This window comes from Elgaria multicarinata, chromosome 1, assembly GCF_023053635.1.
Source record: "Elgaria multicarinata webbii isolate HBS135686 ecotype San Diego chromosome 1, rElgMul1.1.pri, whole genome shotgun sequence".
In the NCBI taxonomy this organism is placed as follows: Eukaryota; Metazoa; Chordata; class Lepidosauria; order Squamata; family Anguidae; genus Elgaria; species Elgaria multicarinata.
In genome coordinates this window covers 10,802,397-10,874,485 of record NC_086171.1, presented here as the reverse complement: position 1 = coordinate 10,874,485, position 72,089 = coordinate 10,802,397, and the positions used below count along the sequence as shown (strand labels likewise).

The following is a 72,089-nucleotide window of genomic DNA, read 5'->3' as shown; positions in this document are numbered from 1 at the left end:
GACGTGGTACATTTTCTAACAGAAGTCCCCTGTATGCTGAGTTGAGGAAGCAATATCTTGAACCCTTAATAATTGGGCTCCATGACATTTCCTCCCTAAGTATAACTCTGTTATTACTGGCTGGTACAGACTATAGGACTGCCAAGTTTGTTAAACGGGCTTTGCAGAAACAGAACCTATCTATTGCTCTAGAAGATTAAGCTTGCTACTATAAAATATAAAATGTTCATATATATTTCTTAGATTTTATGAAATCATCTTCCAATTCTAACTAGTGTTTGCTTAAACACACACACACACACACACACACAAAAAGAGAGAGAGAGAGAGAGAGAGAGAGAGAGAGAGAGAGAGAGAGAGAGAGAGAGAGAGAGAGAGAGAGAGCTCTCAATATTTCAGTGTCACTTTTCTTGATTTCTAAATCTGGCCCACCTGGGGTCCAAAATCAAGACCTCTGGGGTTCTCCAGAAGGCCCCACCTTTTTTCTGTCCCTGCCCTCTTTCCTCCAACCACCAATCATTAGGTGGTTTTCCAGGTTTTCCAGGTTTTTGCCCATTCTAAAAGGTTGGAATGTCTCTCCTAAGGTTTAATTACTGGCAGTAAAAGATTTAAGCTAAAATATGCTGGAATGTTTAGTATTTCTGGTATTTTTCGTCCTGCCAGTTTTTCATTCAGCCAAATGCACTGCTGAAATAAGGCCCCTAAGAGCTTCTCTGAAATTGCATTTCACCCTCAGGCTGAAAGAGCAGCTAAAAGGCATTCAGGTGAGTAGGCGCAGGCAGCTAGTTTGCTGGCTCATGGGTTGCACAGGAGGCTGTGCCACTGGCAGCATCAGGCGCAGAGTGCACGTGCAGACGACTGTCCTCGGATCACAATACATCTGTCATCACCCCCAAAAGGAAATGAGAGCATCCCTGCCTTGTCAATGTTGCCATTCAACAATGCCACTCTTTCCCATCCTCCTCCCACTGCTGACCACGCCCCCTGTGGGTCATCCCCCAATCCCAACTGGCTCCCCTGTGCCCAGCCTGAGGGGGGGGGATGCAACAAAAGCAGCAGCGGCACTTCAGCCGCCGCCACCCGCCACCAATCACTGTGGATTGCGCTCTTTTGCACTTGCGCAAATCATGCTGCAGCCGGGGGGGGGGGGAAATCCAGAAATCAGGCCGGTGTGGCTGTGCCTGCCGTGCTCGACCCGACAGCACCACAACCAGAGCAAAATCCCGCAACCCCCACCCCACTCCAACACTGGGATAATCCACACAACGTGTGGACCATGAGGCGTCACTCCTATACAGGCAAACCCGCTTTCACCCCTTCTCAACCATGGAACACCCGGTAGGTTTAGCAAGGCCCATAGTGTGGTCTGTTGTTTAAAGCCATTGTATTCTCTCTTGATCTGGTGAATCTCAGATACACCCGTTCAAGTTTGGGAAACAAATAGTCAGATGGAATGAGAAGCAGTTACTCATCTTAGTTCCAGACAGATCAATAAACAAAAAGACAAGGAAATGGCGGCAGACAAGGAAGAGATACCCATTTGCATGTGGAGAGTTGAGAAAGTAATTAGTTTACATAATTTTGTTACAATATTCCCATTGTGAATAATCTCTGGCCCAAGAGAAGATGGCTCACAATGTTTTGATAAAAGCACTGGTCAAAGTACAGATGCTGCCTTGTTTGGCGGAAGGAGGAGTGCGATAAAGGCTAAATTAAAAGTAGGCATTTGTAATTATTGGTTTCCTGGAAACCAAAATAATAATAATAATGACCATAATAATGCTTCCCTAAAATGGTGTAATTTTTAGACTACAATCAAAACAAAGGCTTGTTGCCTCAATTATAGTTAATGGGCCAAAGTCTAGCTAGCAGTCCAGTCATCTAAATGATATTTGAAAAAGTGCTTCTTGAATCTAAATCTGTGATTTGGGTCTTAAAAAAAACGACTTAGATGTAATGACCTGTCCATACATTAGGTAATCCCTGCACATGTGATTCATCACTAGACACTAAGGCCAAGGTTGGACAGGTACCTTGGAGCTAGGCAGCCAGGTGGGCTGATCAGATGGAGTTAGGCTATAGAGCAGGGAGCCAGACGTGTGGAAAACCAATGGCCTCCCCCACTAAATGACACCCAGGAACCATCTCTTTCTCCCCTCCCTAGGAAAGGACTGGGAGTACACAGGACCATCTAAGCAGAAATCTGGAGTGGCCACTTAGGCTTGCCCCCCCCCCTCAAAGAGGAAATGCACCACCCAAAAGGAAAACAAAAGAGGATACTGACCTGAATAGATGTAAATTTGGAAATATTAGAAATACAGCACATCTCACCATGAGGGTGAAGGCTGTGACCAGGTGACTGTGTCCTTGCTCAATCCAGGTGCAAATTGTTGATGGGCAACTTCACAGGCCCTGCTGCTCTCCTTTCTTACAGTTCTTTCTCTTTAAAGCAGTTTTGGACTGGGTAGCCCTTCAAATGAAGGATGCCTTCAAATCAAGGACTGTCCTTTGGAAGGTAAGCCACATGGCCACCCAAGAAAATTCACTTGCACGGGGTTGTTTTCTCACTGAAGATGCTGGGATGTGTAGTCCCAGCCCTGGGAGAAAAGTTGCTGTGTCAGGGATTTGAAGGGCCCAAAGCCACCTCAAAGTATGATTCTAGGGAGCCTTGGAGCTGGGAAAGGGGGCAGCAGAGGAATCAGTTTGCAGGATGGAGATGAGCACACCCAGCTTACCCTGCTCACATCAGGCTGCAAACTGGGCTGCGTTTGAATCTCATTGAATGTTGGGAGGACTGGCCCTTCCATGAGACAGAGTGATGCAGCCACCTCAGAGAGCAGATTTTTGATGTCGTGAAAGGGCAGCAAATCATTAGGTATTCAATTTGTTCTTATTGTATTTTTACTACCAAGGATGGGAAGAGGTGCTTGTGGGAGTTTCTGTCTCATGTTCCAAAATAACCTGGCTGGCTTTGGGCAGGATGCACCTTGACTTAGGTGGGTTGGGAGGGGCAAAATATCTTGGGCCAGCCATGAATGTTTGCAACATTCCTAGGGGCCAAGTGTGAGCTTGACCTCTATCCTTTTCCCTACAGACATTGTTGTGAAGTGGGATCATCTTGTACAAAAGGCTCTATAATGTCATCTTTATAAAGCAACAACCATAGGGAAGAAGAACTCTTAAACTGATAGTTGATAAATTGATCTATTGCTTTAATAATGGTCTATACATTTCTTTTAATTCTAATAGTTAATGATTTGGATCCATATTTAATCATACTTCCATTGAAATCAATTGCACTTAAAGTAGTCATGACTTACTTAACTCTGATCTATTCCAATGGATCTACTCTAACAAAATCTGGATCCAATCTAATATTATTTGATCTGATTTCCTTTTGTTTCAGTTCTCTTTTTAACACCCAATATATCTTTTGAGTACATGAAGATTTTTACTGCAGAAATCCTTCCATTCCAAATATATTCTGAGCTGGACTAATCTTGTCCTGGGGAAATGATTAATCAAAATAGTTATAGAACAATAATGTTTTACTCAATTTCATCTTCACCTTCTTGCTTTTTCTCAGATAACCTTGGCTAGCATTGGGAATTTCAGAATTGTTTCGACAAACTATTATGCACCCACACGAGTTTTAGATGCTTTAGTTCTATTATTCTTTGGCTGGCTCACTTTTTAAATACAACAATTCTTCAGTGTATAGAAAAAAATGCTTAAGACTGGGAAAGCTTCTTGAAATATTGATGCTACGGATCCTTGTGAAAAGAAAAGGGGAAAACAGTAAATAAAACATGAGACATTTAAAAAGAACTCAATAATAGAAGAGAAAAAACTCCAATGACTGAAACTTAAGGAGCAGAGAAAAAATAGTGTTCAAAAGAGAAACTAATTTTGTGGAAGGAAATTAATTTTCCCAACACTCAGTTTATAGGCTTGGAGCCAGATGTAGGTGTGTACAGCTGGGCCAACAGAAGTCCATTACCTTGCTCCCTCCTCCCTACTGCAGACCCTTGAAAATGCTACATGGTGGGACAGGGGTCAGCTTGAATGGGGTAAGCAATGGTCTGGGGGGGAAGGGGGTGGTCCCTCCAAATTGGGCAGAGACACCTTCTGTGAGCAGAGCCTCTGCACAGTTTTGGGAGATCCCTCTTCCTCAGCCCCACAGCCAAACCTCCTTGTCCCTGTGAACTGCATTTTCAGGCGGCAGGAGGGGCTCCTGTAGTGAGAAGGAAGTAGGGAAGTCTGCTTTTCCAAGCCCTAAATCTGGACTGAACCCATAGATCAGGCATGGGCAGATGAGAAACCACCAAACAATTGGTGATGGGAGGAAAGGGGGTGGGGCCAGTAAAAGGAGGCATGGCCTTCTAGGGAACTCCAGAGGGCTGGATTTAGACTCCAGGTAAGCCAGATTTGGTCCTCAGCCTCTGGTTCTGGACCCCTGTTAGATATGCTACCACCCAGTTGGAACAGTGGAGAAACTTGCACTGGGCTGTACTTTTGAGATCCTGAAAGTTCTGTCTGAATTTCAGGGGGTGGGGGCAAAGGGGAAAGGAATGGAGAGTACAGGCACTGGGGAAATTGGCAGGGGGGTTCGTGGAAGGGTGGGGTCAGGACACTTTTGTATGTGTGTGTGCGTGGGCGCACATTTCTTGGTGTAGAATGAAACTTACAAAAATTCCTCTGAACTCCGATCGGGTGATGATGGCAAAACTCAGAATTAGGTGGCTTGTCATTCAAATCTGATATGTTTGTAATGCTTCTACAGGTGCTGAGCTTGGATGGCTATCCAACAAAGTTTGCTATTTAGATCAAGGTTATAAGTGTTTACATGGTCTGCATGTCTTCTATTTCTCTGTTTTTCAGCCAGAAAGGAAATATTCTAAAGTTTTTACTATTTTAGAAAATATCCTTTCATGTTTGTAGCAGCACAGCTGTCATCAAAGATTGTGTTTCAGGCAAATTCTACAATGGTCATGTGACCATGCCAGGGCATTTCACATGGGGCGGTCTCATGGGCATTCCAGGAAGTCCTGCCAGGCTGAAATGTTATCTCTAAAGACAGCTATGCTTCCTACAAGTGTGTGCACACATTTCCAGGAAGAAGAGGTCGGGAAGGGAGCGATGTGAACTTGCTGGCCTGCTTGTGGGCAAGGAGAAATCTGTGCTTGTGTAGCCATTCATATATACAAACACGAATTCAGAATAATGGAAAACTTTCATCTGAAATTGGACAGGGGAATTTGGAATCTAGAAAGTAAATTACAGCTTCTGTTGGGGTAAGTTCACCCACTTCTATTTGGATCAGCTGGTAGCTCTTATCACACACACACACACACACACACACACACACAGAGAGAGAGAGAGAGAGAGAGAGAGAGAGAGAGAGAGAGAGAGAGAATAATCCTTGGAACAAACACAAATTGGCAGCACTAGTTAATCTGAATGGACCTGGACTCCAAACTCTTGTCCTCAAAGAAGGAGCTTCAGAGTTAATAGGAGAGGACTCAGTAATGGAAAGGCACCATGAGGCTTCCATCTCCCCAGGAACCAGTTCTCCAGAAATATATAAGAACCTAAGACCATAAGAAGAGCCATGCTGGATCAGACCAGGGATCTAGTCCAGCACTCTGTTCACACAGTGGCCAACATAGTCCTATTGGACTAAGCCCTGGCATAGTCACATGCTGCCTATTCAAGATAATGGGTAGTTTGGGTCACGGGCTCACCAAGAGGAAAATAGGAAGTTGCCTTATACTAAGTCAAACCATTGGTCCATCTAGCCCAATATTGTCAGACATTGACTGGCAGTAGCTCCCTAGGGTTTCAGCCAGGAGATGCCCAGCCTTAACTGGAGATGTCAGGGATTGAACCTGGGGCTTTCTGCATGCAAAGTTTGTGCTCTACCACTGAGCTACAGCTATCAGGTTATCAGGGAAGCTGAGGACAATTTTAAAAAGGAGTACAAATCAGTTCTGGATCAAAAATAATAATAATAAAAAATAAAACCACGCAGCAAAGTTACAGTCATCATGACCAAAACCTTACCAACCCACAGCTGTTTTTCATTTTCAGCACAGTGAGTGGGCGGGTTAATTTTGCCTAATCTGTCAATCTTAAAAAATGTTCAATGACAACCTTGATGCCGAAGGTTTCACTCTTGGTAAGAATCATGAAAACAATAGGAGTGGTATGTTTCCCCCTTTAAAATCCATTCCTTGCAGTAAGCAAAAAGGTTGTTGAAGTTGTTGTTGTTTTCAAGCAAAGAACACAACTGCAAAGAAAGGTTTGAAGAATGGTTAACCTATCAATATCCTACATATTAATACCAGCAAGTAAAAATCTGTAGTCTTGATCTAGTATAGGGATTTGCCTATACTAGATCAAAGGACACCTACAGAACTCATTGCTTTTCTTCTTACCTGTAAGAGTAGAAGACATTGGGCCAACACTACCTGGGGAAGCATCGTGTTATCCAGAGTACAAAATATTATTCTCTGAATACTGGGAAGATGCAATACCCCCACAATGGTAGAGTGAACTTGAAAGGAGATTCAGACTGCCTGAAACAAATGAATATACAAATACTAATATTGTGAAAATGCCATGAGAAGCAATGCCTACTGTGGTTCCGTGGAAAGAGCACCTGCTTTGCATGCAGAAGGTCGCAGGTTCAATCCTCGGCTTCTCCAGGTAGGGTGAGGAAACAATCCTGCCTGAAATCCTGAAGAGCCGCTGCCAGTCAGTGTCAACAATACTGGGCTAGGTGGACCAATGGTTTGCCTCAATATAAGACAACCCACAATGTTCAGTGTTGTTCACCAGTCATGTGCATTTCCAGCCTAAAAGCCATTGGACCCAAACTAAATCTACTGTATCAAACCGTTTGCTGTTACCTGTCTTTTAGCTAAGACAATATCCCTGTTCAGGCACTAGATACTGATTGGGACCGGACACATGAAGGGGCTATTGAGAATGAGCAGGTTAGCCCCATCTCATAGAAACCAATGCATGTGGCAGTCACAGGATTGGGACCATTTGGAAGGTGCATAGTAGGGCTGTGCGCTGCCTCTGCCCCCTACTACCCAGCTTCAGCGTGCTCGAGTGGAAGCCGCCGGATGCAAGCCAGCGGCGGCGAACCCAGGTAAGCCCCCCTCCCCCCTTCTCCACTTACCTGGGTCTGCCACCACTGGCTTGCGTCCAGCGGCCTCCACTCGAGCACACTGAAGCTGGGTAGTAGGGGCACATGCATCAGCAACTGGAGGCTTATTCATTTTTAATAGCCGCTTCATGCAATGGATACCCACAGGTATGCATCATTTGAATGGCATTCCTGTTCTTCCTATATTCTGAATTTAGAAGATTGAGCTGTGTTACAAATTTAGGAAGCAGAAAGTCTAGCAATCTGAAAACGTTTAGTAAGAAACGTTGTTTGCCATCATCCAGAAATGGCATCAACACCATGCAATGGTGTGTGAAAGTAATTAGTACAAAACTCCTGAGATTAATCAAGTATAGAGGTAATGAGTTTTGTAATTAGGGATGAGACAAAATTAATACCAATGTTGGATTCCATGACATGAAACTTCAGTATAATTGCTACGATCCAAAGGTTTGCTATGCTAAAATCTTAGTTGCTCAAGAAGGTACTAATTAAACATGTTCTAGAAAAAGACATGTTCTAGAAAAAGAACAAGCAAATGTGCTTGCTCATAGGGGTGCCCAGCGATGAAATAGATGGAGTAGAACTTGGCACAGATTTGGGTCCTTAAATCCATTTGATTTTTACTGATCTGAAGGATGGATTGACAGGAAAACGTTACTTCACTAGGAGTGTAAAAAGAGAGCCCTCACTTGAAGTTAAGTATCAAACTAAAATAGCTGAAGCATGTATTGTAGTATGCAAGGGTTCATTTGTAGGTTTGGGTGAGAATTTAATTTCAGTTTGTTTTTGATAAGTATGTATTCAAGACAAAAAGAAATGGAGAGTTTTTTAAAAGATGAATGTGAGAGAAACTGAAACTGACAAAGTTGTCCATCCAGATCCAGAGCTTTGAGTGCTTCATTCTTCACAGTTTGGGTTTGAATCCTTGTTTATTCAGCCACGGTAGTGCTGAATCAGGGTTGCCACCTTTTGTTCAGACAGGAATAAGTGCATTGAAACAACAGCCCCTCCCCTCCCCCCTTACCTCCATTGGAAATGCCTACTGTGTTCAACTAAGAAGTGAGCGACAAGATTCATGGCACAACCAGCCTCCTACTTCATAACACGTTCCGGTTGCTCAGCAACCAGCTGGAGAAACGCAAAGAGTTCAAAATGAACACCCGCCTGTGGAACGCTGTAGAAAGACTTCCTGCCAAAGGTCTCACTCTTTCCTTTAGAGGAGGCGGTGCTACACTCTCACCTGATATATGCTCAGATTTCCTTTACTTGTCAGAAATACCTGCCAGGCCCTTAGGCTTGCTTGCTGCTTCACTTCAAATGTGGACATTCGGTAGGCCTACCATTTCCCAACCATTCCCCCGCCTTTCTCTATTTTGAGAAGTCCTTTTGCTCTTTCACACTCATGCTAAATTTAGTGTTGGGTTAATATCAGCCCTCTGTTCAATTATTAGGGGCTTTCTTTGAACAGATTAAGAACAGATTCAGTCACCACACTGGACCTTTTAGCCCACCATAGTGATACAGTCAGACTTTATAACTGAGGCATTCAGAGTATGAGTCTCCCCCAGCTTCAGAGAGCCAGCAAGCAAGAAGGCAATGGCGTTTACTGCTCCTCCTTCTATCACTTTTGTCTGGGCCAGAATGAGAGGCAGGTAAACAAGCAGATTGCAAGAAGGAGGAGGAAGTCCAGGAAGCTCTTGTCAGTGGGACCCTGCTGGGGTGTGGGCCCTGAAAGGAGTCCAGCCAGGCCTACCCTTGACACTGGCTCTGCTTTTAACATGCCATCACCATGCCTTATTCATGGAATTTTACAGATGATCCAGTCAATGCCTTCCACTTGTAACCCTCCCAAGATTTCCCATTGCTTCTGAAGACAGAGTGAGGCTTTTGTTTTGTCTTGGATTGGGATGCTTCCACAATGATGGAGTTTGGTGTGAGGTGCTTGAAGATGAAGGAACTCTATATTGATTTTCTATCTTCCTAGATATGGTGGGGAGAGTAGGTTTCACCCAAGATTGCTTGATTTTCTTGCAACTGAACATCAGGTGGTCTAGTTACCATGTGAGAAGGTGTTGGATGATTAGAAGTTGCCTTAGATCATTCTAGAAAGTCAGAATGAGAACATTGGCGATGGGAATGTTGATGCAGTTTCTTTCCCTGTACTCATAGTAGTGCCTGAATAGAAATCAGTGACATTGTGGCAACGAGTGGTCCTCATAATAAAAGGAAGGAGATCTATAGAAGTGGGGGTGTCTACTGCTCTCCCATGGCATATTGTAGTGATGAAGAGGGGAAAACTCCCAAAGAAGCTGAGGAAGCTGGTGTGGTCTGTCAGTAGCTAGCGGATCTATTCTTCCGTGGAGAATACTCTCAAGTTTTACAATTTTTATTGTTTTCTACAAAAGAAGAAAAGGAAAAGAAAAAACATAACAGAACATCACACACTTAACAATACAGTACAGTACAACTAGTAAAAACACATATACAGAACATATAGGGCCATATTCCATTTAATGCATTCTTCATGGCAGACATATGGGCTACTTGTTACTTCACTTTAGCCAGCACAGTATTATGTATTAAGACCACAGGTTATATGTAAAAACCACAAACATATAACTCATTCTTTTGAACTCTTGCATATATTCTATCAGAGGTTTCCAGTCTGATACAAACGAGGTTATTGATTTTTCTCTTACTAACGCCGTAAGTTTGGCCATCTCCGCCAACTCCAAAACCTTAAGCAGCCATTCCTCCATTGATGGTACTTGTGTATATTTCCAGTATTGTGCACAGAGTAGTCTGGCGGCTGTTGTCACATACAAAAACAGTGTTCCTCCTTTTTCTTTAAGTTGATCGTCCATAAGTCCCAGCAAGGTTTCTGGTTTCATTTGTAGAATTGTCTTTAATATTTTTTGCATTAACAAATGGATCTGGGTCTAAAAAGATTTTGCTTTCTTACAGGACCACCATATATGGTAGAACTCTCAAGGGAAGTGATAGCCAGGTTGTGGTGAGAAACGTTCCCTGGATTCACCTTCCAATATGAGCTCAGACACTAGATATCATCTGAGTAGTTATGGTCGCATGGGAGCTGTAGTTTATCTAGGATCAGTGTCAGTGATCACATAAGAGTTTGAGTAGCCCTTGGTACAGAGGGTGGCTGTTCTGTAAACAGTGTAGGTTCAGATTCATTGTCCAACTGTACCCTATTGAACCAACTTCTTTTTGTTCTTCAATCCCAGAGTTCAGGGGTTAGCAGGGCAATTATTTTGGGACTGTTTGGTCTTGACTGTCGATACCGAAGGATCGGTTTCAAGTTGCTGATCCATGATGACAGCTGAAACTGTCGGTACAGCAAGGGCTAGTACGAACAATACTGGGACAGTTGCCCTGCAGCACTTTTCCAAGTAGCATGCACTGGAAGAAGATGAGAGAAAGCCAAGACTGGTTTCTTGCAAATGGATAATCTAGTGGAAACTCAGAAGACACAGCTGTTCTCTTCTATACCCCAAATGCACATGAGAGCCTAGCTGGTGTGCTTGGATTTCTCATCCAAGCCTGGTAGGCTTTTTGCAGGATGCCTCATCAATTGTATGCTATTAGCACAGCTTCTGGCTTCAGCGGTCTGCCTGAGAAACAGTTGAAGTGTTAGCTTTAACATAAGAAATGCAAGGTTGACAGTAGCTTGCTACCACCACCTTCTTGGCTGCCCACCAATGACGACGGCTAATTTGTTTCTCCTACTGGAAGGGGGGAAGAAAGAGAACCCCTTCTACTAGTAGGGTGACCATATGAAAAGGAGGACAAGGCTCCTATATCTTTAACAGTTGTATTGAAAAGGAAATTTCAGCAGGTGTCATTTGTATATATGGAGAACCTGGTGAAATTTCCTCTTCATCACAACAGTTAAAGCTGCAGGTGCCCTGCCCTCTTTTTGTATCTGGTCAAGTGGACAGGGCTCCTGCAACTTTAACTGCTGTGATGAAGAGGGAATTTCACCAGGTTCTCCATATATACAAATGACACCTGCTGAAATTCCCTTTTCTATGCAACTGTTAAAGATACAGGAGCCCTGTCCTCCTTTTCATATGGTCACCCTACCTACTAGGAGCCCACTAAGTATATAGAAATCTCTGAGGGAAGCTGGAGACTCAGAACTGCTCTGTGGGCCGAGTTGACAGGTACCATGGGCCAGATCTTTGGAGCCGTTCATCACTGCTCTTATCGGATTTGCTGATCTTAAGAGTACAAGGTTTCCAGTGACTGAAGAAATGTATGCTTTATGCTATGGATGTATTGTCTTGCTCTTTCTGGATTAGGCTATTTTAGCTGAATAAACTTCTTTCCTTCAACCACTGGTGTGTTCATTGCCCTTGAATATCCCAAAACAACCATTTCCTATTAACAAAACAATTGGCAAACGCAGATGCTGAGACAGTATGCAGAAGCTGGTTCAACACAGCTGAATATGCTGCCTTGAGGGCTTCTTCCTACAGCAGAGCACAAAGGCGTGCCATTCCAATTGTTGTCCTGCTTCATAAAGGCCTGGCATTGGGAACAGGAGTCCACCCTGTGCCTCTCTAAGGCAGAGAAGGCAATTGGAGTGTGTGTCGGTTAATGGTATCTTCCAGCCATAGTGGGTACAATTTTTGAATAAGGCCTTGGAGGCCATGCATCACAAAAGGAGCAATAAAGGAAAGTGAGGAGAAATCTCAAGGAATATAGGAAAGGAAGGAAAAGAGAGAGAGAGAGAGAGAGAGAGAGAGAGAGAGAGAGAGAGAGAGAGAGAGAGAGAGAGAGAGAGAGAGAGAGAAGGAGAACTCTGTTCAGTGTCCAAGAAGGGGACAATATAATTTATTTTGAGATTTTCGTCGTGAGGCAGGAGAGCATTCCAAATGCTGCTAGTTGTTGTGGTGGATGAAAAGGGACTGAGAGGCAGGCAGGAGCCACGCCTGGAATGTGTGCAGAGATGGTTGAGGCTCCCACTTAGAACTGTGTTTAGTTCTAGAACGTTCCGAAAGATTTTTCTGCGCAGGCTCATAACCCATATGTGTAAGTTATGATTCTATGACTCACAGAGACCACGAAGAAGGACATGCAGTGCAGACTTAAGGGAGACTTTATCCCAGTAATCTGCATTTCAAGGGCACCGGGAATGAACCTTTCTCATACTGGATAAGTAAGTTGCGTAAAAGATGTTTGGGTCCTATCCACCCACTTGGTAAAGACACTGAAATTCTGCCACAAATAACAATCTGAAAATCCTTTACCTAGGAAAGACTATGATTAAGTTAACATACAAAGTTAAAATTAAATTCAACGGAACAAATTACCTTGACTAATTTTCAGAAACCTTGCACTTTTTGACATCTTAATGGAAATTAATTTTATACCCAACAACTTTAGTCAGTGTCACTTATATATTAGTGTCTTAATGAAGTTATTTCCATACCAAACTACAGTTTTTAACTATGACTTCAGTGTGGAAATATATCTTTTGAACAAGGTCAGGATAATATATTATGGGCAGGGTGAGAAGAAAGAGACAAAAATACTTCAAGGATGACTGGTTTCATTAAAAGTTCTGGTATCTTAGGTGGAAAATATGCATCTTTCATATACAAATGTTGAAAAGATTCAAACAGAATTGGATGGCACATGGGTGCAATGTAAACAGGGCATATGGTCTGTATCATTTCTCCTGAGAATATGCAGCAGATGAACTGAATATCAAGATAGATTCCAAGGCAACAAGCACCAGAGGAAAGGTATTGTCTCCACATGACATTCTTTCTCCCATCAATAGAAACCAACGATTTCCTGGAATGACCCTGAGCAGAGTTCAGGCTTGTATGAGTGAAGGTAGATGCAAAATGGCAGCGCATAGGGCAGAGATAATTGCCTGCCACACCTCATGAGCCATATATTGGGATGAGCTGCATATACAAGTACAAATCCACACCTGAAGGCCAAACTACACATTACATTTATTGCATAGCATTATAGCTATATTCTTTTTAAAATAACTTTATTACAGGCATGCAGTTGGGACATGGGGAAGCTCATCTCACTCCCCACTGTCACATCCCAACCAAAAATAGTTCCTATGGCAGGGGAAGGGTACCATTTTTCAACCTGAAGGTTGGACTCCATTTCAGAGAAGCAACTGAGGGCCATATGCCAGTGATTGGTGGGGCCAAAAACACACACACAATTACAACGAATACTAGCATATTTGAGCTAAAAGCTCTTAGTGCCGGTAACTAAGGCCCTTTCTACACCTAAGGATTATCCCAGGAAAATGGAGGGATCATCCCTGCCTGCTCCTCTGTGTGTCATTTGAATGCACAGGGATGATCCCAGGACGATCCCTGGAAAAAAGGCAGGTGTAGAAATGGCCTAAGACTTAGGAGAATCCTACCTCAGCAACCTTGTAAAATTATTTGAGGATGTCAACAAACATGTACAGAGGGGGCATCTAATAGACACCAGCTGCATTCAGACATAATAATTGGATGCAATCCTATAACCACATATATAGGATGCAATCCTATAACCACAATCCTATAACCACATAACTGGATGCAATCCTATAACCACATAACCACATAACAATCCTATAACCACATAACCCACTGAACCCAATGGGACTTCTAAGTAGACGCGTGTAAGATTACACTGTAATATAGTTTAGCACTATGGGAATTAACTTGGCTGAGGCTCAGCCTCACACACTCATCCAGTGCTGGATGGGGCTACACTCCCCCTGAAAGACTGTGTTCGCAGCTTGGTGGTGCTTCTGGATCTCAATTGACAGCCCAGATAGATGCAACAGCCTGGAGTGCCTACTATCAGCTTCAGCTGATATGCCAGCTGCACCCCTTCCTAGAGTTGGAAGACCTAAAGATTGTAGTGCACATGCTGGTAACTTTGAGGCTTGACTTCTGCAATGCGCTCTACATAGGGCTACCTTTGGGCCTAGTCTGGAAACTTCAACTAGTTCAAAATATGGCAGCCAGGTTAATCACCAGCACAGCTAGGAGTGACCGCATTACACCAACTTTAAAATCACTCCACTAGCTGCTAATTAGTTTCCAGGCAAAGTATAAAGTGTTGGTTATTACCTTTAAAGCCCTACATAGTTTGGGTCCAGGTTACCTGTGGCATCACCTTCCCCCGTACAATCTGCCCCACACAGTCAGGTCCTCTGGGAAGAATTTACTCCAGTCAGCCAAAACTAGGCTGACAACTGTTAGCCAGAGGACCTTTTCTTGTGCCGCCCCCCAGACTGTAGAATGGCCTGCCAGGAGAGATTCATCAACTTAATAGTCTTGCTGATTTTAAGAAAGCCATAAAGACTTATCTCTTCCAGCAGGCCTACCCAGATGTTTTTCAACATGACCAATTGTTATTTTAATATTGTAGCAGTTTTATATGGTTTTTAATCAGTTTTGTGCATTTTATGGTGATTTTGTATTTGGTGTTGTTCCCCACCTCGATCCAGAGGAAGAGGCAGGTAAGAAATAAATACTCTATTCTATTCTGCTCTGCCTTCTCTCCCTCTGGTGCAGTGGTGAGGAGATTCAAAGCTTTTGCTTCTATTTTCAAGTAAACACAGGATTTAATTTCATCTAGGAGAGCCAGTGTGGTGTAGTGGCTAAGGTGTTGGACTGGGAGTTGGAAGATCCAAGTTCTAGTCCCCACTCAGCCATGGAAACCCACTGGGTGACTTTGGGCCAGTCACAGTCTCTCAGTCCAACCTACTCAGGGTTGTTGTTGTGAGGATAACATGGAGAGGAGGAGGATTAAGTACGCCACCTTGGGTTCCTTGGAGGAAAAAGGCGGGATTATTATTAATAATGATGATGATGATGATGATGATAATGATGATGATCTTAACAAGAACTGTGGCTAGTGTTAACTATGATTTAGGGAAACATGCTAGGATGATAAACCACAGTTTGAGGCTGTCTTGATTCCCTAAACCATAGTTAACACTAACTGCAGTTTGTTCAGGTTCAGCCATGGCAAGCAACTATTGTTAGTTGAAAACAGAAGTAAAAGCAGAGGAGAAGAGAATGCACATGAAACCTAGCTTAGCGGTACATGTGAACCAGGCCATGATGTTCTTGGACTTCCAAAGCACTTTTTTTTTATAAAGTTCATCATTCAAAACCAATGGCTTCTGAGTAAACTTAGCATATTTATTCTTTAGGGGACAGTTCCTCATATAGAATGATAAGAACAAGAACCAGATGGTAGGAATACATGAACAGTTTTCTATTAAAGAAGCAAAGAAGGACCGGGGTCTCCCAAGGGACTGTATTTGGGCCAAAATTATTGAATGACCTTAGTAAATGATACTGAGTTAGGAGTGAGCAGTGAGTTAACCAAGTTTGCCACTGACACCAAATTATTCAGGATGGTGAAAACTCAAGCAGTCTGTGGAGCGATCCCCCAAAATATCTCCAAACTGAGTAAATGGACAGCAGCTGGGCTATTGAGATTCCCTGTACCTACAAAGGGATGCACACGGGAGTAGAAATGCATAACATCACATACACCGTACTGGGATCTAAAATTGCTGTGACTATCCAGAAAAACCCAGCCTTAGCAAAAAGCATTTCATTTTAATCCCTGTTCCCCACAGGTGACAAATTGAACACAGCCAAAAAATGAAAAAATATCAAGTATTCAGTTATTCTAAGCACTAGCGTAGGCTATAATTAATATAAATGGGACCATATCTATTTCTAAATATTCCTCATGCATATCCCTGGAGGTTGAAATAAAACAGAAAGAATGTACATCAGTTTCATTTATTCTTCAGAGTGAATCTGTCTTCCAAAGTAAAGCAGAAAGAAGCACCAAAAATTACTTAAAGTCCGTTCCAAGTAATATGTTAGCGTTTGTTTTCGGGATCATCCAAAACATTAAACTGTCTCTTGGGTTTGGTAGCTTCACACATTAGTTCCTGCAGCTGTCCAATTTGCTCATCCGCCAGGGCATTAATCTTCTCCTCTGAGAGGTGCGCTCCAAAGTGAGGCTTAGCTGAGCTCTGTCCATTTTGGCCGGCTTGCTGCCACAGCATCGCTGCATAGTTCTAAGGAGGAAGAGAAGATAAAGAAGAAAGAAAGACTTCAGTGAGTAAAGTTTATGATTTGGAACAATCCAATTCTCCTAAGAGCAGCCCTAAACCTTCCACTGAACCAATAATAATAATAAGAAGAAGAGCCATGCTGGATCAGACCAAGGGCTCATCTAGTTCAGCACTCTGTTCACACAGTAGCCAACCAGCTGTCAACCAGGGACCCATAAGCATGACATGGTGCACCAGCACCCTCCCACCCATGTTCCCCAGCAACTGGTGTATATGCCTAGACACTTCCAATATAATACTTAATGCAGCCATTTGGGTGGCAACCAATACCAGGAAAACAGAGCTTGCACCACAGAGATGAAGGATTTGGTTGACTTCTCCATCTAAAGCCTGGTCCTGCAATTCAAATGTAGCTTTTAAATTTGGCACTGTAAATTCAACTCCATGTATCACTCTATTTTTTAATGACTCTGTTCATCGAATAGCTCTGCATGTAAGACACAGTGCACCAATAGCCCACTACGAAAATCCTTTGTTGCATTTAAACGATAACTATGCTAAAATCAGCTAGAAATCTATTTATCTATTTGTAGATCAGGTGTAGTGGAAAATCTTTGGCATTATTTGTATTTTCTGTCCATTTTATCTTAAGGTCAAAATGGTTTATCTGTAAGGCACAGGATTTTGTTTAATCCATTTTCTCTGTGTTTTTCATTTCTGAGTCTTTCATTCTGTTGTCCACTCATTGATGGAATTGGACCTTTTTAGGGATGTACGAAAATTTTGTTCCTGTTTGTAAATGCACATTAGTGCTAATGCACTTGTGCAAATGCACATTTCTGCAAAAAAACCCCAACAACAACCAACCCCCCCCCCCACCAAAGTAAAGTCATCTAAAGCACACACACAAACTACCATGAGTGAGGAATGGTGTGCACAAAATAAAAGTCTTATCTAAAAAAGCTGAATAGTTTAATGCAACTAAATCCAATTACTACAGACTAAACGGCCAGCAATTTTAAGAATATGTCTATTATGAATACGCCGTACATAAATTCAGCCAAGTGTCTTCTTAAAAAATGTGTTTAAGAAATTAGTGTCTGATGATTTTATCATCTTCATTTCCTATAATGTTTTTCTTTTTTAAATTTACTCATATGATCTGTAAGAGTGATTTTTGAAACAGTTACTTTAAACAAAGTTACTATTCAGTAATCTTGAGAAGCATCATTGCTTTTCATTTTATCATTGGCCCCGTTCAGAAAACATGCTAAACTATGCTGCTTAACCACAAAATGGTTAACGGAATCCATTAACCATTTTGTGGTTAAGCAGGGTGGTTTAGCGTGTTGTCTGAACCAGGCCATTGTATTTTCAAAATCTAACCGTACATAGCAGAAACATTAGCTACTCCATGGTTTAACTTGCTGTCCTAAAGCTTGTTTTCACTTTGGCAATGGTTACAACTTCACAGCAACCTACATTGATCACATTTTTTGATAAGGTAACCTCCCTTGTGGACCGTGGGAATGCTGTGGACGTCATATATCTTGAATTCAGCAAAGCTTTTGACAAAGTACCACATGACATTCTGATTAACAAACTAGCTAAAAGTGGGCTAGATGGAACAACTATTAGGTGGATTCACAGTTGGCTACAGAATCGAACTCAAAGAGTACTTATCAATGGAACCTTCTCAAACTGGGGAGAGGTAACGAGTGGGTTACTGCAGGGCTCAGTCCTGGGCCCAGTGCTCTTCAACATTTTTATTAATGATTTGGATGAGGAGGTGCAGGGAACGCTTATCAAATTTCTACATTTAGGAAATAGAAACCAAATGCACAGTTACAAGATGGGGGATACTTGGCTCAGCAATACTACAAACGAGAAGGATCTTGGAATTGTTGTAGATTGCAAGCTGAATACGAGCCAACAGTGCGATATGGCTGCAAGAAAGGCAAATGCTATTTTGGGCTGCATTAATAGAAGTATAGCTTCCAAATCACGTGAGGTACTGGTTCCTCTCTATTCGGCCCTGGTTAGGCCTCATCTAGAGTATTGCGTCCAGTTCTGGGCTCCACAATTCAAGAAGGATGCAGACAAGCTGGAGCGTGTTCAGAGGAGGGCAACCAGGATGATCAGGGGTCTGGAAACAAAGCCCTATGAAGAGAGACTGAAAGAACTGGGCATGTTTAGCCTGGAGAAGAGAAGATTGAGGGGAGACATGATAGCACTCTTCAAATACTTAAAAGGTTGTCACATAGAGGAGGGCCAGGATCTCTTCTCGATCCTCCCAGAGTGCAGGACATGGAATAACGGGCTCAAGTTAAAGGAAACCAGATTCCAGCTGGACATCAGGAAAAACTTCCTGACTGTTAGAGCAGTACGACAATGGAATCAGTTACTTAGGGAGGTTGTGGGCTCTCCCACACTAGAGGCCTTCAAGAGGCAGCTGGACAACCATCTGTCAGGGATGCTTTAAGGTGGATTCCTGCATTGAGCAGGGGGTTGGACTCGATGGCCTTGTAGGCCCCTTTCAACTCTGCTATTCTATGATTCTATGATTCCTTAACCAATTTAAAAGAACTTATAAAAAGATCAGATGAAATACTTTAGGAGATCAAATTAGAGCATCAATTAGAAAAGGTAATTTGAACTGACAAATTATTCTGCATTTTAATTTGAACTCATGTACGAAGTCACCAGCAACAATTTAGCAGGTTATTTCAAGCTACCTTTGTTAAGTGAAATGAATCTGCTAATCATCGTATCACTGGGAGTTGGGGGGTTTCTTTTTCATAAGATGTAATGATTTTCAGTGACTATTTGCAGTGAATTTATTTCCCTTGAAATTGAATAAACAAGGATTGCACTCCAGCTATTTATTATTATACTAGTGTGGAAATTTGCTGACCACTTTGTCTCATTGCATTTAAACAGTGCTTATCAAACTGTCACAACAAGTATCAGTATTGATCCAGTGGTGCTTTGCATCATCAATCAACACCATGTGGGAACAACGTAGATAGCAGAGACACATCTCATATATTATTATTATTATTTATTTATATAGCACCATCAATGTACATGGTGCTGTACAGAGTACATATATATATGGCTATTCACAAGGATGGCCAATGAGGCATGATAGGAAGGGGGGAAATTGATGCATGTGTGTTCAGTCATGCTGTACACACACAAAAAGTTACTTGAAAGCAATCAGGCAAAAATGTATGTCTCCCCTTAGCAATTGCTCATGGGCTTGTGGAGATGCCTAATTCAGTTTGAGAAACATGGACCTAATAAGAACCAGCGGAAAAAATAAACGAGTTGCCCAAAAGAAGAGATAACATGGCTTACAATATCATAAATTGCTTTTTGGTGTAGGAACTAAGAATTGTGAACTGCCCAGGGAGCTTCGGCTATTGGGTGGTATCAAAATGCAATAAATAAATAAATATCACACCAAAGTAATACTGTAGGGGTTATGGCATGGGATGAGAGTACAGAGGGATGAACCTTGCATCCAGCGCATGCACATATTTAACACATGCACACTTAGGCCATAGCTAGACCTAAGGTTTATCCCTGGATCGCCCAGGGGTCAAACCTGTTCATCTAGGTGACTCACAGGGGATCCCAGTGTTCAGGCAGAGGTGAACCCTGGATGATCCCATGATAAACCTTAGGTCTAGCTGTGGCCTTGGTGGAGGTGTGTGACAGAGGAAGGGAAAAGGTTCTCCATTTCCCTACCTTTGCTCTTCTCCTCCTGCCATGCCACACTGGTCATTCTGGCTACCACCTCCTCTGTAGATCTGGCAAGCAGCAGATCTCCTTGGTTGTCCTTGCCAGGGCCAGCTCTAGATTTGAAGGGGGCAGGGCAATGTACCCTCCAGTGGGCCAACTCTTTGGCTGACAGGCCTCCTTCAGTTTTACTTGGCAGTAGCAGCAGCACTTCAAGGAGAGACTGGGATCTGCCATTTTAATTTCCCACAACCCCTAGAGTGTCCAATGAAGTGTCACTCTGTGGCATTGGGGAAATTAAAATGGAGGTTCACAGACCCAGCTGCCTGATGTAGAGGGTTTGAGGCAGAGGTCAGTATCAGAGGGCCCTGCTGGTGCACCGGGGTCCCAACAGCTACCCTAAGATGCTAGGGTATCCAATGAGCATTCACCTTTGCAGCCACGAGGTGGTATAAATGGAGCTATTACTTCACTTACTGGCATCTAAATATTCAACCTCTTACCAAACCCTTTCAGACAACCTATCTTCACTTGATTCCCATCTGTGGGGAACTGCTAACCTCAGTACATACCGGGCAGGGGGAAACAGTTGCCTAAATCCAACAGAGCCTCCAAAGAGAGTCAAGTGGAGAAACTGGCTGTCTAAATCACCCAGAGATTGGCATGTCAAACAACTTGTCAAGCTCAGAGAATTCCAGCTCCTTTCAAAACACCTAGAGATTGTTTAAGAATTACTAGTGGCTAGAAAAGTTGTGAACCAGACTTCTTACTTTCCATTGTTATCTCACTGAAGTCAATGACAAAAATCTGGAGTGTCTTCAAGCAAATTTTGTCCTTAGTTTTCTACAGTCTTAAAGGAAACTAGGCATGTTTGAACCCCCTAGCTTAAGCAGCCAGAATGGCATGCACATTGACTAGGATTTTGAAAGAAACCAAGGGGGAATCAGGGGCTCCCAGTCCATTGAAAAAAACATGAACCTAGTACCATACTAATTTGGGGATCCTTTTAAAAATTCCATTGATAGAAAGACCTCTGCAGTTCAAAGACATTTGGGCCTTTGAAAAGCATCCCCTTCCGCACTCCAAATATTTCAAAGTATTTCACATGCTACTGCTAAAAAAACCTACAGCAGCCGAATTGATCTTGCAAGGTGCTGAACAACTCAGACAGCAAACTCAGTCTGAGTGTTCACCGAAAGAAATAACCATATGTTTAAGTACTTTCCCAAATCAGTTTCAAAAATTTGCACTGTACAAATCTATAATTAGTGCTAGAAATTAGAATGAGGAATCTTCCTTTAAAAATGTAACTCTGGTCGTCCTGAAACTAGTTTTACCTGTAGCTCAGTATTCTCCAACCTGTGACCTCCAAATATTTTGGACTTCAACTACCATCTACACTAGCCATGACCAACGGCCACAAATCCTGAAAGCAGTGGACTCTGGTGGCTCCAATGTCAGTGGAGTGGTGAATCCACCCTGGGTTTCAGTCAGAACTCTAAAGAGCTATCCAAGGTGCTTAGGGTTACTGAATTCTGGATTGTTGTAATGTGTGAACCTGGCCATGCTAACAAACCATGGTTTGTTAATCATGAACAACACAGAAAGAGAACCCATTGTTTGTTGTTGGATTGTGAATTCTGGGTTGTTTAAACCATGGGTTGTCATTATGTGTGAACCACGAGCAGCGGGCTGTTCATGGGTTGTTTTGCTACAGAGGCAGCATGGTAAAACAAAAACAAAAAACAGCCACTCTACATTCCACTACTACACTGCCACAAAGGCATTTGGGATACAGGGAAGAAGCAGGTGAAGGAGGAGGGAAACAATCAACCAAGGGACTGAGAAAACATCCACATTTTTTTCTGCTCATCTGCCAGACAACGCCTAGGTAGGGCAGGAAACCATGGGTTTAATAAACCATAGGTTAGCATTATGTGAGAACCAGGTGATTCAGAATACAACATATTTTATTTATTTATTGTTTTTATATTCTACCTTTCCTCCAAGGAGCTCAAGGCGTCATAGAAGTTTCTCTCCCCCCACTCATTTTTACTTCACAACCACCCTGTGGGGTAGGTTAGGCTGAGAGTTAGCAACTGGTCCAAGATCACCCAGTAAGAAGTTCATGTCTGAAGTGGTGCAGGATTTGAACCTGGATTACCTCAATCCTAGCACAATACTCTTAACAACTACAGTCCCACACCAATATCAACAGGTTTCCCCTCCTTTCTCTAATGTTCACTCCCTAGGAGAAACCAACACCTACACTATAGGCAAATTGGTAAGTATTTGGCTGCCACTGCAAATTTCAGCAGCTCAGTGATATTGGCTGGGTCCACAAAAGGCTTGCAGGCCTCAGGTTGCCTGTCTTCGGCCTACAGGAAGAGGCTGCTGGCCCTTTAACAACCGAATACAGCACATGGGGGGGTGGAGCTTCCAGAAGGACTCTCCTGGCCTGAATATAAATCGATGCCAGCAGGACAACCATCCACCAAATCTCTATGGTGAGGGCAGCCATAGCAGGGTCTCTGAAGAGACAATCCATGTAATGTAACTTGCAGCCCCTGCTTGGGTTAACCACAACATGGAAGTGCTTTTCCTGGTATTGTGAAAATGATGCAGAAAAGGAAACTACAAGAGAATGACCCCAGGAAGAAAAGTAACCCCGATATCAGGAACTTACCCGTTTCAATATGTTTTTAAATGTACAAAGAAAATACTTTTTCCAAGCCAACATCAGCAGCTTCCCAAGTTGCGGGATTGAAAAGATAAATATTATTAATTCCAGGCAATACTTTCAAGTCATATATTTCATGCATCTCTTTGACTCTGCACTCAGGGTTTCTCTTCAGGACCAAATCCTTATTTCCATGGAGGATTCAGTTCTACTTTTACTGTCATAAAGATTCATTGCAGACAGAGACCAGAAACATGAGAAACGATCACAGAAAAGTGTATCTAATCAAACTGCAGCACTGACATCTTATTTTTAAAAGAAAAGGTGAAAAAATAAAACCGCTGCTAATGAAACATGCTGTGTTCCATTTATCGCATGATACACAAGCAGAAAATTGATCCCAATCATTTTTTCTCATTGTGTGGAACTGTAAATGATAACTAGGATGTTTTTTTAAAAAATAGGAGAGCTGAACATTCCGAGGAAGCTGGTGGCTCCGATGTGGTGAATCTGCTCCGGGTCTCATTCAGAATTCTAAAGAAGCTATGGGCAACTCATTTGGAGTTCTGAATGGTTCTTACTAAAACCCAGAGTGGATTCACCATCCCACTGACATTGGAGCCTCCACGGTAACATATTTGTCCCCTTTCTGCTACTATCTGATAAGAGGGAAGAAATACCAGAGCAGCAAAGCAGCCCAAACCTGGAAGTGGCTCTGAATAATTCTAATTTCAAATATACAGAAAATAAAGTTTATTTATACTGATGACTCTCATGAAGAACGGGGGAAACAATCAAAGGGATAAAATGTTATGTAAATGTTAACTCATTTACATGCAGAATACCATTTGCCATATCTGGACTTCAATACAAAGTTGTAGGGTTAAATCCCCCCCAACTTTTATTTTGTTTTGGTTTTTTAAGGAAAAGCTTTCAAATCCTCCTTAAGCTCTTCATAGAGATCAAACAATGTGCCAACCCTGCTTCCTTATAAGCCATGTTGCTCTGGTAGTCACAAATAAAGGAGCATTTGAAAATGAATACACCTTTTTAGAAATAAAACTGAAATCTCAACTTCTTTCTTTTCTGCCTCAGCTGCCATAGCAACATTTTCCCTGGTAAAATAATGTATTCGCTTACCTTTGTGGCCCTGAATTAAGAAAAGTTAAGTGCAGAAAGTGGTGCTAATGAGTTTTTATTCACAGAGAAGTGTCAACATTTTCATGATTCCGTACAACTTGCCTCCACCTGGGTATATGTGCAGATGACTACAGGACTGGTTTGAAAGGATTATGCAACTAGTTGTGCATGTCCAAGGAGTCTCTGGACTTGCATTTCTCAAACAGCATCCCCCTCCATGATACATGGTAAACCACTTTTGAAATGGGGAAGAGAACTTAAAACCAACTTATGTTTGGTACAGGGCTGTGATATTCAGGGGAATACTAGAGAGAAGAGAACTTTTAAGGTGCCCTATTCTTTTTTAAACACTCCTTTATTCAGCCCAATGTGTTTCGTCTACCTTTCAACAGTGGTGCAGCTAGGTAATTTTAGACTCTGGACTGAATTTTAGCTTGGAAAAAAGAAGGGTAAAGAAAGCCATGATAGAGGTGTACAAAATGATGCCTGGTGTGAGAATGTGGATAGGGAGCTACTTTTCTCCCTCTCTCATAATACTAGGAGCCAGGGTCATCCCATGAAGTTGACAGGTGGAAGATTCAGGACAGATAAAAGGAAGTACTTCTTCATACTGCACATAGTTAAACTCTGGAATTCACAACTACAAGATGTAGTGACGGCCACCAATTTGGATAGCTTTAAAAGAGGGTTGAATAAATTCCTGGAGAAGGCTATCAATGGCTACTAGTGTTGATGGGTATGTGCTACCTCCAGTAGCAGAGGCAGTGAACCCATGTGCACTAGTTGCTGGGGAAGATGGGTGGGAGAATGCTGTTGCACCCGTATCCTGCTTGTGGGTTCCTGGCTGACAGCTGAATGGCCACTGTGTGAACAGAGTGCTGGACTAGATGGACCCTTGGTCTGATCCAGCAGGGCTCGTCTTCTTATATTCTTTTTAATGGTCTCATTATGGGGGGGGGGGGCATTCCTCTTCTTCCCCATATCCCATGCTTCCATATCAGCATCCCCGATACATTAGAGCAAGCAACAACAACTGAGCATGTGAGCATGTACACTTTTGCATTTTAAACTCACTTCAATCATAGCGGCTTCATGACTACGGGGGTAAAATGAAGTTTTCTTCTGCTGCCCTGATGCTAAACAAGAATACTTAAGAGTAAGCATCATTTTGCTGGATAATATAATTTTAAAGTAAAAAAGAATAAAATGAGCACCTGTAAACCATGTACATGCCCAGCCAGCCACTGCCTAGGTATAAAATACTTTTAAAAGCAAGAAGAGAGGATGCTGCAGTGGGCAGAATTAGCCCAGGAGGGCCCAGCATGCCCCTGCCAGCCCAGCTGCTGAGATGTTGGGCCTGTTTACCACTGTGCTCTGACTGCCATCTGGGTGCCCGGTCGGCTACAACGCCCAAGGACCTTGGCCCCACAGTCCAGCCCTAGCTGCAGCATTCCATGCGGGCACTGGTAAAACAGCCAACAATCTATTTCCCAGGGATGCAAACATTTCACCAGCACTCCTGCTAAAGAGCATTCACAACCTGTTGTGCTGAATAAATTGCATTTATGTACACCTTAGAGTCTCTCTTCTCTCATTCTTACATTGGTTCCTTTCTTCTTTAGAAGAAAAATGTCAGATCTCCAACTGAGAATGCAGAAGTCCCTGAGCTAGCCTTACGGTTATTGTTTTTTTCTTAAATCCTGGTCATATTTTATAACGAATAAAACAATTAAGCTAAAGAAGCTTTTTTTCCTGAAAAATGCCCATTACAGAGATTTCTTAATTATTTTTTATTTATTATTTCTTAAGGTCAAACTTTACGGGAAGTGCACAGTGCCCCTTGTTATGGCATCAAATCTACATTAAGCTTTCCTTTACTGGCAGTCTTCCTCTTCCCTTTAAAAATTTCACAGCCTCATCCACAATCCAGAGTTACCTTCACAACGGGTTCCAAAGAATTACGCAACTAACTGTGTATGTCCAAAGGGTCTCTTGACTTGCTTTTCTCTAATAGCAGCCATCCTCCTCCATTCCTCCATGGCACGTAGTAACTTATGCAGTGCCAAAAGAAGAGAAATGCATTGGGGGGAAAGGGGGGGGGGAGATATTTGAATAAAGTTTTCCTAATTTGATTTAGAGAGAGTCAGAGAGAGAGGAACAATTTAAAAACAATTAGTATGATTTAAATAGAAATACAATGTATCTCTCACCATAATGGGGAAGACAGAAGTCAGGTGACCTGTGTGTCTGCCCTGTCTGCTCACAAGCTGCTAAGTGTTGATGGACGACTTCAGCCCAATTTGGGATGGACAGCCTTTCACATAAAAGGTACTTTCAAACAGAGGATACTTTCAAACTTAGGGTGACCATATGGAAAGGAGTACTGGGCTCCTGTATCTTTAACAGTTGCATAGAAAAAGGAATTTCAGCAGGTGTCATTTGTATGCATGCAGCACCTGATGAAATTCCCTCTTTATCACAACAATTAAAGCTGCAGGAGCCTTGTCCTCTTTTGTATCTGTCCTCCTTTTCATATGGTCACCCTATTCAAACAGAGGACGGTCCTCTGCAAAGCATGACACATAGCCAACTTACTTTCACAGTGATGTAGGAAAATAACTTCTGAAGGGGAGAGAGGAAGCAGAGAGGACCCAAATTTCCTGCTCTCAGTGGAGGCCAGTGGCTTCGATGTCAGTGGGGCAGTGAATCTGCTCTGTGTTTCAATCAGAACTTGAATAGCTCCTTTAGAGTTCTGACAGGTTCTGATTGAAACCCAGAGCAGATTTACCAACCCACTAAATTCTTAGGGGCTAATAAAAACTTGTACACATTGTGCGGAGGGGAAAGTGGACCATTGACTTTGGATGATCCGAAATTTTGTGGAAAATAATTTTCCAATATTTTTTTTAAAAAGTTTCTTTTTCAAGCTTCTCCTGAACTGATGGAGAATTTCCCCAGAGAATATTCTGTGAAATGGCCTCCCCAATTTTGCCATCTGTGAATAATAAACATTGGAGAATTTTGGGCGCAATTGTGGATCCCGTTTTGATATTGTTTAATACCATTTTAATATTATTGAAAGAAGTTCAATAATATTCTGCTGCTTCTCTCTTAGCTCATTGCTTCCTTTCATCAGTATGAACTAACAATTAAAGATGAGTCACAAAAGGTGAGTCACACATAAAAAGCTTCCACCATTATAAGCCTCAAAATTCTACTGCTTATAAAAATAACACCTCTTGAGATAATAACTTTGTGTCCATGATCTACATGATGAGGTCCACAATTGTTCGAAACATCAAATCTATCAGATAAAACGTGCCAGATACAGCATCTTATAAAGTGCTGGAAATTGACGCATGTACTTTTTACTCCAAGTTGCAGTTTGGTGTATCATTTCCACCCCACCCACCCCGGTTTTTAGTGACAACTTCTGAAAGTGGTTTGCCTTTTATTAGTTCGGTGAAATTCTGAGCAGTGGTTCAAATGTTAAGGTTTTTCTGCCCCAAGAAAATCTATAGCAGCAACTGTCAGCAAAGTTATGTCGGGCACGCTTGGTTTCACTCTGAAGCTAGAATTTTGCCAGTACTCCAGAGGAATTCTACTGTATTTTATGGGCAGGGCCTATTCCTTTAGTTATCGGATGTGACCTCACAAGGCTACACTTAATACACAAAGTGAGATCCTAGAAAGAGTTTAAACCTTCTCCCCCACTGTGGTCACAAGTCTTGATGAGGACCCGTCATGTCTCCAAATGACATTGCCAAAAAAGCATCCCAGTCATGAAAATTGCAGGCATGGATAAAGGATTATATTATTATTATTATTATTATTATTATTATTATTATTATTATTATTATTATTATTATTTTGCATTCCGCCTTTTGCCCAATACTAGGCCTCAAGGTGGCCTTACAAAATTTAAAACATAAACATTGTAAACCTAGGGAAAGAAATGTACAAAAAATAAAAATTAAAATTAAAAAAAATACAATATTAAAACATTAAATGTTTAAAACACACGACAATTTTATAAGACCTTAACACAGATGAAGGACCAGATTATTCTCCAAAGGCCTGTCGGAACAAACAAATTTTTGCCTTCTTCCGAAAGCGCATCAAGGAGGAAGCCATTCTAGCTTCCCCAGGAAGAGAGTTCCAAAGCACTGGAGCAGCCACTGAGAAGGCCCCTACTCATCTCTCTAAGGTCCAGATCCATATAAGGAGGTCCCATGAGCTTACTTTTGAGTAAAAGAAAGAAACCTAGCAACATCTTTAAAGTAACATGCTTGAACCTCAGAGGATTTGGGAGGGGCAGGGATAGAATGCACAGATGGGAGGAGCAGAAAAATCCATGGCCTCACAGCACCATTCTGAAAGTAGAAGGCCCCAATCCTCGCTCTTGCTTTCTGTGGGGGTTGGGAAGGACATGCAAGGATCAGGTCTCACACTACAAGTATATTCACACGTCACACTGAACATGCGTTCACACTCTGTACGTTCATTAAGATGGTTGTGAGAATCTAGGCCTATTCAGTCATTCAAATCATATGTAAGCTGTTCACATGAGGAAAAGAAGTGGAGATGAGCTCACTAGCTTCACCCTCTTCCGTCACCATTTTCATCATGGTCTTCACATGGAGGGAAGGGATGAGCATTGCCGGAAATCTGTCCCTTTTGGGGCACTCCAGCATTGCATGGTGTGCCCAACTCAGCTTGTATTTGCAAGATGAGACACAGATTTTCCCTGAATTCCGGGGACATTTTGTGTACAATTTTTAATGTTGATTGTAATTTGCGCAAATAGGGATTTGTGCAAATTACAGGCACAACATGCATAATTTGTGCAAATTGAAAAACAACTAAAATCTGGTAGATGACCCAACTCGTGACAATCTGAGTCAGGCCAGCTAGCAAAAGACAAACCAAAGTTCAGGGGCCTGAGCCGAAAAAAGCTTATCAAGTTCCACTCCCCAACTGTATTCCTCCAATATCCCCAGTGGAGGGTGACTGTCTGCAAAAGGTTCTCCCTGAGGCTTTAGAAACATGGTTCTTGAAATGAGATCATGGTTACAACTAGTTAAGTATTTCTAATCCCATTTATCATATAAGTAAACTTGCAAGAAATCAAATTAAAATACTTTGTGGTGGTGGGGAGATAGAACAGCGAACACAGTAATGCTCAATTTCCTTTTCAAAAACCAGGGAAATTCAATGATCAAAAAACGGCCAATTCAAGATCAGAGTTAAGGCTATCTCATGTTTGTTCAAGCTTCAGAAAGCAAGGAAGACTGATGCTGTAATAGACATGCCCTTTGATCGATGATGATGATAATGTGCAATTGCACAACTTGTGCTTCCTTACAAGCAACAAATAGGTGTAGGTCAACACACTGGAGGATTCCTCCGGATTCCAGCAATACAGTAGGCTCAGGTGCTTCATAAAGCAATACAGGATCAGGACAACATTGAAAGTATAATCTATTGCAACCAACGGAGCTTACTGTGAAGCGAATGAATTTGGTATAAAGGTGTTGTTGTTTTAGTTAAAAATGAAATAAAATAACATGTCTCAGAGTGCTGCAGGACTATTCTTTTGGTTACTTCTATTTGTACGGATAACTGGCATTTGTTTTTGTTGCTTTCTGCAAAAAGGAAAAAAAGAGGAAAAGAAGAAATAGAAATATATATATGCTAATTCAGAGAATGTATTGTAATGATGTATAGATCCACTAACAGAAGTGCATAAAGCCATAACAATATAACTACTGATTCTCTTGAGCACTACACATACCAAGCATTTTTCTCTAAAAGCCAGTGTTATCAATTGAATATTTCACTATTTTCCATGGGAAATATTTTCCAGCATTGCTTTCAAAATAGCTTCCTTGATTTCAGTTTTTATGGAACTGCTTTCTATGTCAGCACTATCTAAGGGGGCTGGATAAATTCCTAGAGGCAAAGGCTATCAATGGCTACTAGCCCTGATGGTTCTGTACTATCTCCAGTGTTCGAGGCAGTAAGCCTGTGTGCACCAGTTGCTGGGGAACATGGGTGGGAGGGTGCTGTTGCACCATATCCTGCTTGTTGGTCCCTGGCTGACAGCTGGTTGACCACTGTGTGAACAGAGTACTGCACTATAAGGACCCTTGGTCTGATCCAGCAGGGCTCTTCTTATGTTCTTAAATATGAAAAAAGTACCGTATTTCTTCGATTGTAAGATGCCATCGATTGTAAGACGCACACTAATTTCAGTACCAACAGAAAAAAAAAACCTAAGACACACCCGCGATTCTAAGACGCACCCCATTTTTAGAGACATTTATATGGGGGGAAAAGTGCGTCTTAGAATCAAAGAAATAGGGTATGTATATTTTACTTTTGTTGAAGAGGAAGACCTTGTGAATTTATGGATGTTGGCAGGCATAGCAATGCATACTACTCTCTTGATGACTTTAATTAAAAAATAGAAAATACTAATTATGGCAAGGTCATCAGTGCTCCAGCAACACAAGCAGACTCTGAACACATCTGTTGGTACAAAAGAGTGAAAGCACAATGCAGACAACCAAACCAAATTCTAAGCACCTATTCACACTGCAATTAAACCTATTACATGCTATTATCTGCTTCCCATTGGCCTACTGATTAAGCTCTTGTACTTCTGTTTGGTTATTAATTGTGAGCTAATGGATTGTATAACCAACATGTACAAAAAAAATTGCTGACAGTTGTGTGTCTACATTTTAAATGTTATACGTGATGCAGCAAAACACATGTGCAAATCACTCAGGGTGCGGGGGGGAAGCCTTTATAGCCCCAAGGCTTCCTTGTGGTGTTGTGTAGGTGGCCACAGGCTGCACACCCACCAACACCCACACATTCCCTGCACTCACACATCCTACACCAGGTCACTTGAGTGGGGAGGTGGCGGCAACCTGGTCCCAATCCCAGCGATGATGAGTAGGACTGCTGGGATGGGGCCAAGGTTAAAGCCTCTTCCCCCGCCACCCTCACAGTGATCCTGGATATGGTGGTGTTTTTTCCCCACAGTGCATAGTTAAACTCTGGAATTCACTACCACATGATGTAGCGATAGCCAACAATTTGGGTGGCTTTAAAAGGGGGATGGATAAATTCCTGGAGAAGGCTATCAATGGCTACTAGTTCTGATGACTATGTGCAACTTCCAGTATCAGAGGCAGTAAGTCTATATGCACCAGTTGCTGGGAAACATGGGTGAGGGGATGTTGTTGCACCTGTGTCCTGCTTGTGGGTTCCTGGCCAACAGCTGGTTCGCTACTGTGTGAACAGAGTGCTGGACTAGATGGACCTTTGGTCTGATCCAGTATGGGTCTTCTTATGTTCTTATGCTCTTAATATAGAGCCATTATTACTAAAGTCATTGATAGCCTCATGCTCGGTGTATTAGTCTAATCCCCTTTTAAAGCCATCCACATTAGTGATAGTGAATTCTGTAATTACGCAACATGTGAAGAAGTACTTCCTTTTGTCCATCCTGAATTTCCCACCATTCAGCTGTACATACATGGGGTCTGCTTGGAAGATTAGATTAATGGCAGAAGCTGGGAACAGGCATGATACTGACCCTGGTAGACTGAACAGGCCTCATGAACTCTTTGGGTGTCCTAGTGGTGTGGTTTAAAATCATGGAGGTCAGAATAACTGGTTATCCATCATGATCTTTCAAATCATCAAGAAAGAAAAAAGGCTGACTGAAATCATTGGGTTGGATCTAGACTAAAGTAGTCACATTTGGGCTCCATGAAACTCAGTGCGAAAAGTTAAGTCATTTAATTAGTTGGTTTATATGGAAATCAGCATCAGAAGCAGGACACCAACTCTCATGGCCACTCGCAGGCAGAAAACTTTCATGTGGGTGGGAGGGTAGAAACCAGAAGAGCAGCATTGACTGCATCGGGTTGGCAATGCAGCTATCACTATCAATTGCACAATGAAAAGTGTAGTCAAACTTGAAGTGATTGGGACGCCACTGAAGAATACTGAACTAAAGGAACACATTTATGGGTATTGTGCTGATGGTCTGAAAGCCCATGAGGCAGCCCCCTCTGGGTCTGGTCAGTGCTTGGAGGGGAGACTACCCAGGATCCACTTGTAGCCACCCTGAGTTCCACGATGGAAGAAAGGTGAGATATAAATGTAACAAATAAATAAATATAGGACAACACTGGATTCCTGAGCCTGAATGAATAGCATTCCTCAATAATACCTGCCTTTAAATTATAAGCCCAGTTGAGTTTAATTTTATAATAGAATGTGGAATATAACCGCCCAACTAAATAAATGAACAAAACCACCAAATAAATAAATGCAAATTTAAAGCAGCGGAGGACCATCAGGCGCCAGAGAAACTTATCATAAGGCCCCTTAGGCAGCCAAGTTGCTAGAATAATGCTACATTTTGAAGGCACATCCTTCGGTGAGTTAAAATTGCCACACTTCTGTTCATTATCATCTTTCGGTTCTCCATGCTGTATAAAAAGATATAATCAACAGCAAATATGCCTACAATTATTGCAAAACCCACCAAACACATCTTTTATCAGATCATCCCAAGTGGTGAACAGTCAGAGTACGTTGGACTGAGCTTTTATAATCAGGACCGTGTTTATTCTGCAGTTCTGCACAGAAATTAGTAGTGGGAGCAAAGGCCAGACTGCTGAATATACACAGCTGTTTGATACCAAGTCTGATCAGTACATCTTAGCCCAATATTGGCCAGATCTACATCAAGCAGGATATAGCGCTATGAGAGGGGTATGAAAGCAGTATATAAGAAGCAGGAGCCACACTACTGCTTTATAGTGATCCTGAAGTGACAACTGTTGGGGGCCATTGACACATACCATATACCGCTTTCATACCGCTATATCCTGCTTGGTGTAGATCTGGCCATTGTCTAATCTGCCTAGCAGCATACCTTCAAGATCTCAAAGCAATGGACAGAGTCTAGGACATTCTGCATTCAAAAGCATACTTTGTTTTGTTTTACCACCAAGCTGCCTGTGGCATGGTCTAAAGCAGCCATCTTACTAAGTGTAATACAGCTCTGGATCTATTCTGTGCCTGGAGGGGAGACTGCCCAGGAATCCTACGTACACTACCTTGAGTTACAGGGTGAGAGAAAGGCAGGATACAAATGCAATTTTTTTAAAAAAAAAATGTTTCTAGCTCTTATGGGTCTAAAGATAATCTTGAAGGTATGGGAGCAGAATATTCCCATACTACAAGTTCAACCGCAGCTTTTAAAGCTCAGCTAAAAACTTTTCTTTTTCCTAAAGCTTTTAAAACTTGATTTTGTTCTGACTTTATACTGTTAGTTTTACCCTACCCAGTGCCTGTTTACTCTACCCTGTGCCTGTTTGCATTCTCTTCCCCTCCTTATTGTTTTATTATGATTTTATTAGAATGTAAGCCTATGCGGCAGGGTCTTGCTATTTACTGTTTTACTCTGTACAGCACCATGTACATTGATGGTGCTATATAAATAATAATAATAATAATAATAATAATAATAATAATAATAATATCAGAAGCAAACGGGGAAATTCTTGTGATCAAGGCATGGATCTTCAATGCCATGGATACCTTTTTGACCATGTTCATGTTCAGAATAGACAGAATAAATTCAAACAAATATATGAAAATGTGCATGATTTACATCAGTTACACAGGTTGCAAACAGTGCAATTCTAGGCCTGAGTTCAATGGGACTAAGGCCCTTTCTACACCTAAGGATTATCCCAGGCAAATGGAGGGATCATCCCTGCCTGCTTCCAGGATCCCGTGTGTCATTTGCATGCACAGGGAAGATCCTGGGATGATCCCAGGATATAGGCATGGTGTAGACATACCCTTACTCTCAGACAACTGGAGCTTAGATTGCAGCTTTAAATTGCAGCTTAAACAGTGCTTTTCTTGGCACAGAATTAAGCATGACCTACCTTCCTTCCTTCCTTCCTTCCTTCCTTTCCTTTCTAAACCGCAGGGCATTCACAGACCTTCTTCTTCTCCAGGTCTAGTAAGGTCAAGGCCAATGTAGGTTGGTTAGCGGAACATGGTGGATTCAGAGATTCAGATGACCAGTTAACAACCTACTCATGTAAGTTGCATGAATGGAGTTGCTGGGGTAAGGAGGAAGCTTTAGCCTCTCCTTCCCCAGTGTCCCTGAAGCAGCCCAGATCACTGCTAGATAGATCATTGGTCTGATCCAGCATATGTGTTTCTGACCTCCATCTAGAATAATAATAAAAGAGGATGCATATTTGTCTGTCTATCCATCCACCAGCACTATACGGCTAAGATCATGAACCTAGACACCTGAAACTTGGCATGCGTACTAAGGGGACCCTAGGGGGGTGCACCTCAGGGCTGTCTGGTTTTTAAAACACATTAATTTCCATGTGTCCATGTGGTTGAAGCCTGCATTAACTTCTTCAGTCACTAGGGGCAGACTTCCCTAATCAGTGCATGGCTTTGCAGTCGATATAGCTTGAAGCCATTGAAGATTAGTAGGCCAAGAGACAGAGTTATAATGGCTCCTCCCTCCCCACTACTGTGGGACAGGTACCCCTCAGAGGAATGGAGTAGAAGGCCCCTTGCTTAAAGGGCTACAGGAGTACACCATGGCTGGGGCTGTGCTTAGGGGAGCCAGCAGGCATGGCTTCACAAACAGGGCGGGCACAATGTGTTCATCTCTGACGGCTGTGCTAAGTTTGCTTGAAGGCTTTGCTGTATCAAACTAATGGCTACTCCAAACCATGTGAAGCTGGATCAGTTCACTAGTACAAAATATAATTTCATCCCATAATCACGTGCCTCCCATCGAGCTCCCTGCCAGGCATGTTGGGGTTTGGGAGGTGGTAGACTGGAATATAATGACACTAAATGAAACTCTGTAGTTCACACTTAAAAATGTCATGGCATTACATTTGCTTCTCACTGACAGGGAAAATTTCCGATGCTCTACAGAAGACCTGAATTCTCTTGAAAACTGAAATTGAGTCACATATATATATATAGTCTCTATGTTATAGGCAGGAGTTATTCTCCCTCTAATAGCTAGACTGCCCTGCTCAGAGATCTCCTTTTGCTAAAGTAATGGCTCCGAGGGCTACTGCTCTAATAGATAGGAAACAGCCTGACACCAGAGAAGGAAGTTTAGAAAAGGTATCTATTAAAGCTTTCAGAACTGCACTCAGATTCCACAGAGAGCACCACCTAATCTGAAGATGGCGACATAAGAGTGACAGCTCCTGAGAACTTGGTAGCACGAGGCAGGAAGAGAATAGATGGGAGCATCTGTCAAAAGCGCATACAGAACTGACAACTAAACTCTTATGTCATCACTGAAGCCGTTGTACTACAGACTACAGAAAATCCAATTTTAGTGTAATGGCTGACTTTGAATCAGAAGTCTCTTTTTCCATAAGCGCTTGCACTTTAATAGGGATCTAGTACAGTCACAAGAGCTACAACATTCTTGTAAACATGTCAGAGGTGAATGATTTCAGCAATATTCTTCTTCTAAAATTCATGCAAAGAAATATTTGGATCTCATAAATGCCACATTTTCAAGGCTGCCACAATTAATCTATTGAAATAGTATATATTCGCTAGCTTATTTCTTTTCTTTTAAAGCAGCCTTCCCCAACCTGGATTACTACGGATGGGCTAGGTTACAGCTGCCATCTTCTCCAGAACACATGGTTATTGTAGAGCACCAGTTTGCAGAAGGATACTCTAAAAATGGGTCTTCTCAATTTCCACATGTGTTCCCTTTATTTCCTTTACATGGGCCAGAGAAGAAGATTTTCTTAATTTTTCCTATTCAGAATTATACAAAGGAAATCGATACTGATGGTTCCATTATACCCACTCAGAAACGAAAAACTTTTGAAGTCTATTCTCTTAGTCAAATAGGTATATTTGAAAACAAACATAAAATGTCTGAGACAAAGACCTAAACTAACTGAATGCTGCTACAAACTCCAATTAGCCCCACATGTTTTTGCAGGAAAAAATTATCAATGATGTATCATATATTATATATCCTATTACATTTAGAAAGACCTTTTTGAACTACTTTATTCCATTACAAAGCAGCAATACATTACATTAGGGCACAATCCTATGCATATTTAGATGGAGGGGGGGGAATCCTACAACTCCAATAATTTCTCAGCTAGCATGGCTGGCTGGGGAATTCTGGGAGTTGTTTCTGTCTAAGCATGCAGAATTCACTCTTAAGCAGTCATTCCAAATGTAACCACCATTTTTACATACATATTCATATATTCAGAAAATATATGTGCAGGCTTGAGTTTACCAGGCCTTTCACACATCCTCCTTTTAGAGCCAATACTTACTAGAAATGGGAACTATTTTCCCAAGGAAGTATTTTTGATTAAAATTAATCAGAGGCCCTTAGGCGCACCACTAAGAGATATTAGATTGGTATATACAAGAGACGGGCCTTTTTCTGTAGCAGCACCTCAACTGTGGAACTCCTTGCTAAAGGAGGTCAGACTGGCTCTATTCCTATTGAGTTTTAGACTGTCGGTAAGAACTGTACTATTTGCAGAACTGAGTTGCTGAGAACTAGTCTACTGCCTTTGAATATTCATGGTGGGTCATCATTACAGTAAACATATATAGCTAATGCTAGATCTAGATGTTGTTTTTGGTCCAAGGAACCAGCTCTATAGAGTATGAAGGCTTTCTAACTTAAAAGTGCCATATAAATACATTACTAAGCATGTATAGTGGTTATTTTCCTCTGACTCCGTGAGTTATCTACAACATAGGCATGCCAGATCCAAAGTCTTTAAATCAAATAAGAGATTTCTTCCATAAATTGTAATAACTCAAAATCAATTAAAAATAACAACAACAACAATAATACATCATTTTGGAGAGGCTAGATTGGCTCATAATTTTAATAATGGCAACATCGGGGAGGTGGGAACCCAAAAATGAATATATGGACTTCATGTAGGTTAAATGGACACTATCATCACGTGATACTAGGAGCTGCAATGGGATTTTCCACCATCATGACAATAAAACCACAATGAGACTTTTCCATGATGCCTCACTGTATTTTATACCAGAAAGCTTTAAAAAAAATATTTCTCAGTTAAAATTTCTTAACAATGATTAGCAAGGGATATGGCTATGATTATTATTTAGTCCCCCAAGTGTGTAGTTAAAAACAGCATATTGAAATCCTAGATTGTAATTTCCTGTCCTAATTCCTATTATAACAATTATAGTTGAGAGACAAGGAGCTGAAAGGAAAGGACTACAGCTTGATGGTAGAACACATGCTTTGTTTTTAACTGTTGACTACAGTGGAAGGGCAAGATGTAAATCTTCTCAATAAATAATAATAGATAAGAGCCCAGATACCTGCAGTTAAGAAGAATCTCAGATGGCATAGGAAGCCTTTCTTCAGACCAGGGAGATCCACTGCCTGTTGGATAGACTGTACTGAGCTAGAAGCCCCCACTCAGTGGACCAATTCCAACATCACACTATACCAGTTTTTCCCAACTTGGTGTCATAGAAACATAGAATAGCAGAGTTGGAAGGGGCCTACAAGGCCATCGAGTCCAACGCCCTGCTCAATGCAGGAATCCACCCTTAAGCATCCCTGACAGATGGTTGTCCAGCTGCCTCTTGAATGCCTCTAGTGTGGGATTCACGTCTTCCAGGTGTGTTGGACTATAACTCCCAGAATTCCCCAACCAGGTGGTTGGATAATGGCCTGTTTGAAGAAGCCATAAACTAACCACAGTTTGTTCCAGTTCGGATGAAACAATAAACTTTGGTTAGTTGAAAACACAATGCTTTTAATCGCCTTACACCCACACCAGAGAAGAACATAAGAAGAGCCATGCTGGATCAGACCAAGAGTCTGTCTAGTCCAGCATTCAGTCTACATAGTGGCCAACCAGTTGGCCATGGGAAACCCACAAGCAGGACATGAGTGCAACAGCACCCTCCTGCCCATGTTCCTCAGCAATAGGCATCCATAGACATACAGCCTCTGATAGTGGAGGGGAGGGGGGAACACATGAGCCTGTCTCATTCATGTACCACAAAACTATGGCTTAGTACAGGGTTGGGTAACTCTGGGAGATCTGGGGTCCACTTTCCACCCTCTTGGACCCCTCTTGGCTGTATTCCTGCTGCTGTCGTACTGCCAAATTCAGCAGCATGGCAGCCTGTGAGGATGGGGTGCATGTAGCCCATGGGCCATGTGTTGTCCACCCCTGGTTTAGTATTATATTGGAACATGACCAGTATACAGCACTCTCATATGATCAATGATGTGTTAGTATTACATCAGAATATGGTCAGTATAAGGCATGTTCATGTGCTCAATTAAACTGACTCACCAAACATAACTTGCATGTAGGCACAGGTTATGACACATCGTCCGACTACAGTATACTCACCAGAGTCTTTGAAAACCTCACATGTGGGGGGTGGGGAGAGAGCAGGAGTCAAATCTAACACCTTACTACCACTTGTAACCTCTACACACAAGGAGAGAAGGAGCTACGTATGCCAGCTATGTACCTGTGGAAAACCCACTGTCTTCTCAACAGGTTTCAAAACCCAAAAGTACGTGTTCTCTGCCATTTACATTTTTATTTATTTAAAAGGCTGTGTAAAATGTTCTGGGAGGGGACCATAGCTCAGTAGTGAAGCACCTGCTGAGCATGCAGAAGACCCCAGGACCAATCCCCAGCATCTCCAGTGTATGGAACAGGTCATGAGAAAGACTCACTTCCTGCAAGCCTGGGGAGCACCTACCAATTAGAGTAGACAACTTTGGGATGGATAGCCAAAGGGGCTGACCTGGAATAAGGCTGCTTCCTGCGTTTCTAAGATGCAAGAAACAGCAAGAAAGTTTCCAGCCAATCCTACAGCGCTTCCTCTCTTCCCATTTCTATGGTAGCCTTTGTGTGATGTACGCGTTACAGTGATGCACATCCATGCCTGCTTCTCCTATCTGAGCAGCACTAATCGACACGGCCCTGCCACAGATTGCAATGACAGCCCAAGGCAGCTGCTGCCATGACCCTCTTGGACCACTTCTGTACGGACGCAGCAACTCATTAAGAGTGTGAGAAGCTTAGCATAGGTATTTGGTGCCATCGTGTGGGAAGCTCCAGAAACTGCAACTCAGTATAAACACTCAGACAACAAAAGAAATGCCCCTTTCTTCCTTTCTCCAATGAAACAGAGCCAACAGACCGGCAAACTAGCTGCAGCAGCAATGGGGGTGGGATAAAACTTTCTCTCCTATTTTTCTGGAGCTGGGTTTTTCCTTTCCTGGGCCCTTTACTAAGCTTTAAGGGCCCTGACTGATATAAGACCCTTTCTTTAGTCTCCTGGGCCCTCAGAACATCGATTCCTCTTCTGGAAACAGAAAGAAGCCACATGAAGACCATCAGTAATCTTTCCAGCATTTTGCTTCCCTGCTCTGACCACCTGTGGCACCTAAAGCACCACTACTGGTTGGCCAGGACCCACTACTGTCATATAAATATATGGAGATGATGGAGGAGGAGGAGAAGCAGGAGGAGGAGGAGAAGTCCCCAAATACATGTTTACGTTCAAGTTGGGTCCCAGGGCTGAAGAGGTTGGAGGCTTTATTTATTTATTTATTTATTTATTTATTTATTAAAACATTTGTATCCCACCCTATATCATTGGGATCTTAGACTACCACTCTAAAGATTGATGATTGTTAGAGTCCGCAGGTTTTTCCCTTGCAGGTTCTTTTCCCTTGTCAGATACTCCACTTGATTATTAAATGTCTCCTTTTTAGAAGTTTCAGAAGCCTCTCTTGGCCTACCTATGATCCTGCAATAGAGGAAGTAACCTCATTCTCAGTTCCTCATTTTCAGTTATTAATTCTGAGTTAACATAACCTATATAGCCTAGTTTTCTAGATATCAACATGACTTATGGTCATAGCATGCAGCATATAAATATGGCCTCTCCCAATACAAGGCACCTATATCATGACCCCAGACCAGGAATCTTTGGGTGCAGAGCATTCATTCAACAGTAGCCCCAGCGAGAAGACAGATCCATGCCCTGGACTTTCTGATGCAAATCCTCTGGCAATGAAGCCTATATCTTGTACTCGAGGATCATGGACTCCTTGAAAGATCAGGAAAGACCTTAGGAATTTCACTCTAAAATATCGTTATAGCTTGAAACGTATAAGTCAATAGTGGATTAAACGGCACTGGCCAGATGCACCACTTAGGGGGTGTCACTACAAAGGTCTGAAAGTTGCTCCAGGCCACTGTTGAGTCAACTCGCTCCCTTTGCCTCAGCTGCAGGATTGCTAACCATGGTCCTGAACCTCCTGGACTATGAATTAGCCCCTTGGTTCTTGTCCAGGGTCCTGACCTTGGTATTTCAGCAGGTATCACATGTATGCATGCAGCACCTGGTGAAATTTCCACTTCGTCACAACAGTTAAAGCTGCAGGAGTCCTGCCCTCATTTGTATCTGGTCACTCTAGTATACCTCCTGCAGCTTTAACTGTTGTGATGAAGAGGGAATTTCCTCAGGTGCTGCATGCATACAAGTGACACTTGTTGAAATTCCCCTTTCAATACAACTGTTAAAGATACAGGAGCCCTGTCCGCCTTTCCATATGGTCACTCTAGCTGTATAGAGAATCAACATGAAAGTAAGGTGTACGTTTATCTAGCCAGGGATGTTCTCACTCCGGCATTGCGCCAGGGTGCTCCCGGGTGGAAGGCAACCTCCCATTGGTTGCCGGAAGCCGCAAGAGAGGAAGGAGGCAGGCCCAGTGGGATTATTGGCCACTAGAAACCCACGCTGCCTCCCCCAGTGGGGACTATTCACCGCCACCCATCAGGTTTTGGCAGCGGAGTGGTGCCAACTCAGTGCTGTGAAGGCAGCCCTCGGCCTACCTTCTACCTGCCATTGTCACCAGCTGCTTCAACCTCTTTCTCATCATTGCCAACACTTGCCTACTTGACCAGCAGAGAGCCAGTGAGCAAGTAGGCAATGCCATCTACTGCTCCTCCTTCTCACCACCACCAGCACTGTCTAGGCCAGAGGGAGAGGAAATAAAGAAGGAGGTTGCAATGCTGAAGAGGAGGAACAACTCGAGGCGTTTCTAGTTAGTGAGCCCTTGCTGGGGTGGGGCCCCTCAGCAGGACCCCGCCCCATGCCTACCTTTGATGCTGGCCCTGGTTATGTTTAATGATCATTATTAGTTTCTAAACAATGCACAGTCATTACTAGACATAAAGAATTAAATATTATGTTCAATCATTATTATTAGTTTCTAAACAATGCACAGTCATTACTGCATAGAAGCTTTTTTTAAAATGGTTGGATTAAATGACTTACCGACATCAACTGAATAACGCTCCTAGGTAGCAACCCTGATGAAGCCATTCATCCCAACTGCATCGTCTTAAGGAGTACCAATTATTTTAATTAACGGAGTAAACATTTATTATATTGGGAAAAAGCATGTGTTAATAATTGATACAGCTGATTAGATGTACCTGAAGAGCAGCACTTCCTCATAAACAAAGCTTGCTTTGTTTATACACCTCCCTCCAGCATAAACACTTCCCTGTGGCTTTCAAGATAAGAACATTAATCTGCGAGCAATATATAGAAATGAGTATGCAAAGCAAGACACTTTGCTTTTTAGTACTTCTAGAATCTAGCACACATGCAAAGATTGTTTCTATTGATCTTATTCCCAAGTGCCTCTTTCAAGAGCCAAAAGCAAGACAAACAAAGGGAATGAGACACAAATTTGTGTTCTCCACTGAAATGTTCTGTCCACGCCTTCTATATATACACACGCATATAGACAAAGCCCCATTTCAACACCGTCTAATCCAGCCTTCCTCAACCTGGGGTGCTCCAGATGTGTTGGACTACAACTCCCAGAATGCCCCAGCCAGCTGGGGCATTCTGGGAGATGCAGTCCAACACATCTGGAGCGCCCCAGGTTGAGGAAGGCCATGTGGATGAAATACTGCATAGCAGACACTGGCCCTTTCTACACCTAAGGATTATCCCAGGCAAATGGAGGGATCATCCCTGCCTGCTCCCGGGATCCCGTGTGTCATTTGGATGCACAGGGATGATCCTGGGACAATCCCGGGGAAAGAGGCAGGTGCAGAAATGGCCACTGTTTCTTCTGGGTAGGGCATATCGCGTCTGTTTTCACATCTTTCTCTCTCCTTTTATGCTCTCTTTGGTTTACAACAGCGGTCCCCAAACTTTTGGGACCAGTGGGCATCTTTGGAATTTTAAAAGAGTTTTGGTCTCTATCATAAAATGGCTGCCACGGTGGACCAGTCACAAAACACTCATTCCCCAGCACACATACCAGTGAGACTAAAAGCAAACCGAAATAACCATGCCCAAGAATCCAAGTACAAGGCATGCCAGCCTCTCGTATTTAAAAAAGAAAAAGAAAAAAATATATATTTTAAGAAATAAAATAAAAATCAGGAGGGGCTGGGAGCATAATGGGTGCTGAGAGAAATGTCTGCAGGCACATTGGTGCCCATGAACACCATGTTAGAAAACCAAGGTTTACAATTTATATTGGCTTCCTTATACAATTGCATCTGCGATATGCTATAGTAGGTGTGAGAAACCTGCACCTTTCCAGATCTTGTTGGACTCAAGCTCCCATCAGCCCCAGCTAGTGTGACCTGTGATCAGGAATGATGGGATTTCACTAACATCTGGAGGGCCAGTGTTTCCCCACCTCTTTAGGAGAGGATCCATGCTCCCATGACAAGAGAAAGCACTGATATTTCTCCCCATGTTCATGTATCAGAATACACAATTGCACCAGGCTGGGGTAGGGGGGAGGAAGCGTGGCACTTGCTTTCACAAATCAGCCCTTTGTTCAGTGGTGCAGCCAGGGCTGGACCTTGGGGCCAGGGTCCTGCAGCCCAGGGGGTCCCAGAGAACAGCAGGTAATGGGGGAAAGGGCGAATAGGCCCAGCACCAGTGCCTAGGCCAGTATGGGCATGCCAGGGCCCACTGGGCTGATGCTAGTCTCCACAACATCTTTTCTTTCTCATTTCTGGATATAAACACCCTTTCTGACCCCCTTGCACTGACTGCTTGTATCTTTCAGAGCCCGATTCAAGGTGCTGGTTTTGACCTATACAACCTCACATGACTCGGGACCACAATACCTGATGAAGTGCCTCTCCCAGCATAGATCTACCCCCACACTACTCTCGTCATCTAAGGCCCTCCTGGAGATGCCTCCTCCCAGGGAGGCTTGGAAGGTGGCAACAAGGGGGAGGGCCTTCTTGATGGCGGCCCCACAATTATGGAATGAAGTGAGGCCCACCTGGTGCCAACATTTTTACCTTTTCAGCACCAGTTTAAGGCCTTCTTCTACTCAGGGATTTGGTGCATATGATAAGTTTTTAATCAGGTCATGGGAATTTTTTTGGGGGGGATATGTGTGTTTATGTATATATACACCTGTTCTGTTTAGAGATGTAAAATTTCTGGAAATTTTGAAGCTATGGGGAAAAACCCTGGTTTTTTTTCTGGGGGGTTTCGGGGGAAAACGGACATTTTCGGAAAAATTGAAATAATGCAATATTAACACTTTTTACAGATTGAAAGTCACTTTGTTACTTTAAGAACATAAAATGTAATTATGTCCAAGTTGGTTTGGCATAAAATTATAAGATTTGGTATATTAAAAGTACAGTGTATTAAACCATTTACAAACTGAATTTATTTTATTTTTAAAAAATTACTTTTTTGGTAACAAATGGAGCTACAAGCTCCTGAACTGTTAGGAATACCTGAACTGTAAGGAACCTCTTTGGTTTTGCCAGTTTATGAGCGGGCAAAAAGAACCAAAAAAAACAGAGGAAACCATCAACATTAGTAACAAAGAAAATTATTTATGTCTCCGCTAGTCCTCCACAGTGTCAAGTGGACATAAAGCACCCATTCCCATAAAAAGAACTGAGAAAAAGAGGGGACCAAGATTCAATGAATATGCATGAAATTTAATCAGACTCATTTTCTGAGCCATAGCTATCACTATCAGTTTCAGGCCCTGCTTCAGTGGCAGTGCCCCCTAGAGGCAGAAGTGCATCTTGCTCTTGCATTTGAGAGTTGTAGTCTCAGTTTGCAACCTAGGACTTGCTTGTCCTCGGTGCACAGAAATTCTGATTATCTAATATTGTACATAGTTTTTAGAAATCATTTGGAGAAGTAAATATCTGAACACCTTGTCTTAAACATTTTATTCATCATGCTAAAATAAAACATCCCATAATCCATTTTTCTTCATTTTTTCCATTTTTCCATTTTTGGGTGGGGGGAACAAAAAAGGCTTTGGGAGAAAACCGGGCCGGGGGTGGGGGGGAACGGTTGTTTTTTTCCTAATTTTTCTGGTTGTTTTTTCCAGGCCTTCACATCTCTAGTTCTATTTATATGTTTGTAGCTGGGCTTCTGGGGAGTACAGAAACATAATAAATGAAATGAATATCTAAATAGTATCCTTTTCTACAAGAGTATGGTGCTTGTTCCCAAGTAAATTTGTAGAGCATCAGGGCAGCAGAAGCAAACTCCATTTTATTCCTGTAGTCATAATGGTGCTGCAAGTTATGTGAGTATAAAAGTTGAAACTCAGAGTCTTTTAAATTCAGAGTATTCTTTTTTCTTTTCTTTTCTTAATCAGGGCTGGCAAAGAGTTTTATTGTTGTTGTTGTTGTTCTCACATATCAGGAATATAGAAGTAATTATAAAGCATGGAATGGTGGGGTGGGGGGATAAGAGAAATTTATTCAAAGAAGCCAGAGTCATAAAGGCTGTAAATGCACATTTTTTGTAAGAGACTTTTAAAAGAAAAGAAAAAGCAAAAAAGGGGGAGGAGCATGACCATCAAACAATATTCATGCATATCAAGAGTTATCCATGATGCCTCAAACCAAAGACACAGGCTTGGAGATCACGGTCCAAATCTCCCTACACCCACAAATTCCCTGGCAGATCCTGGGTCAGTTTAACAGAACTAGCAGTGGCCTCTTTAAATAAGGTTGTCAATAAAATGAATAAGAACTGTAAAGTTCCCTGCACACTTAAAAGTACTACAGAGCTTAACAATCACTAATACAGCAAACAATGCCAACAGACACGGAATGCAGTTCTAATACAGCAGTACCAGACAGAACAACAGACAACAAGATATAGATGCACTGCGAGTAACGCAGACCCAAACCACCCAAAACCAAAGCAAAGTAACTGGAAGCGTAATGAAGACAAAGCGATGCTTCTATTAGACACTTGCCTCCCACTCCTGCAGGAAGCGCTGGGCCTCTTCCGGGCCAACCGATTTGTGTCTCCTGAATTCATCCTTCACATACTGATCTCCCAGGGCCTTCAACTCCAGGGGCAATTCTCGATGCAACTGCAGGATCTTCCTGTACAGAGTCCTTACCTGGGACACATGATGGCTTACACTACCTGGCATAACCCTCAAGATGTACCACAAGGTTATATAGGCCTATGGGAACGTTGTCTTCTCTGTCAATCTTTGCACTGGGGAAACAATGTCAAGGAAGGTAAGTTGAATAGCAGAAGCAATGACGCCACCCCTGCAGTGCTTGGGTGGACATGGAATAGGTACATGAACAGAGCTTTTAGAGTGCCCTAAACCAGCATATCTGCAATCTATCCAAGAGGAGGGTAGAAGGTTGATCAGCTGGGTTGGCTGACTCCCAACTGCTTAATGGCAACAGCACACACACACAAAGGCTCCCACACACTCCCAAATTAAGAGGCAGTACCAGAGAAAGCTGGGGGTGGGGGACAGGAATGGGTTTGTGTGTGAAAGGGCAGCAAGCAGAGTTCTGGTCCCGAAAATAAAGTCCAGTTTGACTATGCGCTCAGAGGCACCCTGTTCCTAATGCTAAGTGTATGCCTGGGCCCCTGAGCAGCCATTTTGGCTGGCTCACATTGCAGTATAGCTGCAGCAAGGATGAGTGCAAATCAACTGGGAATGGTGGCAGAGCGTCAATACACATGTAAGCCTATGCGGTAGGGTCTTGCTATTTACTGTTTTACTCTGTACAGCACCATGTACATTGATGGTGCTATATAAATAAATAATAATAATAATGTGGCCAGGCAGTGCCCCCTTGTGATGTTTCCTTTGATGAAAATGCTGAGTGCAAATGTCCCAGGTATTACTATGGTAATAGGATGGGGGCGGGGGGGGGGGGGGAGAATACTATTGCTAAAATTTTAGAGCTGCAACAGAAGCATGAGAACCAATGTGTTGTGGGAACAAAATCCATAGAGCACAGCCATGTATTTCATCTACAGAGAGACCAGTGGTATTTGCCACATGAAGTCATCCCTGTCCCCACACAGGTAGAACACAGCTGCAGAGGGTGGAATGTGCCTCTGATGGCTCAGCCCCACGCTTGTTTACTAAGAAGTCCTTCTTTGTTCAGTGGGGCTTACTCTCAAGTGAGTGTGCATAGGGCTGCAGCCTGAACCTCAAATCACTCCAGTAAATGTAACAGAAGTGCCATCCCAGTGTGACCTATGGATAGGGCCAGCCCTACCATTAGGCAAAGTGAGGCAGTTGCTTCAGGTAGCTGATTTTGGGTATCATAAAAAGGCAGTATTTTTAATGTATAGTTATTAATTTTACTGCCAAGGATGGATAAGAGGTGTTTGTTGGGGCGGGGGGGTTTGTTCTCCTCAGATACTAAAACAGTTTGCCTTGCCTTGGCTACTATGCACCTTGACTTCAACGTATGTGTGTGGGGATGGGGGGGGGGGGGTATTGTTGCACTGCCTCATGCAACAAAATGTCTTGGGCAGTTCCTGCCTGCGGAAAACAGCTAATTGTAAAGTTGCCACAATGTTGGCTGATGCTTTGGGGGCAGTAGTTACACATTGGGATGAGGTGAAAACCTGTGTATGGAATGAATCACTGGGGGGGGGGAAGGGGAGCTCAGATGATTCAATGCTCCTCTTTACGAAACCCTCATCATCATCCCTGTGCATAGAAAACAAACATGTCAAGAAAAAGTGTGGCCTTCTGACATGCTAACTTTCTAGGTATAAGAGGGGAGGGGTGCTTGGTTTTGTTTTTTAGGGAGGAAGCATTCCACCCACACTCTGAACTGGAGTCCAACAACATCTGGAGGGCCACCCCTGGTTTACTGATCCAACACAGGCCAGATCTACACCAAGCAGGATATAGCACTATGAAAGTAGTATGAAAGAGGTATATGGTATGTGACAACAGCCCCAACATTTGTCAGGGCACTTCGATTCTGCTATAAAGCAGTAGTGTGGCTCCTGCCGTTTATATACCACTTTCATACTACTTTCGTACTGGAATATCCTGCTTGGTGTATATTAGGCCACACAAAGTCTTGCCTGGGAGACTTTTCAGTTAAATCCCACTGAATTCAGCAGGACTACCTTCTAAGTAGACATGCTGTGCAAAGCTGCAATTCTACCGGGGAGTAAGCCCCACCGAGCGCAACTGAGCTTATTTCAGAGTAAGCTCGCGGAGCAGGGGACACCACCGCAGGGGCAAAGCGTGGCTGACATTCCGCATTAATCCCTACCATTTACGCATAAAACACAAACGAATCCGGAACTGCTGGGGCGGGAAGAAGGGGGACGGCTGGAACGTGGGCATGTTGGCCTTGGGGCTAGCTGGGAAGAAGACGAGGGACCCCGGGAGCCGCTATTTAGTTACCGGCCGGATGGAGGGGGAAGGTGGCTTCCCAAGGGCAGCCCAGAGAAGCGGTAGCGAGAGACTGGGCGGGCAAGCAGGAGCTCGTAGCCGGAGCACTGAGCTGGGAGCACCGGAGGGCGGCGTCGCTGCGCTTTGCTCCGCCCCTGGCAGGGCGAGAGGCCGATGCCGCCTCCCCTCTGTTGCGTCCTTGGCGCTGCGGATCCAGCTGGGAAACCAAGCAAGAGGCTTTCGCGAAACGATCTGGATGTTCGAGGATTAATACTGTTAGGGCGAAATCATACGCATGTTGAGGCGTGGGGGCGGAAATCCTTCAACACCCAGCATGGAAAAAAAAAAGTCCTACAACTCCCAGCATTCCCCAGCTACCGGCTGCGGAATGCTGGGAGTTGTAGGACTTTCTTCTGCCTAAACAATGTTAGGATTGCACCCTTAAGAGGAGAGGGCGCCGAAAGCTCGGCCTGATGAGAAATCTTTCAGTGGAAGCTGATGGAGCCGATGATTTTCACCCTGGATCAATTATTGGGAGTAGATGATGAGTTTTTGTGGCTTTCGATTATTGGGTGTTAATGATGAGTTTGTGCCACTTTTTGTGAGATAAATGAATTGCCTGCTGTAGCTGAATGGTAGCTCCTGCAATTTCCCCGGTGTCTCCTTTGCTAGGGGAAACACTTATTGAAGCTGACCAGATATATTGACCCACAATTCATATTTATAAATATTATTAGTGAACAAATATGATACACCAGGTTTTCAACAGGAATGGACAGGGAATTAGAATGTTCTATTTTGTCTAATCAGTAGACTGCCATTTTGGCATTGGTATTTGATATGATGATGATGATGATTGACATTTATATACTGCCCCATAGCCAAAGCTCTCTTGACAGTTTACAAACGAGGGCTATGGACCTCCAGTTATGTCTTCAATCAGCAAAACCTTTTGTTTCAGGTCTATTGGATGCCACAACGTCTCCTTAACGAAGGCTTGTATAACTCAGGTAATTGTTGGAGGTGTCATACAACAAATGCTTCTTTTGTTCATAGATTCTAGAAATGCCCAATAGTTGCCTCCTTTTGGGAGGAGGTCATCAGACAGATAAACTTTGTAGTGAAAAGCTCTTTAATATTTTCTTATGTACACATTCTCTTAAATTATGTACCTGGTTCTTGGAATGTAACACACTGTCAGTGCAAATGGATTTTTCACTCGTTGACTGTTAAAAAACTAATACAACAACATTGGAAAGACAAAAGCTCACCGCCTATAATGCAATGGATTGGAGACCTAACAACACCAACAACATTTGAATGGACTTATATTTGGATATTGGGTCTGTCTTTACTGAAGTTTATGTGTAATTTACTCCTTTTTCCTTTTTTAGAATGTTATAGTATTTAAAACTGAGGGTTTTAAAATATTCATTATACTTGCATTTTTATTTTATTAATGTTTTATTGTTTTGCTTTGTTGAAATTTATAATAAAAAATTGATTAAAAAAACATGAAGTACATTGCATGAGATCTTGTGGTACAGGACCTTGTGTGCTGCCGCCACTTGGGGGCAGCAGAACGTCTTGGCCCAGCCTTGCCTCATTTGAAAACCCGCTTCTGGTACTTGCAAGACCAGTTGGTCTTATAGAACTGTTATCTCATTCCCTCTCTCTTTCCTCCTCAGATCTTTATGTCTAGCAGCTACACTGTATTGTAAACTATCAGAAGGCACAGTGATAGTATGATTTTAAATCTTTAAGTACCAGTAACAAGAACAGTGCTTGTACTGTGACATTAGGGGAATATTATGGAATGCTGGCATTGAACTTCCACGCAGCTGACATGTCTATATTTACATTTCGTTTATTTACCTTTTGGGGTCAGTGGAAACCTAGATCCAGGCTATTTTTGACCACCATATTGCTGTTACAGAGCCTTTGCTTTCTGCTGAGCTCCGACAGATAGCCCTGGCTTCAATGCTGTTGCTCCAAATACATTTTGATCCTGTGATTTCACATAGCATCTAGCCTGCATACATTTTCAGAAGTCAACAGCCATGGATAGGAAATTGAAAACCACACCGCACCAGTCGTAACAAGGTTGCAATGGGGATCTAATGTTTGGCTGCCCTCTGGTTTGATGTTTGTGCAACAATTTGTCACCCCAGGTATACCTCTCAGCCTTGATCATCTGTTTTTCTTCTCCCACTTCATTAGCTGAAGTTTTGCTCATCCCCAGCCTTGTAGGGCCAAGGCACTACAAAACATTTATACTGTCCATGGGACTGCTTCAACATGGGCAGGATCTACACTACAACTTTATAGTGGTATTGAAGTGGACTGAACTGTTGGGGGCCATGTCACAGCTACACCAAGCAGGATATAACAATATGAAAGTGGTATATGGTATGCGTCAATGGGCCCCAACAGTTGTCAGTGCACTTCAATACCTCTATAAAGCAGTAGTGTAGATCCTGCCCATATATACCACTTTCATAGTGTTGTATCCTGCTTGGTGTATATCTCGCCATGGTCTCCATGGCAGCTGTTTCCATGCAGATTTTCTCCATGATCCATGTAGCAAACCAGTGCATGCAAATGGATTGTACATGGATGGAGACAGCTGCCACAGGAACAAAGTTGATGCAGTCTCCACGTGGCAGCTCTGTTGAGCCTTTTTAAATGCATTTAAATAACTCCACAGAATATTTCATTCTACATTTCTCACATGGTTGGTGTGCCACCCTTCTTCAGGAGCTTTGGGGTGATGTCAAAGCTGGCCCTACCATTAGGCAGTGAGAGACGGCTATCTCGGGTCACAGATGCTTGTGGGGGGGGCAGCAAGGGATGGAAGGACAGAGCTGTACATTGGCCTCATCTATATCCATCTGCTAAACCACACCATGAAAGAACATTGAATTTGCAACACTGTGCAAGGAAAAGTAAAGTAAAACAAAATAACACCCAACCTCTCCATGGGCCAAATGAAAAACAGGTTCCCTTGGAGGGTGGAGATTCCGTGTCACTTACTGTACAAAAAAGACATAGACACTAGGGCTGTGCACAGCCACCCTGATTCTACTCGGAAGCCAATTCGGAGCTTCCAAATTGGCCCTGATTCAATTTGGGGCGCCCCAGTCCCAGGCTGCCTCACTTCTGCTTTGGTTCTGAAGCTTAAGCAGGGTGGCTGCTGCATGGGCACCCAGGAAAGACGGCCATGAGACCGACTGCTGAACCCCCTTGCCCATCCACTGACCCAGGAAACTTACCTGAGGTCTCCATGCATGTGCTGCTGAGCCACCCGGCCTCCTCTCTGGACTGCTGTAGATTTCGTGTTGTAAACTATGGCAGCTAGAAATTGGCTCAAAGTGGTTTGGTTGCTTTGGGCCACGGTGGGCTGAACTGGCCCACTTCAACTCAGACTCGAGCTTTGGGATGAAGGCAAAGCACAGCCCTAATAGGCACATCTATCAGGGGAAAGAGTGAAGGAGAGCACAAGAACGGGACCACCATTTCTGGACCTGGCCAAGTATGGCCTTAACATTGATGATGATGATGATGATGATGATGATGATGATGATGATGATGATGATGATGATTTTCTCTTCCATTTATTGTGTTATCCTAAATTTTAGCAGAGTGTCTGAGAGACCCTCCCTACCATCCAAAAAAAAGGATGGCATAACAACAGGACAGTCATTTCTATATATGATTAAGACCTAATTTACACCAAGCAGGATATTGCACTATGAAAGCAGTATGAAAGCAGTATATGGTCTGTGTCAATGGGCCCCAACAGTTTTCAGTGCACTTCAATACTGCAATAAAGCAGTAGTGTGGCTCCTGCCGAGCCTCGTGTGGTGCAGAGCGGTAAAGCAGCAGTTTCTGCAGCTGAAACTCTCCCCACGGCCTGAGTTCGATCCTGGCGGAAGCTGGTTTCAGGCAGCCGGCTCGGGTCGACTCAGCCTTCCATCCTCCCGAGGTCAGTAAAATGAGTACCCAGTTAGCTGGGGGAAAGGGAATAACGGCCAGGAAGGCAACAGCAAACCACCCCGCTATAAGGCCTGCCAAGAAAACGTCAGAGAAAGCTGGCGTCCCTCCAAGAGTCAGTAATGACTCAGTGCTTGCACGAGAGGAGGTGGCTCCTGCCTCTTATATACTGCTTGCATACCACTTTCATAGTGCAATATCCTGCTTGGTGTTGTTTAGGCCTAAGTATGGCCTTAGTATGGCATCATGACGATGATAATGATAATGATGATGATGATGATATTGCCCTCCCATTTATTAGTGTCTTAAATTTTCACAGAGCTTCTGTCTGTCTCTCCCTTTCTCTGTCTCCAGTGCAACATAATATGACCTACACCAGCACAGTTTCAGGTGGGGCCCATGCCATGCCAAGTTTCCATAGCATTGCTGAAGATCAGCTTGATTAACAGATTTATTTGCCTCCTATCTAGCAGGTCGCTCTTTCAGCGTGTTGACTAATGGCAGCTCGTCTTCCTCCTTTCCCCTTTCAGTAGGGGTTCCGCAAGGCTCGGTGCTTGGCCCGTTGTTGTTTTCCTTATACATGTTGCCCTTGGGCAAGCTTATTCAATCTCATGGCCTCCAATATCATCTGTACGCCGATGATACACAACTATATCTGTCATCTCCGGAACTTTCTCCTGATGTTCACGATCGTATCTCGGCATGTCTTTCAGATATCTCAGCTTGGCTGCTTCATCGTCGCTTGAAGCTTAACATGGCAAAGACTGAATTGCTAGTTTTTCCTCCTAAACCTTCTCCTCATCTCTCATTCTCTCTTACTGTCAATGATGTTACGCTTACTCCGGTCAAGGAAGCTCGTAGCCTTGGCTTTATCTTCGACTCCTCGCTCTCCTTTATTCCTCATATTGAGGCAGTAGCTAAATCTTGTCGATTTTTCCTGTATAATATTGCCAGGATTCGATCATTTTTGTCTGTCTCTTCTGCCAAGACGCTTGTTCATGCACTGGTTATTTCACGGTTGGACTACTGCAACCTTTTTCTCTCTGGCCTTCCTTCTTCTCACATCAGTCCGTTGGTTTCTGTTCACCACTCTGCCGCAAAGATCATCTTCTTGGCTCGCCGCTCCGACCATGTTACTCCGCTTCTGAAATCTCTTCATTGGCTTCCAATTCACTTCAGAATCCAATATAAACTTCTCCTGTTAACCTTCAAAGCTTTTCACGGTCTAGCTCCTTCCTATCTCTCCTCTCTCATCTCACACTATTGCCCCGCTCGTGCTCTTCGCTCCTCTGATGCCATGTTTCTCGCCTGCCCAAGGGCCTCTACTTCCCTTGCTCGGCTTCGTCCATTTTCGTCTGCTGCCCCTTACGCCTGGAACGCTCTTCCAGAACATTTGAGAACTACAAGTTCAACCACAGCTTTTAAAGCTCAACTAAAAACTTTTCTTTTTCCTAAAGCTTTTAAAACTTGATGTTGTGCAGACTTCTACTGTTACTTTCTACTGTTAGTTTTTCCCTACCCTGTGCCTGCTTACCCTACCCTGTACCTGTTTGCATTCTCTTCCCCTCCTTATTGTTTTACTATGATTTTATTAGATTGTAAGCCTATGCGGCAGGGTCTTGCTATTTACTGTTTTACTCTGTACAGCACCATGTACATTGATGGTGCTATATAAATAATAATAATAATAATAATAATAATAATAATAATAATAATAATAATAATTAAGGCATTGGCTTTAGTGCATCTGGTGAAGTAGAATGATGAAGTTCACAAAATTATAAAACTGTAGGTCTTGAAGACACCACAAGACTCTTTGCTAATTTGGGAGACCAGCTGTGAGATAAACCAAGGTCAATTTTGCAAAGTCCTATTAGCGTAAGGTACATATGTAGTATGGAGAATCCTCAAGTTTAAGCAAACCAAACAAATTTGGGAGAGTATTTGGAGACTATTTCCAAGAAAGAAGGAATGAAAGGCTGACCACATTCTTTCTCTACAATGTACACTTATGCCACCTAGTGGACATTCTTTATTGCATTAGCTCAGGAGAGCATTTTTAATCCGAAACTATTAAGAAGCCCCTTCTAATGGCGTGTGTGTGAAAGAAGAACCTGAAACTAAAGGAACTTTATCCCACCAAGTGCCCTCCAAATGTTTTTGACTACAGTTCCTGCATTTCTGAGCATTGACCATGCTAGTTAGGGTTGATGGGTTTTGAGTTCCAAAACAACTGGAGCACACCTGGGCCACAGCTAGACCTAAGGTTTATCCTGGGATCATCCAGGGTTCGCCCCTGCCTGAGCACTGGATCCCCTGTGTGTCACCTAGATGAACAGGTTTGACCCCTGGACAATCCAGGGATAAACCTTAGGTCTAGCTATGGCCCTGGTTGGGGTAAACTGTACTAAAGAGTAGGGATGTGCTCCGCTCCGATTAGGAGCGTAGAAGCAGTAGCGGATTGGCCTGCTCCGCCTTACCCAGAGGCGGAGTAGGAGCGGACCGTGGACCCCCTAGAAGCAAGGCGAAGAGAAGCGACCATTTTTTGGAGCTCCGAGTTCAGGCGGAGCGCTCCAGTCGCCATCTTGAAAACATTTCGCCATAGGATTGCATTGCGGCAAATAATCGCGCATAACTACGTTGTTTTTGAAGCTATCGCTCTGGAAATTCTTGTGCTCAGAGAGTCGTGGATGGGGGTCATTTTGAGACCACTCTCACCTCTCTGCGTTGTCCGTGTCGCGTGCTATATTTTTTTGAAAATCGGGTCAACCGCGCGGCTCAAACTGCGTTTCGGCTTTTCGCCCATAGGATTGCATTGAGGGAAAGAATCGGGGATAACTGGGGGGGGGGTTTAAGCTATCGTTCTGAAAATTCTTGTGCACAGAGAGTCGTGGATGGGGGTCATTTTGAGACTACTCTCAACTTTCTGCGTGCTGTGGTTCACGTGCAATGTTTTTGTGAAAATCGGGTCAACCGCACGGCTCAAACTGCGTTTTCGGCTTTTCGCCCATAGGATTGCATTGAGGGAAAGAATCGGGGATAACTGGGGGGGGTTTAAGCTATCATTCTGAAAATTCTTGTGCACAGAGAGTCATGGATGGGGGTCATTTTGAGACCACTCTCAACTTTCTGCATCGTACGGGTCGCGGGCTAGAAGTTTTTAAAAAATCGGCGGGAAAAATACCTTTTTCAAAGGGCTGAGGGGCAGAGTCAGCTCCCGGTCATGATGATCCCAAAGTTGGAGGAGGGCATAGGCAAAACAGGTAACTTGGGATTCTGGGAAACTTCTCTTTCTTCATCTGAACGGGCTTTTCCCCGTGTTTTTTAACACAGTAGCCCCACCAAATGCACAAACACAACCTGAAATCATATACTAAGCCAAGAATAAGAGATAGAAACACAGCACTGCTCCCCACCCTAACCTTGGTGAACAACTGAATCGATGTGGTGCAAGGGGATGAGCTCCCCTAGGGCATCTCATCGTGGACGTGCCCCCACTCTCTCCTGCACTGGAAGGCCATAGAGCCTTCCAAAGAGAGTAAAACGGTGGAGCAATGCCTATCATGAGTTGAAGTGAATGGTCACTTTTCAGTGGTGGAGCAATGCCTGTTCTGAGTCGAAGTGAGCGTTTTACTTCTTCTCGGAGCTGTTGGTGGCTGTCAGTGTCTTGAACTGGCAGCTACTTCCCCCTCCCCCGGGCACGTCCCCCTATTGCTGGTAAAAGACAGATATAGCCTTTTTAAAAAAATTCTTCTTGCTGTTTATTGAGCAACACTGCTGCTTTTAATTCCACCCCTCCTTTGTTTATTGATTGATTTATTCCATTTTATATGCATTACTGGCTTATCCTTGGCTCACTTCCTTATGCCCCCAGAAATGCCAGCTGCATGCCTGCCTGCCTTCCCTCCCTCCTCCCCTGCCCACCTCGCAGGGATGTTGTGTGTGGGGTGCCCGATTTTCAAAAATTCGCCAAAAATCAGGGGATGATGGGATTGCTTTGAAACTTGGCATGCGTGTGTATATCCCCATGAGGTGTCATGGTGCCAAACATGAGGTTTCTAACTTGAACAGGAAAAAAGTTGTATAATTTTTTAGCTTTCAATGCAAGCCTATGGGGGGGGGGGAAACGGAGCTCCGGATCCGGATCCGGATCCGGAGCTCCGGGCGGAGCGGAGCGGAAGTGGGCGGAGCGGGGGCGGGGCGGAGCGGCCCGATCCGGAAAATGGCGGATCTGCAAGTGAAGCGGAGCGGGGGGTCCGTGCACACCCCTACTAAAGAGACCCTTGGAGGAAATGCTGCATAGTTTTCTCAATACTGGATGGGCAGAAAAAAATGTCTTGGGTTGGTTGTGCAATATACAAACGCTGGTCTCAGTTCTCTGAGTGCCAGTCCTTTTGTAACCAAGACAGCAAAAGCCATAAACCAGAGGGGAGGTAGCAGCAAACTTAGGGAAAACCCAGAGCTTTGCAAAAGAAAAGAAAAGAAATACTCTAATGTGTATTGGGAGATTGGGGGTGGGATCTCCCAAAACAGCCCAATGAACACTGAGCATGCTCAGTGGGGATAGAATGTTGGCTGACTGCTGAATTCAACTGTAGTTCATGATCTAAGGCCAAAACATCCATATCTACAAACTTCATTGGATATATATTATGATTGATAAATGTTAGAATTCAATATCTGGTGGAGGGGCACTGTGTGAACAAAGTGCTGAGCTAAATGGACCCTTGGTCTGATCCAGCATGGCTTTTCTTATGTTCTTATGAAAGAGATGCTTGAGACAATTTCTTGTCTGAATAGCAAGGAGAAAATGTGTTTCTTATTGGGTGTTAGTCATACATATATTACATAGAAGATTTCTGTGTTTGCCCTAGCAGCCAAACAGATTAGATACAAATTTATTACACAAAATGGGGCTCCTTTGGCCATATAGCTGGCTGGGGATGATGGGAGTTCTACTCCAACACATCTGGTGGGCACCAGGTTGGGTAAGACAGCCCGTCAGCCCAATGCATTTTTCTTTATTCAGAAGTAAAGCCCACTTACGTTCAGTGGGACTTTCTCCCAGGTAACTCTTCATAGGATTGTTGCAGCTTTTATTGGTTACACTTGCAGACCTAGTTTTAAGCTGTAGGATCAACTTTATGTTATTGCAAAAGGAAATTAAACCAAACAGTAATGTGCATTTAAGCAAAATTAAAAGAACACATCTTGCTTAGGCTCTTGTTCTAATTAAACACTGTTCTATGAGACATGCATAAGTGCAAGTTATGTGGTTTCCTTGGCAGGGTGGCTGCACTGAGTAAATACACTATAATATTATTTTGTTTACTTTTTCCCTCTTTCTAGATTTTTATATTTTCCTTACACTCTGTGTGGCAGCTTCAGTTTTGGCAACCAGATGTACAGCAAAGAGAGTTGAAAAAGTTCAAATTTACTCTCTCTTCTTTTTTTAAAGTCATCTAATCACAGAGAAGTCATCATCTTTTTACTTTAGCAACTGGGAAAGAGACATAAATGAGAAAGCCACCAAAATGATGATGCTCAAACCTTATTAAACAGTTGTGGAGGCCTTCACTGGTGTATCCTTCCAGCCAATGTGGAATAGGGCAGCCACTTACGCATCACCAAAAGAGGGAATGTTTCACCAAAAGGAAAGAAAGGAGAGATCCAGGACCCCACAGCCCAGGGGGTCCCCCAAATGGCCACCCAGAGAGTAGCAGGTAATGAGGGCATCAAGGCTGCAGCATCAGCAAACTCCATTTCATTCCATTAGTCATGATGGTATTTAAGTGAGTTTAAAATGCAAAAACTTCATATGCTCAGAGATTATGGCTTTTTAAATCAGGGTTGGCAAACAGTGTTGCTTTAACACTTTAGTGTTGTTCTAACCTATCAATGTAGAAGCAGTTGCAAAGCATGGAATGGGGTGGGGTGGCACAGTAGCAGCGGCGAAGTTTTAGTCGTGTGCTTCACAACTGAAATAGTACATATGACCACCTAAAGAGGGGTCTCATTAGACCATTAAGTCCAGGGTCTAAACTTACCTAGCTGCACCACTGGGTTTAGTGGTTAGAGGTCAGGAGACGTGGGTTCTAGTCTTCACTTGGACCATAAAGCTTGCTGGGTGAGCTTTGGCCAGCTACTGACTCTCAGCCCAACCTACCTCACAGGGTTGTTGTGAGGATAAAATGGAGATGTGGAGGACCATGTAACCTGCCTTGGGTTCCTTGCAAGAGGAGGAAAAGCAAATAATAATAATAATAATAATAATAATAATAATAATAATAATAATAATAATACCTCATACTGGAGGTAATATGTAGTCATCATGACAAGTAGCCATTGATAGCCTTATCTTCTGTGAAACTGTCTAATCCCCTTTTCAAGCCATCCATGCTGGTGGTCAATAATATTATGCCTGGTGGTAGTAAATTCCATAGTTTATCTATGTACTCTGTGAAGAAGTGCTTCCTTTCATCTGTCCTGAATCTCTCACCATTCAGTTGTATGGGATGACTCCAGGTTCTAGTATTATGGGAGAGGGAGGGGAAATGTCTCCCTATCCACATCCTCCACACCATGCATTATTTTGTGCATCTGTATCATGTCTCCCCTCACTTCCCATTTTTCGAAGCTAAACAGTCCCAGATACTGTAACCTTTCCTCATAGGAGAATTGCTCCATCCCCTTTGTCATTTTGGTTGCCAGTTCCTTTAACCTGCTCATGAGTTACCTTGCCCTGTGCACGTGATGCATAGCTGCCCTCCTGCCATTTCATAAGAAATGAAGTGTTAGTGTTTGGGGTGATTTTAAAAGAGGGAGAAGCCCTTTATGTATGGAGCCCTTCTGGTTGTCATTTGGGTCTGGGTATGGCATGTGATAAAGGCAAGATGAAAATAGTCATTAGAAATCATCACAATTGACTGCAGTTCGCCCCTCATTTTTTTAGTAATTAGAAAAAGACGTCTGGCCCTTTAATTCAAAGTTTGCATAGGGTCTGTACTGAGTCACCGAGTCTCTGCAACAACCTTGCTGCAGCCTCTTTATTGGCATTTACTGACATGCCACCCACCTTGAACTCCAAATGTGGATCCAAAGATTGCTGAGCTGTGAACACGGTATTTGTGTAACTCTGCCAGCATTGTAACCGCCCATATAACCTCAGGAGAATCAAAGCAAAACCATGCTGAAATGGTCAAAAATAGCTTGAACGCCATCATTGAATAAGAGGATGTTCACTAGCTTCTGAATCCAGACCTTTACAAACACATTTCCTAGAAGCCAAGAACTTTTTCCGTGCCTGAGCTCTGGATGGACGGTTCAGCAGGGCTTTGGGAGTATATGTAACAGAAGGAGAAAGCTTTGAGAACTCGTCCCAGAAAACCAACTTTTGCCCATCACATTTCCAGGGGTTGTGGAGAATTTCATTTGGTCCACATTTTTAAGTGAATTAATTTTAGGTGAACAATTTTCCTGGATTGTTATCCTTTTCAATAGGCATTCAGGCGTTCAGGTCGGTGGGGGTTCAATCCAGCCCCCTGGAGTTCACTAGAAAGCTATGCCCCCTCGTCCTAGCCCCACCACCAATCACTGCCCATTTGGTGGTTTTCTGGCTTTTATATGTCTTTCCTCTCACTCTAACAGCTTTGAGCCTGCTAATCTTCTGTATCTACTTTTGAGTTCTGAGCACTATATGAGGAGCATTTTGTTCCCTGCTTTTCTGCTACGTAACCCCTAAGTGGCACTGTGGCATAGTGGAATAGCACAAATACATAAAAGGAAATTGCACTTTCTTTCACTTTTACATTTAAACACTGCATTTTCCCTGCTCTTAAAAAAAAAAACTTCTAAAAAGTGCTGGTCAGATACAGAAGTAAAACTGGAAAGTCATGACATCATCTAGAGGACCCATAAACAACCATGAATATGAATTGGCAAGTGCATGATAAATGCTTTGTGTAGAAAAGCCCTAAATGGCTGAAATATCTCTCCGAGGCTTACCTTCAGTATGAGCTTTACCCTATAATATGTTGGTATTTTGGCCTACCCTGTTTTGTTTTCAGACCCACCCACCACTGGAATGTGGTCTCTAGAAGCTTCTCCAATTCAAATTTGGCTATGAGGCTGAAAGGGGTTGAACTTCCCTGCTTTGGATTTTGCAGGCCTTTGAATTTTGCAATGCATTTCTCAGCACGAAATGGCATATATTAGGAAAAGAGCCATTAAAAATGCTTACATTTGGGAAATATCTGAAGAAAAAGTGTGTGTGTGTGTGTGTGTGTGTGTGTGTGTGTGTGTGTGTGTTTAAAAATCACAAAATGATGCAGAAATTGGACAGAATGGACTTTTCCTTGAATAAATCCAAAACTGGCATAAACAAAATATAGACTGTACATCCTGGTGGTTTGATGGTTTCAGGTTGCACCCAGGACTGTCCCTAGGACTGCTGGGATGGAGAAACGAACAAACAATGGTTGATCTGCTATTTCTGAAAATAGAAAATACAGCTTTTCCTTGGAACTGTCTCCATCTTTAGGTGAAACACACAGATTCCTTCATAGGTGGAAAACAGAAGTATGGAGAAACTATTATGTTAGCAAAGGTGGATATAATTTTAGATGGTATACTAGGTATTAAGTTGGGTTGGTTTTATTTTTTGTTTGGAAAGCTAAATTTGCCTAGTCATTGCTGGGTGGGGGGGATGCAGTAACAATGCAGATGTTGTTGATGTTCTGCACCACACCACCTGTTGCTGTGTGATAGGTTAGAGCAATCAATATTCCCAAGGCCACCCAATGAGTTTCATAGCTGAAGATATTTTTTTTTACTCCAGGGCCTTCCACATCCCACTGGGTAGTAGACATACACAATTAGCATAGGATGGTATTGGTACATGTCTTGCTATGGTACATCGAGTAAGATGCAGGGTGCCATTGTACTCAGCATCTCCCCACGCCTGATCTACTTCATCAGTTGCCACTTGCGGGTGGTGGGGAAACATCTGAGTGTGATGACATCATGCATCTTGCTCAAGCCACCGCCGCCACACGGCCTTCGCAATAGCTATTTTGGCCCTCATCCTCAGAGCTGCTGAAAATCTCATGGAAATGTGGCTCCGACTTTATGTATACCTCTGTGTGCTTTCAGCACTGTAGCTAAGAGCAGCTTCCCCTGGGGGATGAAAAACCATGTGTACTTTAGGCTGACTGAGGTGACTTGTCCTTACCTCACTGTTTACTGCTCAATAAGGACCAGAATGATGCTGTCTGTACAAGCAGAAAAGTGCTGATCCTTATCTTTAAAGCCCCTATAACTTGGGACGCGGGTGGCTAAGGAATTGCTGCTTTCCACATGTGCCTGTCCTTGCATGGATAACCTTATTGGAGGCCCTTCTGCAGGTGCCTCAGCCGTGAGAAGGAAGGTGGGCAGTGACTAGAGATCATAGAATCATAGAATAGTAGAGTTGGAAGGGGCTTCTAAGGCCATCAAGTTCAACCCCCTGCTCAATGTAGGAATCCACCCTAAAGCATCCCTGACAAATGGATGTCCAGCTGCCTCTTGAATGCCTCTAGTGTGGGAGAGCCCACAACCTCCCTAGGTAACTGATTCCATTGTCGTACTGTTTTAACAGTCAGGAAGTTTTTCCTGATGTCCAGCTGGAATCTGGCTTCCTTTAACTTGAGCCCGTTATTCCGTGTCTTGCACTCTGGGATGATGGAGAAGAGATCCTGGCCCTCTTCTGTGTGACAACCTTTTAAGTATTTGAAGAGTGCTAACTTGTCTCCCCTCAATCTTCTCTTCTCCAGGCTAAACATGCCCAGTTCTTTCAGTCTCTCCTCATAGGGCTTTGTTTCTGGATAGATCACCACTGGCCTGGCTTCAGGGTTAAGTGTCATCTCATGCAGTGGTCTTCAACTGTTGGGTCGTGACCTGAATGTGGGTCATGAGATGCACCCCAATGGGTCGCAGCAAAGCTGGCGCTACCATATTGGATGTGGAGAAAATTGTGACAGTGGGTCCCATGTTGCAAGTTGGGAGTCCAAGGTGGGTCTCGGGTCTAGACCAATTGAAGACCGTGATCTAATGGGTCCTTGTTACATTAAGCCTCACCCCCTATGGGCTTCTTTCATGATAGCCACACACAGCTCCAAAGCTGCCATTTACAGTTTCCCACAATGCCCCAAGCTCTTGACACATTGCCCCAGGGCATTATGGGACATTTTAAATGGGACCTTCCCAGAACAAACCATTCAGTGCATGGGTGGGGAGAGGCAGAGGTCAGCCCACAATTGCTCAAGGATGCTGGAGGTTGGCACTGGGCCACAGGGGGCCTTTCCAGCTGTGCTGCCCTGACTTTGGAATACATTCCCCAGGAAGGCTGGCCTGGTGCCCATGTTGTTAGCCTTTGGGAGGCAGACAAAGCCCATTTGTGTTTCCCTAGGCCTTTTGAAACATCAGCTCAAGTCGTTCTAACTCCCTATCGTGCTGCCATGCTGTTTTATTGAATCATCAGCATTATCATCTCTGCATTTTTAATTTCATTGTTGTTAACCAACCTGAATGTAGTGCTGATGCTGAAGGGAAGGGACAGAAGCATATTGAATAAATACACCCTGACTATTGAGAGCTCCTGATCTAAACTCTGGCACCCGAGGGCCTCTGTGCCATTGCATCGTCTGGTGAGCTGCTGTAGGGGCAGGTTGGGATGCTCTGTGGGCTGAAAAGGGTTCCAACTTCCCAGCCTAGGGAGTGGCCCTACGAGTGGAGGCTGGTAGCTCTGATGTCAGTGGGGTGGTGAATCTGTTCTGGGTTTCAGTCAGGACCAGCCAGAACTCTAAGGGAGCTATCCAAGGTATGAAACCAAGCACCTTTAGAGTTCTGGTTGATTCTGACTGAAACCCAGAGCAGATCCACCAACCCACTGACATCAGCGTCACCAGCCTCCACTGGGGCCTCCCCACCCCCACCCCCAATCCTTTTGAGGCTGGCTGTTGGCTCACCCTGGCCTGGAAGGACTATAAAGGTTTCCAGGTCAGCCAAGGCAACAATCACCTTTGCAGTAGGGTCTGGCCCTCCGCTCTCAGCTAAGGCTCAGCACCAACACTCTTGCAGCACATTCTTCGGGCAAGGGAGGTGCTGTGTAAGACCCTAGCTTGATTTAACAGCACAGTGAATGTGTCTCTCTTCATTTTCTCTAGAACCCGGGGTTCAAAACCTGTAACTTCTGACAGTAACTCATGCTCTGAGATGTGTCTCCAACTACAAGGGGAGGGAAGCGGAGTGATGGGGGGCACTCTGCAAATCCAATTTGGAACTGGGTTTGGAAAACTAAACTATTTCCCCCCAAACTCAGAAATGGGTTCGGTTCATCCAAACCCAAATCTGAACTCAGTTCAGATGTCATCAGGGTAAGAGGTTTCGATCCTTCCACGAAATCCGCCATGCTGAGCCTCCATATTTCCACCACCCCCACCAAGCAGAACAACCCAACCAGGGCAAAGGCACATCTAAATCGCAATGTTTTGACATGTCTTCTGAAGACAGAGAAAGAGAGGACATTAGCCAGATGTCTCAGGGCAAGGAGTTCCATAGCCCTGGATGCCACCACCGAGAAGGCCCTATGTCGCTTTCTGTGACTCTGACATTGTAAAACTGATGTATTCTTGCATTTTGCATGATATTTCATATCCCCTAACATTGCTACATCAAAAATAACTTCTAAATATCCATAAATATGACAACTGTTTTCCAGGTCATGGAGACCTTTTTTTTTCATTCCCCAAGATGCAATACAATACAGCCATTCAACACTAAAATATCAACAGCTCGGCACATGGATGCACACAATCCTGCTTTGTCCTTCAGCTTTTGGAATTCTCTTAGCAAAGGGATCGGAGGGTAACCAGCTTTGAAGGGGCTCTTTGGTCCACATTTTCCCAGCCACTTGTGCTGCTGCAGCTACAAACAGGATCTCAAGTGAAATTCCACGCCTGAGGCATGCACTAGGAGAATGGAGCCTCATACATTGCGCCAGGGTTCATGGTATTCTCTGCAGCCTTTCCAACATTGTGATAGTTTGACTGTTTTATTATTTGTATATCAATAAACCTTACATCTCAAGAATAACCACATAAGGCATTCGTGCATGCCCTGTTTGCTTTTTTTCCTTCCTTTTTTTCCCCTATCTGACCCTCGATCTTTCTCTTTCTTCTTCCTATTTTTAAGAGTGATTCAGCCATCTAGAAACCACATTGTTTGCTGGTATAATCATGAGTTTCTCATCCCCTTGCCTTTGAGCTGCAAAGAGAATTTAGTAGGAGGCAGAGCAAGATTCTTACCAAGTTTTAAAAGCCCAGAGTAAGATATATTTGAGATTAAAATCAGGATAGTTGTGTGTGGATAATGTCATTATATAGTTTGGTCGCTAGGTGGCATGATAATTAATTTTGTCTAAGGTAAAGTCAGAAGTTTCATCTTTCTACCTTATTTTAAGACAGACAATAAAGTCTAGCTTCCTAACTGGTGTATCCTCTTAAACCTTCCATGACATGGTGTCGGAGTCGGACGTCAAGTTTTAAAGCAAAATTCACGGCTGGCCCAAGACATTTTACTGCTTGAGGGAAAGAACAAGATCTTAGTGTGGCCTAAGAACAGTCCTGTATTTAAAGGGGTGCATTGTCCAGTTCCAGTTTAAAGATGAAAAAGCATAAGAACTGCTGCCCATTAACAGTTAAATACTTAGAGAGAAGACTGAACAGGCAGGCACACAATAACCTAGTCAGTCCTACACGCTCTGGTGAGATGTACTGTATTTCTATTTAATTTTTAATAATTATTTCTAAATTTGCATCTATACATATAAATTAGCATAGGTAAATTTTATGCACAAATTTTTGCTGATGCATTCCTTCTTTTGTGGCAATTCGTAAGTGGCCACTAGAGCTGTCTGCAATGGATTCAGATGAGTTCAGATTTCTATGAAACCAACTTGGGGATTCCACCTTAGACCAGTTTTTTCCAAGTCACACAACTTGCAGAAAGTTTTTTTTTGCTTTTGGGGAGGATTTGCGCAAATTGTGTTTGTTGCACATTAGTGCTAATGCGCATTAGCACAAATGAAACACAATTCTTGTACAATCCTATAAAGAGTCTGATTCCATCAATGAGTGGACAATTTATTTATTTATTTATTTATTTATTACATTTTTATACCGCCCAATAGCCGAAGCTCTCTGGGCGGTTCACAAAAATTAAAATCATCATAAAACAACCAACAAGTTAAAAATACAAATACAAAATACAATATAAAAAGCACAACCAGGATAAAACCACACAGCAAAATTGATATAAGGTTAAAATACAGAGTTAAAACAGTATAATTTAAATTTAAGTTAAAATGAAAGGTGTCTGATAATCCACAAAACACAGATGGAACAGATTTAACCAAATCTGTATGTCCCTAGCAGCCACGGTACATAGAGAAACTGATTGGCCTGGCATCTGAATGTTACTTCAGTACTGGAGAGAGGAAAACATCTTCCACTGCAACTGAGGGCAGCTGGCTAGCTTAGGTGGTGTAGGGTCAGCTGTGTGGCACATTCATCTCAGCAGATATCTTGACTACCCAGAAATTAGACAGGAAGGCAATAGCCTGCCTCCATTTCCCCCCCCCATCCACAACAACCACAACTGGTATTCAGTGACATAACGCCTCTCTGAATATGGCTGTTCCATTTAAAGCTACCTAAGTTAGTGGCCAACAAATCTCTTGGTGGCATATAAATAAATGCAATTAATAAAAATAAATAAATTCCATACATTAAGTTTATGCTATGTTAAAAAATACTTCCTTTTGCCTACCCTCAATCTACATCCCATCAAGGTCATCCAGTGACTCCACGTTCTAATATCATGAGGGAGGAAGCAAGATATCTCTCTATCCACTTTCCCCACATTGTGAATAATTCTGTAAACCTCTAGTCTATCACATACTGTTTAGACTGCTGCAATCTATCCACACTTACCTGGCAGTAAGTCCCACTGAACCCAATATATTTACTCAGTAGATATGCATAGGATTGTGCTGTTGTCTTCTTCCTTTTTTTCTCTTTCTAAAACTGAGGACAAATTCAAGGGTTAAATGTAGCACACATATAGACATTCAGAAATCATGACAGCCCATGATGGGTTAATCAGATACACATTGACCCTGTTCAGACAACACACTAAGCCACGGTGGTTTTTTGAGCTACACATTATGGCTTAGCATGTCGTTTGAACCATTCCTAACCATGGTGGCTACATAACCATGTTTAAAAGTGTTCACTAACCATTTGCTTCAAAGGGATTAGCAGATGAACCATGGCTTAATGTGTTGTCTGAACAGGCCCAGAGAAGTTTATTTTTTAAATAGTCCATCATCTCCCACCACACGAACTTATTAAGCTTATTAAAAAAAACAACCCAACCCCCAAAATGGTGTAGCTTATTAAGCCTCACACCAGACACTTTAGATTTAACACTGTTGTGTTAAATCTAAAGTGTCTGGTGTGACAGTTACCCCACACCTACAGCCTAAACCCCACATTACTGGGAAGAGGAAGGTAAAAAGAAGGAAAGTGGGACTCTTGAGGAGGTACAGTTCCTTAAGGTGTTGTTCAGAGGGTCCAGGACTCAGAAGAAACCCTGACACCCTGAGTATATTGCATTGCACATCAATGGTCAATAGAGAGAGATAATTTCAGCATTTGTAAAAGAAAAGGACAAGCAAACTTTTGAGCTATCTGAACTACTTGAGATAACTGAGCATTTGGTAATTATTAATTTCTACAAGATTTTGTTCTGTAATCAGGATTGCCTATTTGTTTCAACTGGTGCTTTCTGTATTATCATCCCAACACACTCCTGGAGTTTTCAAGGCAAAACAATTTTAGGTAATATAATGATGTCAAGATGAAGTGCTGTCAGTGCCTAGCTATAAAGATGACATCAGGATGTCAAGAAATGAAAGGGAATTATATCAATGTGTGCTCTACAGCCACTCAACAAATAGTAAAACTAGGAAAGGCTCCACAATTTAGGGTACCATTTTGTTATGACAGAAATGAGCAAACATCTTTTTAAAAAGGAGAAGCTAGCATCTTTCAGCAGCCAAATAGCTCTTTTATCCAAACGATCTGTCGAGATCATTTGTTTGTATCCCAAATGAGTATCTTTTTGCACAAGACAGTAGGGTGGTGTTTTTTTTTAAAAAAAAAAAGATTTAAAAAGAACTCTTCCATTTTCAACTAGTCATATCTTTTCGTTTCTTTCTTTTAAGGTCCATGGTTCATTTTAAAATAATGGTCACCTCTCCTTCGGGGATATGAAAAGCTGTATAAAGCAACCCCCACTACATTCAGTTCTATATAAAAGGCACCGAAGTTCCCTTTCAGAGAGATGAAATGACACTGTAGCCTGAGCGAAAGACTATATTGGCATTGTTGATATGATCAATCTCTGCCTGTCATCCTTCTAATGTTCTTCTTACTGGTGTTCACAAATACTCAGAAATGCTGACACCCTTTCAGGGGGAGGGGAAAAACCCTTAGTGCTTCAATCATCCAATTATACATTTCTGCACAATGGTGAACATCATGGATGATCAGTATTGTTCAGCAACAGAAAAGAATTCTGACAGGGAGGATTTATAAATATGGAGGCCTCAACCTTCCAAGCATATTTAAATGGTCTAACTCCTTGGAAACATGCAGAAATGAATGAAATTATTTGTCTCTTGCACTATCTTTAAAAGGGGTGGGGATGTGGGGGGCGGGGACTGGGAGATCGTAGCTTTCAATCTTTAAGAACAATTTGCTTCAAGAAGTTTCCAGAAACTTATTGAATAGATCAGCATCTGTAGGATAGCTCAACTTTCATTTCCCAGTTAGGAAATCCTACTGACCAAAGTACTAATGCGTACAAAGTGTTGCTTAAGCATACGCTCGTACCTTAGAGAAGTGAATGAGGGCCAAGAAAATTGAAGCTCAGTCTCAAAAAGAGGGCAGCTCTGATAGTGGGTGGTTTGTGGGGTGGCCATGTGACCTATTTTACAGAAGTCAGTCCTCTTTTTGAACACATCCTCTGTTGAAGCACTGTCCAGTCTGAGTCCAGTTTAAAGGAAAGAATCATAAGGAAGGAGAGTGGCACAGGACCTTGCCATCTATAAACAATTAGCATCTGGACCAAAGACAGAGCAGGTGCAACACAGGTTACCTAGGGCATGGCTAGACTTACCAGTAGAGGGGGAGGATCTTGCGATATGGTGATCATGAGATCCTCCCCCTTAGTCCACACATGGCACACGACATCCCGGGAGGAAGAGGATGTTGCGCCCACCATTTTGGATTTTTTTTTAATCAAAAATGAGCACTCAAGCACTCCATTGAAAAAGTATGCTTTTTTAAAATAAAAAAATCCCACCTCCCCCCCCCCCAATGGGCACAGAGCTCCTAAGGAGCTTGGTGCCCAATGCCCGGTTCCTGGCTCCTTGCATTTACTCGTGAGGAGCCAGGAAGAAACCAGGATGGCTGCTCACACATCCTGTGGTCTTGGGACAATCCTGAGACCACAGAAAAAGTTGGGATTAAAGCTGTCCTGGGCCGGATCTACACTAGTCTTATAACGTTGCTAGTGTCCCTTTCTAACATGGTTCTCTGTATCGGTTCTCTGTATCACGAGGCACACTAGCATTACTTACGTTTAGCTGCAACGGTACTTTCTGTTCTTCCTCTTCTCTGAGAGTAAGCAGAGCTGCTCGGTTTGCTCCGCCCACTTCCTGCCTCGTTCCTAGCCAGCAATAGTCATAAGCACACACAAACTCCCTCCCAAAACATCTTAATACAAGTTATAGGGAATAGCCTGAATGCATAGGAGCCAGCCACTTTGCTGAAGCTAAGATGGGCTGGGTCTGGTCAGGGTTTGGATGGGTGACCAAGTTGAAAAGTTTTAGCAGCAGCCCCAGCTGTTGAGATTATTTCAAACGCACCATTTAAGTCCCGCTGGTCATGAGTTTTTGACTGGGAGCAGAAACCCTTGTCAATTTTCCTGCACAGAGCTACAGTGATCCTTTGAGCGCTCCTCAGCTGCTTTGCAAAGAGGGGGGAAATGTTAAAAAAAAAATCATAAAAAATCAACCAATGACCCAATTCGATTAAAATTTGGTATTTGAATTACTATGCCAATTTTGGTGTCTTTATCTATAAAGCTTACGCAGATGTAAGCATTTGTTTAAAATCCTGCTCCTGCACCCACAGCAGCGGCTCAGGCGAATCTTTTGCAAAAGGAGCACAATTAAGGCAGGACACACGGGAGTACTTCACAATAAAAGCAGATTCTAAGGTGGAAAACTTCAGAGTCCTTTGCATGCAATTGTCAGTGATTGCACAGTATAACGCTGGTGTGATTTATCTGCTGTAGCAGATAAGATAGCAAATGGGGTGAAGGAAGGAGAACAGGAAGTGGGTGGAGCAAACCCAGCAGCTCTGCTACTCTCAGAGAAGAGGAAGAGGAAAATTACCTGTAGAACGAGGCACATGAATCCGTAGCCGCACTGCAACTAAGAAATAGAACCAGTAAGTACAACTCATTTACAACGTTGGAGACCCAGGGTCACGTGACGCTGTGCGTCACAGTAACCCATTCAAAACGTTAGAATAACATCAGTGTAGATTCCCACCTGCTTATCCTGGGGAAAGGGAAAGATCATCCCTCCCTGCCCCCAGGATCCCCTGTGCATCATGTGGACACACAGTGATGATCTCGGGGCGATCCCCGGGATAAGTCCTCATGTAGACATGCCCCTAGTCACACTATGGTGAGATCTATTGTATTTGTATTTAAATGATAGCAATTCTGCTTTGGGCCCTGGACCTCTGCCCCAAAGTCTGTTACCAGAGATTGGGCCTTTTGCATTCTGATGCCCCCTATCTGGAATGCTTTGTCCTCCCCAGAAGGTCCACCTAGGGGAAATCTGCATGGCAATGGAATCAGAAGGGCTTCCTATTTATATCTGGATATTCTTGAAATCGCTTTGGTCCATCAGCAACATGTGAAACAAGAAAAGTGGAGTACAGGACATGAAACTTCAGGGCTGGGTGGGCAGAGTCAGGGAGGGGAACGGAATGTCATCAGACCCAGAGGTGCTGCTCAGTAAATGGGAGACTCTAGTTTCCAACCCCTGTCCAGGCTCCCTCTGCCCTGATGCTGCTTTTCTATGAATGGGAACTGCAGACTAGATACTCACTGTGAAAGCAACTACTTCACAATTCTGGAGGCTTTGTCAATGAAGAAGGCAGGCTACACCTGCACAATTGTGGAGGCTAGAAATAGCATTGTAGGGTTTTTATGAATGGGAAAGGGGGGCTAGTTACTCTGACTGGCAATAGTAGTGCCAATGGGGGGAAAGAGTGAATGGAGGAGGGGTGGCCCTACCCCTTGGTAGGGCCTTGGTAGAGGCACACCTGCTGAAATTCCCTTTTCAATACAACTGTTAAAGATACAGGAGCCCTGTCCTCCTTTTCATATGGTCACCCTACTGGTTGGTCAGTGTGTGAACAGAATGCTGGACAAGATGAACTCTTGGCTTGATCCAGTACAGCTCTTATTATGTTCTTATGATGGTTTAAAAGGGGATTGAGAAATTCTTAAAGGAGAAGGCTATTAATGGCTACTAATCCTGATGGTTAATGTACAACCTCCAGTATCAGAGGCCATATGGCTAAGTACACCAGTTTCTGGGGAACATGGGAAGGAGGGTACCGTTGCACTCATGTCCTGCATGTGGATTTCCCATACGTAGTTGGATGGCCACTGCGTGAACAGAATGCTGGACTAGATGGACCCTGGATCTGATCCAGCATGGCAGTTCTTATGTCTGCTCAGAAGTAGGTTCCACTGAAATCCGTGGGGCTTACTCCAAGGTATGTCAGTATAGGATTGCAGCCTTCATGAAGCACCTGGTGAAAGACCAAAATACATTGGGCGGGTTCCCAGTGTTGCAGGTTGCTTAATAAGCCATGATGGTTCATTAACCACCCTGCATGTGCTGGTTGCAAGCCAGCTGACTTACATAACTGTCTTTGCCAAGCTCGCCTTGTTATTGCTTCCAAACCCTGTGAGGGAGGGTGGTAGGAGTGGTTTACTAGCACCCCAGCAACCTTACAACAGGCCATGAGATCTGGGTCGTTAGTTAACCACCCCAACCAACAAACCTTTGTTGGGTTTGGATGTCACGAGAAGCCATGCCCAGAGAGGGTAATTTTCGAAATTAGACCAGCATGCAACCAGCATGCACATAGAGGTTAGCAAGCCCCCTTGGCTCATTAAGCCCCCTGTGATCATTGTCTCTTTAAACATATAGCAGAAACAAAACAAAACAAAAAGGCACCCAGTGGTGAATTCCTATCTGTACGCAAAAATAATTAAGGTACAACATTTTATGGCATAGATTTGTTTAGTAAGTGTAATATAGAGTCTATCTCAAATCTTATACACACTGGTTCAAAGGAAAAGATACAAGAAGACTCACAACCAATCCACAAGGCACCACCCATCCATCCCTTCATGTGCCTAGGTGTGAGTTAAGTGGATCCTTGTTCCAGCAGGCATCCATGTAATATTACTGAATGGAACTGTGTGTTTACCTAAGCTCTGCTGTCTGATGTGCAGCCTGACCCAGTGCATATTTTACTGGATTCAACAGGACTGCTTATGTACCCATAACTGTGTATGAGATTTCACCCTTACAGCGCAATCCTTGACATATCCGCTATGCAGTAAGTCCCATTGGGTTCAAATGGGATTTAGTCCAAGATAACTCGGTATAGTATTGTAGCCTCAGTTACCTGTTCCTCTCCTCTATTTTTCTGCATCCTAAAGGCCTGATGCAGCTGATGAAGATAGGAGTTGTAGTCCAACACATCTGGAGGACACAAGTTTGAGGAAGGCTCACCTTATGGAACTGCTGTACTGAGCTCTCTGATCTTCCAAATCTCTGCACTCTGGAATGAGACCTAACCTCCCTCCCTTACACAAATCGTTGCTTGTGCCCCAAGCAATTTTCCTTCAAAGGGGGTCAGCTTTAAATCAAGAAGAAATCTTATTTACGTAGGCAGGATTTGTTTTTTTGTTTTTAGTAAAAGAATTTTAAGTAAGCTTTGCTCCTAACCCATCTAGAATTTCAGTGAGAGATGAGCATGTAATTTGTTAGAGGCTTCTGAAAATTTTAGCCTGAACCACTAAGGAATAAATACAAGCTGGAGAAAAGATTTGTGTCAGTCTTAAATGAGTGAATACAAACCAGGCTTTCTATCTTTTCCTTTTTGGGGAAATGGTTCCACAGAAATTTGTTCTTCCTTCACCTTATGATCCA

General features: G+C 43.1%; 1 protein-coding gene across 2 annotated transcripts; it reads right to left on the bottom strand.

Moving 5' to 3' along the window:
* Positions 1-15,972: 15,972 nt before the first annotated feature.
* Positions 15,973-47,793, bottom strand: SDHAF3 (succinate dehydrogenase complex assembly factor 3). Of its 2 annotated transcripts, none has more exons than XM_063117306.1 (3): positions 47,562-47,679; positions 45,260-45,510; positions 15,973-16,286 (listed from the first exon to the last, which is right to left on the bottom strand). In XM_063117306.1, the coding sequence occupies exons 2-3, from the start codon at positions 45,440-45,442 to the stop codon at positions 16,086-16,088; spliced, it is 384 nt and encodes a 127-aa protein (XP_062973376.1). In that variant the 5' UTR covers positions 45,443-45,510; positions 47,562-47,679; the 3' UTR covers positions 15,973-16,085. The 2 variants fall into 2 exon arrangements, with proteins under 2 accessions (XP_062973376.1, XP_062973288.1); XM_063117218.1 differs by lacking the exon at positions 47,562-47,679 and adding an exon at positions 47,696-47,793 and having other exon boundaries at positions 15,974-16,286.
* Between the last annotated feature and the right edge of the window lie 24,296 nt (positions 47,794-72,089).

Excerpts from the sequence above, each read along its gene's own strand:
- SDHAF3 (XM_063117218.1), bottom strand. The coding sequence starts at position 45,442 with ATGCCAGGTAGTGTAAGCCATCATGTGTCCCAGGTAAGGACTCTGTAC. Across the intron at positions 16,287-45,259 it reads GCTTCCTGCAGGAGTGGGAG|AACTATGCAGCGATGCTGTG; the intron begins GCAAGTGTCTAA and ends CTTCCTCCTTAG.